At 41.8% G+C, this 72,089-nt stretch overlaps 1 protein-coding gene and 2 long non-coding RNA genes across 5 annotated transcripts; 2 read left to right on the forward strand and 1 right to left on the reverse strand.

Annotated features, from left to right (window-relative positions):
• The first annotated feature begins 1,369 nt into the window (after positions 1–1,369).
• LOC125379114 lies at positions 1,370–6,190 on the forward strand. Its single transcript, XR_007220580.1, has 3 exons — positions 1,370–1,478; positions 3,127–3,520; positions 6,106–6,190. It is a non-coding gene; the product is annotated as an uncharacterized LOC125379114 (long non-coding RNA).
• Positions 6,191–19,096: 12,906 nt separating this feature from the next.
• LOC124149578 lies at positions 19,097–19,423 on the forward strand. Its single transcript, XR_007220581.1, has 3 exons — positions 19,097–19,218; positions 19,261–19,267; positions 19,395–19,423. It is a non-coding gene; the product is annotated as an uncharacterized LOC124149578 (long non-coding RNA).
• Positions 19,424–27,146: 7,723 nt separating this feature from the next.
• Positions 27,147–49,157, reverse strand: LOC125379113. 3 transcript variants are annotated; one of them, XM_048395048.1, is made up of 9 exons: positions 49,025–49,157; positions 48,075–48,170; positions 44,295–44,411; positions 39,080–40,086; positions 36,763–36,812; positions 34,968–35,045; positions 30,838–30,900; positions 29,638–29,780; positions 27,147–27,306 (listed from the first exon to the last, which is right to left on the reverse strand). In XM_048395048.1, the coding sequence occupies exons 3-9, from the start codon at positions 44,295–44,297 to the stop codon at positions 27,202–27,204; spliced, it is 1,449 nt and encodes a 482-aa protein (XP_048251005.1). In that variant the 5' UTR covers positions 44,298–44,411; positions 48,075–48,170; positions 49,025–49,157; the 3' UTR covers positions 27,147–27,201. The 3 variants fall into 3 exon arrangements, with proteins under 3 accessions (XP_048251005.1, XP_048251003.1, XP_048251004.1); XM_048395046.1 differs by lacking the exons at positions 48,075–48,170; positions 49,025–49,157 and adding an exon at positions 47,127–47,248; XM_048395047.1 differs by lacking the exons at positions 34,968–35,045; positions 48,075–48,170; positions 49,025–49,157 and adding an exon at positions 47,127–47,248.
• Positions 49,158–72,089: the final 22,932 nt, after the last annotated feature.

Genomic DNA, 72,089 nt, shown 5'->3' on the forward strand with positions numbered 1-72,089 from the left:
TGGACTAATGTATGAACACACATACAATGCCATTTAAAGAGTGGTCAAATGTAACATGTTATGTTTGGGGTTAACACTTTCTCAGTAAAGTACATATTCTAGTACTTTTGGGGGCTAAGTTCCATCGGATCATTTGTTACATACTGTAATGTAGCTCTGATGGTTATCTTGCATTAAAAATCACTAACAAGCTTTTACTTTTGTTATGTAGTTATTTCCAAAAGAAACGCAAGATCAATGAATAATTAACAAATCTCATTGGAACACTAGGAAGCTCGCATCACAACAGCAGCCAAGGGCCGCTACCTTCAGGTCTTCAACACAGAACACTAACTGCAACGTCCACTGCAACACCAATTCTTGGTCTACGTCCCATACGTCCACGGCCATAACCATTAACGAGCAATATCCGAGCCGGAAGGCCCTACCACTGCAAACGCAAAGACGTCGGGGTTGTCTTTCCCTATGTGGTCCTTGGAGGGAGAAGCAAAGAAACATTCATTACAACTGATTAATTGGTGAACATCCAGAAAGTGTCCGGCTTTGGTGTTTTTAAGCGTAAGATAGACGAAATAACCCCATGCCTTTTGCAAACAAAAATCACCTGGGAAGTGTAATTTACGGAAGCCTTTTAGGGCCATTTGTTTTTTATATTTTTTTCGATACTATCTTGAAATATCAAGATAAAGAAGTTGAAATTTCAAGATATAGAAGTTAAAATTTCAAGATATAAGTTGAAATTTCAAGATAGTAGTAATTTATATCAGGATCCCAGTGAGTATTTTAAACAGCTGTGAAAAACTACATTTTTCTTTTTCTGTTTAGCGTCAATACGTTTTAGTACACATTCTGTTGCCTGTTGAATGTCTGACCACGCCTGCATTCACGTCACGTGACGTTGTATATAATTTCTCTACATTATGAAGAACACTTTTCCATAAAAGTAAAGGTTTTGGTAACACAAATCCATTATTCCTTTAAAAGAAAATTATGGTATTAGTCACAGTCCGGCAAAACGAGTCTGTGAAACATTGGTCTTTTGATTGTAAACATTTCTCAAAACTTACTGGTTTTTATGCCAAGCTGAAATTTGACTTGATACTACTGACAGCTGAGTCACTGCCAAGTTTATAACATGCAAGCTAGATGGGAGATTTCAACCAGTCAGTCCCTGAACCATATTTTATTCCCTTCCGCCCGGCCCTTTCTGCAATGCAACAGCCCGAAATAGAGCAAATTTGGATTTTCCTCACATTCTCAATGAGGCTCCTTTTAAATTTAAATGGAGTTGTTTCTTTTAAAATTATTTATTCTCACAGACGAAGCGTAAGTCTAGCACCATGCAACACGACCTTGAACTTTCTTGAACAAAATGGCGGCCAGGAAGCGTTTTTATGAATGATAACCACAATGTTTGCTGTTTTATAAGCAAAATATGATATGTCAAGGGATGCCTTATCAGCCCGTGGATACATAAGGTAGTATCTTTCCTTATTAATACTTTTTAAAAATATTTTGCATATATAGATAAAGTTGTAGCCACGGATATAGCAAGACTTGCATTCGGCTGCACCACCAGGCACTGCTGGGTGCGGCCGAGGCAAGACATGCTCCTTGGTGTCAATTCTCGCTCCTCCCAGGAAATAATGGAGCAATGTTCATTAATATTATGACCGCTAATTGTAAATGAACTGCATTCTTGTATACACAGATGCGCCGTAAGTGTGTCCAGTGTTAATTTGGGTTGTTTTACCTTTTCTCGCATGATATCTCTCTAGTATTGTCAGCCTAAAGTTTGTTAAAAAGCTCTCTTTCGAAAGTATCGTTTTGTTTAAATGGCAAGCACGCAATCGTTAGCCATTACCTGTGTGTTTTTTGTTCAGATAATTTAATATATTTGAAGTGGCCACTGACTATGGTATTTAAATTGAATCTAGCATGTTTTGACCGTTAATTACTTTGCCTCAGTTGCGTGGATCAATGTTCATGATATCAATCACTGGATTGTCTGGTCCAGACTCGATTAGCTGGAATGTTGCTGAGTGCGGCGTAAACAACAAACCAACCAACCAACCAGGACAATTATGTGTAATCTACAGGCCACAGCAAGCAGTAATCTTGATTTTCTGTTTAGAAACACATTTTGACATTTTGAAGAATGAAAAATATAGTCTAGTAACTTGATAAAAAAAATGGTAAAATATCTTTAAAAAACTTTCAGACTTAATTCCTCAGAGACCACTGGCTGAAATACTTTGCTATGATGTGTAATAAACAATGTGGATAATAACATCATTTTTATTTATTAAACTTTTTTTATGAATTGATTTTTACCTTAATTAAGTTAACTTTTCCAAACCTTGCTACAGGGCTGAGGAAGCTGCAGTGGTATGGTGCTCAAAGCTGTTGTTGTTGTGTAACGCCACATTCAGCAGTATTCCAGCTATATGACAGCATATATGAAAATAATCAGGCTGGACCAGACAATCCGGTGATTGAAATCATGACAATCAATTGGTCTATGCAAGTAGGATGCAACAACATGCATCAACCAAGTCAGCGAGCCTGACCACCCAATCCGATTAGTCTACGACAAGCATGGACTGCTGGAGATCAATTGTAACCCAGATCTTCACTGATTGTTCATGCCAGTCAAATGTCTTTTTGAAAATTATAAACAACAACACTTTTTCTGAGATTGGGCCTGGCATGGGAAGATGATACCTTAAATCATACAAAGTTTTTCATGCCAGTCAAATATAGGAAGTACCTTTCTCATAAGAAATGGCAAAAATCTTTTGCAGGGTTTGAAATTAACAGAAATCCTTGATATTATGAATTGTTCTTTTATATGTTTGAAAATAAGGGGGTCCCGGGGTCCTTCAGGTTTGTTGTTATAGCATTCAATTAAAGGAAGCCACTTAAATTTTGAACTTTTCACATTAGGGCTATGACAAGTACTCTTTGAGTCTCATGCTTAATTTCGAACCCTGTTTTAGGTCTCAGAAGATGTAGTTTCATTTGTTTGACATCTTCCACACAGCATGCTCAGCTTCATCCGGAGAATTTCATTCAGGATCATGTTTATCATTGTTATCCAATTTGAATTGAGTAATTTTGTTGCAGCTGAGGACCACTGCCACCAGCTGTTGGTCACACCATCACCACCACCCACAACAGAGAACTGGGCACAGAGTACACAGTCACAAATGTAGTGTCTTTAGGCTAAGCCAGGAGAGACACCATCACCACCACCCACAACAGAGAACTGGGCACAGAGTACACAGTCGCTAATGTAGTGTCTGGAGGCTAAGCCAGGAGAGACACCATCACCACCACCCACAACAGAGAACTGGGCACAGAGTACACAGTCACTAATGTAGTGTCTGGAGGCTAAGCCAGGAGAGACACCATCACCACCACCCACAACAGAGAACTGGGCACAGAGTACACAGTCACTAATGTAGTGTCTGGAGGCTAAGCCAGGAGAGACACACAAACACACCCAGACACATCGATGGTAGGGACAAGACAAAGTCTTATTATTATGTAGAGTAGAGACAAGCACCTGACAGCCCCTGTTGAGTACAGACAAGCACCTGACAGCCCCTGTTGAGTAGAGACAAGCACCTGACAGCCTCTGTTGAGTAGAGACTTGCACCTGACAGCCTCTGTTGAGTAGAGACAAGCACCTGACAGCCCCTGTTGAGTAGAGACAAGCACCTGACAGCCTCTGTTGAGTAGAGACAAGCACCTGACAGCCCCTGTAGAGTAGAGGAGTGCACCTGACAGCCCCTGTTGAGTAGAAGAGTGCACCTGACAGCCCCTGTTGAATAGAGACAAGCACCAGGCAACCCCTGTTGAGTAGAGGAGTGCACCTGACAGCCCCTGTTGAGTAGAGACAAGCATCTGACAGCCCCTGTTGAGTAGAGACTTGCACCTGACAGCCCCTGTTGAGTAGAGACATGCATCTGACAGCCCCTGTTGAGTACAGACAAGCACCTGACAGCCCCTGTTGAGTAGAGACAAGCACCTGACAGCCGCTGTAGAGTAGAGGAGTGCACCTGACAACCCCTGTTGAGTAGAAGAGTGCACCTGACAGCCCCTGTTGAATAGAGACAAGCACCAGGCAACCCCTGTTGAGTAGAGGAGTGCACCTGACAGCCCCTGTTGAGTAGGGACAAGCATCTGACAGCCTCTGTTGACTAGAGACATGCATCTGACAGCCCCTGTTGAGTAGAGACATGCACCTGATAGCCCCTGTTGAGTAGAGACATGCATCTGACAGCCTCTGTTGAGTAGAGACACGCACCTGACAGCCCCTGTTGAGTAGAGACAAGCACCTGACAGCCTCTGTTGAGTAGAGACATGTACCTGACAGCCCCTGTTGAGTAGAGACGAGCACCCGACAGCCCCTGTTGAGTAGAGACATGCACCTGACAGCCTCTGTTGAGTAGAGACATGCACCTGACAGCCTCTGTTGAGTAGAGACATGCACCTGACAGCCCCTATTGAGTAGAGACATGCACCTGACAGCCTCTGTTGAGTACAGACAAGCACCTGACAGCCCCTGTTGAGTAGAGACTTGCACCTGACAGCCCCTGTTGAGTAGAGACGAGCACCCGACAGCCCCTGTTGAGTAGAGACGAGCACCCGACAGCCCCTGTTGAGTAGAGACATGCACCTGACAGCCTCTGTTGAGTAGAGACGAGCACCCGGCAGCCTCTGTTGAGTAGAGACATGCACCTGACAGCCTCTGTTGAGTAGAGACAAGCACCTGACAGCCCCTATTGAGTAGAGGAGTGCACCTGACAGCCCCTGTTGAGTAGAGACGAGCACCCAACAGCCCCTGTTGAGTAGAGACATGCACCTGACAGCCTCTGTTGAGTAGAGGAGTGCACCTGACAGCCCCTGTTGAATAGAGACATGCACCTGACAGCCCCTGTTGAGTAGAGACAAGCACCTGACAGCCCCTATTGAGTAGAGGAGTGCACCTGACAGCCCCTGTTGAGTAGAGACATGCACCTGACAGCCTCTGTTGAGTAGAGACAAGCACCTGACAGCCTCTGTTGAGTAGAGACAAGCACCTGACAGCCCCTATTGAGTAGAGGAGTGCACCTGACAGCCCCTGTTGAGTAGAGACGAGCACCCGACAGCCCCTGTTGAGTAGAGACATGCATCTGACAGCCCCTGTTGAGTAGAGACAAGCACCTGACAGCCCCTATTGAGTAGAGGAGTGCACCTGACAGCCCCTGTTGAGTAGAGACGAGCACCCGGCAGCCTCTGTTGAGTAGAGACATGCACCTGACAGCCTCTGTTGAGTAGAGACAAGCACCTGACAGCCCCTATTGAGTAGAGGAGTGCACCTGACAGCCCCTGTTGAGTAGAGACGAGCACCCGACAGCCCCTGTTGAGTAGAGACATGCATCTGACAGCCCCTGTTGAGTAGAGACAAGCACCTGACAGCCCCTGTTGAGTGGAGACAAGCACCTGACAGCCTCTGTTCAGTACAGACATGCACCTGACAGCCCCTATTAAGTAGAGGAGTGCACCTGACAGCCTCTGTTGAGTAGAGGAGTGACAGCAACCATGTCTTGGCAATTAGAACCTACACATGGTCTTTCCTTAACATGAAATACTCCATCACATTTGTCTTGTTCACCTGTTCACTGATCTCACATGCCTTCACCTGTTCACTGATCTCACTTGCCTTCACTTGTTCACTGATCTCACATGCCTTCACCTGTTCACTGATCTCACTTGCCTTCACTTGTTCACCTGTTCACTGATCTCACATGCCTTCACCTGTTCACTGATCTCACATGCCTTCACTTGTTCACTGATCTCACATGCCTTCACCTGTTCACTGATCTCACTTGCCTTCACTTGTTCACCTGTTCACTGATCTCACTTGCCTTCACCTGTTCACTGATCTCACATGCCTTCTCTTGTTCACCTGTTCACTGATCTCACATGCCTTCTCTTGCAAATATTTTTTTCAGTACTGATAATTTTGTGTATCATGAGGATGTCTTGATTATGCACAGTAAGTGTTGCAGAAAAGTCACAAGTTGTCCAGGTCTAAACTTCAAATTCTTGTTTCAGTTCCGGTCTGCCTGGTGTCCACGGCCACGCCAAGCCAGGGCAATGGTTGGGTTCGTCTGTTAGAGTCTTAGGGTCAGGGAACCAGGGCAAGGGTGGGGCTCCCCTGTTAGGGTCTTAGGGTTAGGGAGCCAGGGCAAGGGTTGGGCTCCCCTGTTATTGTCTTTGGGTTCGGGAGCAAGGGCAAGGATGGGACTCCCCTATTAGAGTCTTAGAGTTAGGGAACCAGGGCAAGGGTGGGGCTAGGTTGGGGCTCCCCTATTAGGGTCTTAGGGTTAGGGGATCAGGGCAATGGTTGGGCTCCCCTGTTAGGGTCTTAGGGTTAGGGAGCCAGGGCAAGGCTGGGGCTCCCCTATTAGGGTCTTAAGGTTAGGGGACCAGGGCAAGGCTGGGGCTCCCCTATTAGGGTCTTAGGGTTAGGGGACCAGGGCAAGGCTGGGGCTCCCCTATTAGGGTCTTAAGGTTAGGGCACCAGGGCAAGGGTGGTGCTCCCCTGTTAGGGTCTTAGGGTTAGGGCACCAGGGCAAGGGTGGTGCTCCCCTGTTAGGGTCTTAGGGTTAGGGGACCAGGGCAAGGGTGGGGCTCCCCTATTAGGGTCTTAAGGTTAGGGGACCAGGGCAAGGGTGGTGCTCCCCTGTTAGGGTTTTAGGGTTAGGGAGCCAGGGCAAGGCTTGGGCTCCCCTATTAGGGTCTTAAGGTTAGGGGACCAGGGCAAGGGTGGTGCTCCCCTGTTAGGGTCTTAGGGTCAGGGGACCAGGGCAAGGCTGGGGCTCCATGTTTGGGTCTTAGGGTCATGGGGCAAGTATGGGGCTCACTTGTTAGGGTCTTAGGGTCAGGGGACCAGGGCAAGGGTGGGGCTCCCATGTTTGGGTCTTAGGGTCAGGGGGCAAGGGTGGGGCTCGCCTGTTAGGGTCTTAGGGTTAGGGGATCAGGGCAAGGGTTGGGCTCCCATGTTTGGGTCTTAGGCTGAGGGGGGAAGGGTGGGGCTCGCCTGTTAGGGTCTTTGGGTTAGGGAACCAGGGCAAGGTTGGGGCTCCCCTGTTAGAGTCTTAGGGTTAGGGAACCAGGGCAAGGGTGGGGCTCCCATGTTTGGGTCTTAGGCTCAGGGGGGAAGGGTGGGGCTCGCCTGTTAGGGTCTTAGGCTCAGGGGGGAAGGGTGGGGCTCGCCTGTTAGAGTCTTAGGGTTAGGGAACCAGGGCAAGGGTGGTGCTCTCATGTTTGGGTGTTAGGCTCAGGGGGGAAGGGTGGGGCTCGCCTGTTAGGGTCTTAGGCTCAGGGGGGAAGTGTGGGGCTCGCCTGTTAGAGTCTTAGGGTTAGGGAACCAGGGCAAGGGTGGGGCTCCCATGTTTGGGTCTTAGGCTCAGGGGGGAAGGGTTGGGCTCGCCTATTAGGGTCTTAGGCTCAGGGGGGAAGGGTGGGGCTCGCCTGTTAGAGTCTTAGGGTTAGGGGACCAGGGCAAGGGTTGGGATCCCCTGTTAGAGTCTTAGGGTTAGGGAGCCAGGGTAAGGGTGGGGCTTCCCTGTTAGGGTCTTAGGGTTAGGGGACCAGGGCAATGGTTGGGATCCCCTGTTAAGAGTCTTAGGGTTAGGGAGCCAGGGCAAGGGTGGGGCTCCCCTGTTAGGGTCTTAGGGTTAGGGGACCAGGGCAATGGTTGGGATCCCCTGTTAAGAGTCTTAGGGTAAGGGGACCAGGGCAAGGTTTGGGCAAGCCTTTATATATAACATAGTGAGGTGTGGTTGGTAGGGGATATAACATGGTGAGTGGATGTTAGTGATGGATATAACCTGGGAGGTGTGGTTAGTGGAGGATATAACATGGAGAGTAGAGGATATAACATAGGGAATGGGGAATGTAACATGGTGAGTGGGGGATATAACATGGGAGTAGAGGATATAACATGGTGAGTGGGGGACATAACATGGTGAGTGGGGGACATAACATGGGAGTAGGGGGTATAACATGGGAGTAGGGGGTATAACATGGGGAGGTGTGGTTGGTGGGGATATAACATGGTGAGTGGATGTTAGTGATGGATATAACCTGGGAGGTGTGGTTAGTGGAGGATATAACATAGGGAATGGGGAATATAACATGGTGAGTGGGGGACATAACATGGTGAGTGGGGGATATAACATGGGAGTAGGGGGTATAACATGGGAGTGGGGGATATAACATGGGGAGATGTGGTTGGTGGGGATATAACATAGGTAGGGGAGGATATAACATGGGGAATGAAGGATATAACATGGGGAGATGTGGTTGGTTGGGATATAACATAGGTAGTGGAGAATATAACATGGGGAATGTAGGATATAACATGGGGAGATGTGGTTGGTGGGGATATAACATAGGCAGAGGAGGGTATAACATGGAGAATGGAGGATATAACATGGGAGTGGGGGGTGGTTGTTGGGATATACCATGGGGAGTGGGGGATATAACATAGGTAGTGGAGGATATAACATGGGGAATGGAGAATATAACATGGGGAATGTAGGATATAACATGGGGAGGTGTGGTTGTGGGGATATAACATAGGCAGAGGAGGATATAACATGGAGAATGGAGGATATAACATGGGAGTGGGGGGGGGGGGGGGGTTGTTGGGATATATCATGGGGAGTGGGGGATATAACATAGGCAGAGGAGGATATAACATGGAGAATGGAGGATATAACATGGGAGTGGGGGGGGGGGGGTTGTTGGGATATAACATAGGTAGTGGAGGATATAACATGGAGGATATAACATGGGAGTGTGTGTGTGGGGGGGGGGGGGGTTGGGGATATGCAATGGGGAGTGGGGGATATAACATAGGTAGCGGAGGATATAACATGGAGGATATAACATGGAAGTGGGGTATAACATGGGGAGGTGTGGTTGTGGGGATATAACATAGGTAGTGGAGGATATAACATGGAGGATATAACATGGGAGTGGGGGTATAACATGGGGAGTGGAGGATATAACATGGGAGTGGAGGATATAACATGGAGAATGGAGGATATAACATGGGAGTGGGGGTATAACATGGGGAGTGGAGTATATAACATGGGGGAATGGAGGATATATCATGGTGAGTGGGGGGTATAACATGGGGAGGTGTGGTTAGATGGGGATTGAACATGGGGAGTGAGAAAGTGAATCAATGCATGTATAGATGTGAATCTCTGTTCACAAGGAGGATCGATTGAGTCACCAGAGTGTTTGACTGAATGAATCATTGAGTGAGAGTAAGTGAGTGTTTGTTCCTTCGTTAGTTCTTTCTTTTCATGGTCGCTATCTGCCTGAAATAATGCCGATGCAACATTAATTTTTAACTCACTCACTCTTTCTTTTCATGGGTCTATTCACACTAAGGTAGTATTCACTGAATATTTCTGCCAATGAATAAAACAGACCTAAGCATATGGCAGTGCACCATTTTGGAATCTGAACCGATTGTTTACCTGAGTTACAAAAGTCGGATCAAACCAATTTAGTTTTCCTATTTTCTTCTGAATCAATGTACAAATGGCCAGGAGGCCACAGTAAAATGCTGTGGACGTTCATTTGAGTTTCATTCCTTGACAATAAAAGCTTTTAATAAAGAAAGCGAAACAATATGTTTGTTTGTTTGTTTGTTTTAATGCCAAACTTAGCAATATTCCAGCTATATGTCGGCGGTCCGTAAATAATCGCGTCTGGACCAGACAATGTTGTGATTGACATCATGAATATCGATCCACGCTCTGTGATGACATGCATCAACCAAGTCTGAGAGTCTGACTACCGGACCCCATTAATCACCTCTTACGACACCCTTAGTCGCCTTTTACGGCAAGCATGGGTTTCTGAATCTTAACGAAAACATGCACTCACTCACTCACTCAACGAACATGGTGTGTCAGCAATTTTTCACAAGATCGGTGATTACAAAACGACATGTTTTCTGTCGGCCTTCCGTATGTTGTATTGTGTACGGGTCGTCTAGTGTCATTACGTGCACCCCAAGAGAGACTAATCTCACACAAAGAGAGGGGAGGGAATGCTTTTGTCTAATAGCTGTGTACAGGTAATTGACACCATCTTTTCACAGATCACAGATACTCTTTCCATCAATCACGGATCATGTAAATTAGTTCATTATTTCATAGATATCAGAAACCATCCATTCTTCCTTATTAATCTGATAGTGACTCAAACCTTGTCATCGTCAGGTTTATGTGTTTGCATGTATAAACTAGGACTGCACATCATATTGTGACATGTAAACTTGGTAGCAACTTGTCAGACTATCTCAGGCGTTTCTTGATAGTTTTTGGCTGCTCCAAATTTAATACATCGTTTTCCCATTTTCGATATGAAAATAATTATTCACGTAAAAAGGCTCTTCAAAGACATCATTTTATAATTGGAAAATTCAGAAAAAGGAACTGTGGAGAATAACATCGCAGCTCATTCCTAACGTGAAATATCGATTCACGACAAATGAAAACAGCCAATAATAGGTATTCCCTACCCACATAAATGTGCGTGCGTGCGTGCGTGCAAGCTACTAAACAGACGACCAAGAGAATCCCCACTTCGTTTCCTCCTTCAGGCTACAACAAATAGATCTATGTTTTTGGCTTTAATAATTCTTTATCAATGTTATTTCCAATGGCCATCTTTTCAGATCTTACAAATGTCGCCTTATTTACCAGTGGGTGCATTGATGTGTGAAAACGACTCAACCTAACAATAAATCAACAAAGTGAATTATTTGTTAATATTTGGGATAAATAGACTGTGGAAGAATTAATTGCCCTTCACTGAAATTACTCGGAACTGGCAGATCAGTACGTGTAGTGTTTTTGAATTTCTTTTCACACACTGTTCATTGATTGCTCTTGAAATAAAAGAACAATTTAAAGCAAACGACAATGTACGTTGTAGCCCATATCAATATAAAATAGGAGAGCGAATTGAAAAAAGAATTTCCCACGTCATGTTGTATCGCAGCCTATATCGGCGCGGCTGTAAATAATTGTTTTATATTTACCTGGTCTATATATTAAATATCTTCCCTTTTCACACAGTCCCATTTGAACATACAAAAATATACTTGTAGCTCAGCTTTCACACCCAACATTTGATTAATTTTAGTGATGTAATTAATCCTCAGTATCAGTTTACCAACTCCAGATCTTTCAGAGAGGAAGCTTCATTTTTCTCTTTCACAAATATGCATCCTTCATACTTCTTATCCTTAAAAAATTACAGTTTTTTTTATGAAAAATGCCATACTCCTTTAGTTTTGGTATTACTTTTTAGTTTGAGGGTTTGTTTAATTACCTTCATATTTTTGGGTTAGATTATATAAATACATTTTCACATATTAGGGCTACGAGTTTTATAACTTTCCTATATTAGGGCTAGTTTTATCCTATGTAGGCCTGTACCAACACACATATTACCACACAAGTTGCACGCCGGCTAGCAACATGTAGAGCAAGCACTTGTCGGACTCCCTCTTGTCCAATATCCCGCAGTGAGATGTTTTCAAAACATCCGCAGCACACTGTAATGCGCGGACCATTTGATTTCTATTTTGTGGAAAAAAACAAAACAGCCACCATCTGCTTGAAAAAAATATAACTCAGCATCCATACAAAGTCTCATCAATACCGAGTATTTAGTGAGCAAAGCCATAATCTTTCATAGAGAGAGTGAGTGAGTGAGTTGGGTTTAACGCCCCTTTTAACATTATTCCAGTTATATCGCCTCCTCTCTCCTCTCTCCCATCACCCCATATCCTGGTGTTGTCCATGTCATATTCCACTGGTGTACATATGTCGCACTTCACTCAGAGAGTGAGTGAGTGAGTGAGTTGGGTTTAACGCCGCTTTTAACATTATTCCAGTTATATCGCGGCGTGTGAGTTTAATGTGGGAGGAAAGCCCGAAGTGACGCAGGTCTCAGACGTTTACCACTTCGGTGAAAACCACGAGCACGCGTATGGTGCTGACAAACCTAGAAACATAATCGGGGCGAACCGGGATTCGAACCCACAATCATAGGTTTCTGGCGTGCCCAAGGGACGCAACTCTGCACAGCGAATCGCGGCGCCTTAGACGTCTGGGCCACCCGTGCCCCCAGTAAATGTGATAATGTAGCTTTGTTGTAGACCATCTGTTGTTGCCAGGGAAGTGACTGCTCATGTGTTAGAAGATGTGGTACGTTTACTTCTCTTCCACTGTGGGTGGCACTCGCCCCTTTCCGTAACTTGCAAGAAGACTCGTACAACTATAGATGAATGTTACGTGCGAAAATATGAAAGCAGCGTAAAACCATACTCACTCACTGAGATACCCGTGAAGATCCGTGGTAGAATAGGTTTTCAGCAACCCATGCTTGCCATAAAAGATGACTGTGCTTGTCGTAAGAGGTGACTAACGGGATCGGGGAGTCAGGCTCGCTGACCTGGTTGATGCATGTCATCGATCCCAATTGCGTGGTCATCATATCAATCACTGGATTGTCTGGTCCAGAGCGCAGCATTAAACAACAAACAAACTTAGATGAAAGCCAGTTGCAATATAGCCACAAGAGGGGGCACGAGTTGCTATTCGGCTTGTCCTGGAATAACCCAGTTGTTGCAGTGCCTAAGACTGGGCCACCTGTGTCCCCTCAGTTATATCAACTGTGTCGATAAAGTATCATCTTCCCGATGCAAGTGAGTTAACTGACTGTAAAAGTCCAGTTTCCTGGACTTTTAAAGTCAGTTAACTCTCTTGCCTCGGGAAGATGATAAAGTATAGGACAGAAGCTGGAATTGATGAATGTTGGAAACAATTACCATTGTCCCTAGAGTTGACAGGTATCTCAGCTGATTATCCTTGGTTGCTTATGTTCAAGGTTCCATGACTCAAACTCTAGCCCTAATTCATTATCAGGTAGTATGAGATGGTAATGTGACATTTCGGCATATGCATGAAGAACTTATTTATTACAATTAGGAGCCACACTTCGGTGAAGGTTCTAACACCGTTATCAAGCAAGGAAATTAACCGTCTGGCGCCACACAAGCAGCTTGGGTAGTATACTCCCCAGGGAGCTGAGAAAGAAGAACATATGAGTGCACACATATCAAATGAGGGGTGTAATGAGCATGTCTTAACGGACTATACCCAATACAAATATCCCTTTATTATTATGCATAAATAATTTCAATAAGAGGTGAGGTGAAATTGGGTTTAACGTCACGTCCAAGTCCAAGATTATTGCACTTATATAGCAATGTGCATGCACGTGTGTGTGTGTGTGTGTGTGTGTGTGTGTGTGTGTGTGTGTGTGTGTGTGTGTTTGTACTAGTCCGGACTGATGCCGATTTATAGTGCTAGCCCACTGAGATACCATGCCGCAGTTTAACATTAATACCCCTCTCAGACACAGTATACTGACTCCGAGCCGACCAGTCCTTGTTTAAGCCCCTTAATGCCGCGCGCCAGACAGGGTAACAACAAGTACCATCTTTTAACGTCTTTTGGTATGACGTGGCCGGGGATCGAACCCCGGACCTTCCGCTCTCCGGGCCGACGCTCTACCACTAGACCACGGAGGCGGTCTTCAATAAAAGAAACAAACACAGAATTACTCAACATATTTATTAATAACACTGACAAAATACAAGCATATTTAACATCAAAATATCAGTATGAAATGTAAGCACAACAACAGATTCAATAATTCTCCTGCTTGAAAACAATTAAGTAGATCATGTCATGAAGAGGTCAAATGGATTTTCATGAGTCAATGATCATGTTAGCTAGCACTGGATTACACTTGCATCTTTAAAAAACAATGCTCAACTAAGATGGACACATAATACTGTAAACTAAACAATACTCCTGAAACCCAGGAGTTGCTAATACCATGAACACATCACTACACAAGGATAAAGCTCTGGATGTCTCGTTGTTCATAGGTAAGGCAACCTACTGCGTCTCCTGTACAGGGCTATGTTGTGACATTGTTGTTTGAGTGAGTGAGTGAGTTGGGTTTAACGCAGCTTTTAACAGTATTCCAGTTATATCACGGCGTGTCAGCTTAATGTAGGAGGAAAGCCTGAAGTGATGCAGGTCTCCGACGTTTACCACTTCGGTGAAACCAATGGGTATGGTGCTGACAAACCTAGAAACATAATCGTGGCGAACCAGGATTCGAACCCACAATCATAGGTTTGTGGCGTGCCAAAGGGATGCAACGCTTAGACCACTGGGCCACCAGTGCCCCCTTGTTGTTTGAGTGAGTGAGTATGGTTTTACACCGCTTTTAGCAATATTCAAGCAATATTACGGCAGGGGACACCATAAATGGGCTTCACACATTGTACCCAGGTCTTTGGCAAGACAAGTAAATGCTTTAACCACTGGGTCACCCACCTTTGTTGTTTGAGGCTGCACACTGTAATATTCCACTACAGCAGCATGTATACTCAAAGACAAAAGTTAATGCAACATGCAGTACACAAAGAGGATCGGTCAAACAAATGTACTGCTTTGTATGGAACTATACAACAGACAGTTCAATGTCTAAGGCGATGGTAACGAAACAACAGTCCACATACGGAGCGCTTGTACCATAAACCAAATGAGTCATGTCGGAGGGTTCAGAGGCTAGTTCATATAAAAATCCACGTCACAATAACTTTAGCCTTTGAGTATAAATAATGAAATAGGACCAGACAAACCAGTGATCGATAGCATGAACAACACTATGTTGTCGGGGTATGCTGAGATACAATCAACCAAGCCTGCCCGCCCCGATCAAGTTTCCTTGTGGGGTAAGTATAGGTTGCTGGACACTAAGTGTGACCTGTATTTCCAAGATATGGTCTAATCTTTTTCGGTTTCTGGATTGGATACAGGTTGGGTAAACAAATTAAGCAACAAAAATATTTATTGATCACTTCAAGCTATTTGGGAAATGACATTTCTTTTGTATGCTCAAAATGAGAGGATAGAAGAAGTGATGCAATAATATAAATCACATGAGAGAGAGAGAGAGAGAGAGAGAGGGGGGGGGGGGGCAGGGAGAGAGAGAGCGGGGGCAGGGAGAGAGAGAGAGGGTCAAGAGAGAGAGAGAGGGTCAAGAGAGAGAGGGAGGGAGGGAGGGAGAGAGAGAGGGTCAAGAGAGAGAGGGAGGGAGGGAGAGAGAGAGGGAGGGAGGGAGAGAGAGAGAGAGGGTCAAGAGAGAGAGGGAGGGAGGGTGAGAGAGAGGAGGGGGAAGAGAGAGAGAGGGAGGGAGGATGCTGCGAAGAATGATCTTCACACTGTGTTCTCTTACCAGGGACTAAATGCATGGCAATCAATCCCTTTGCCCTTTTCTGAGGTTGTAAACAAAACTCTCAGAGTGTTCATTGAAACTTGTCAAGAGTGAGTATTACACGATAGGTCACGTTGGTATCATATTGTATTCTATGCAGGAAGTTACAATCCTAAATGAAAAATGTATAAAGGAACCTAAGGATTGAAACAGTATTCATGATAAGGGCAGCTATAGCCAGCATAGTGTCCCCGAATAGGTATTCTTAAATCATTATATAAAATGAGGCAACTACAATACATGAAGTGCCAAGTCCATAGATATAAATATTGAAGAAAGTAAAGCATGGGTTCACTGCTAAAATTCTGAATATCCATGCTGAGGTAACTACAGCCAGCATAGTGTCCCTGAATAGGTATTCTTAAGCATTATTCAAAATGAGGCAACCACATAGTACAATACATTGAGTAAGTCCAGAGTCATAAGTACTGAAGAAATTAAGGCATGGATTCAATTACAATATTCTAAAAATATCCATGATGAGGGCAACTACAGCCAGCATAGTGTCCCTGAACAGGTATTCTAAAATACCTAAAATGTCGGCACTACAGGCTCTGACCTGCCCCCAGAAGAAAGCATGAAAATGGAAAACATTCTTCACAAATCTCAATACCAAGTACAGAATTAAGGCACAAAATAAGCAAGGCTGGTGGTCTACTGGCAATGTACCAACAAAATACAACCAACCATTGCTTCCGTAAACAAACGTAGTTAGGAGTGAGAGTGGCCCCATCTGTCAACTTCACCGAAGGGAGCTTGGTTTTGTTCTGTCTTGAAATTTTAGAACATCTCGCCATGGCGAGACCAACAATAGGCTTTACACACTGTTACCATTTGGGAATCAAACCCCAGTCATGATAGGCTAATGCATTAACCACTAGGCCACCAACATTGGAATCAACAATCATGACATAATTCAACTAGACACGTATACACATTGAAAAGTGAACAAGATCTCTAAAAACATTAATACTGTACATCAAGGCAACTATGTTTCTCGTAAGACGCGACTAACAGGATCAGGTGGTCTGGCTGACTTAGTTGATCCCAATTGCATGGATTGATGCTCATGATGTCAATCACTGGATTGTCTGATCCAGACTCGATAATTTACAGCCCGCCATCATATAGCTGGAATATTGCTGAGTGCGGCGTTAAAGAACAAATAAACAAACAATATTTCTGTGGATTGGTGCAGCCCTATTCTCAAGAAGAATGTCAGTTATTTCAATAACTCACAAATACTGATAGAAATACAAGATCAGTGAATATTGGGTAAAGCCAATACTTAAAGCAACATAAATATTTAAAGAGAAAATGGAATTCACTGGAAATGACACTCAGATGGATGAGCCAAACAAATATATGGAGCTGTAGTTTGACAGGTGTCATTGCATCCTGACACAAGCTTATTCCACCGTGTACACACAAAACATAACAGTAAAGTTTAATACATACCGTATTCGACGTAATAAGCGCCCACGGCAACATTTGCTAATATATTGGCTAGTGAACAATCCAAATTAGCACCCTTCCAATTGATCAATGTACGCAAGACTTATTTATTTGCGTATAATACGCACTCATGTGTTATATGCACCCTTAATAATGGGCAATTAAATTCTGGAAAAATATATCTGTCGTATATAAACATTTCAGGCTGTCAGCATAAACCACAAAATTTATCTTTTAACTCTTTTTTTCTCACCAAAATAATATTCTAATAAGAGCCCCCTATTTCTACTTTTGAGAGCTCCCTGGGCACTTATTACGTCGAACACGGTACCAGTAAATATAAATGGTGCAACTTAACACTTAAGTACAGGTCTCCAAGACAAACAAAATTTATAAAATGGTATAAAAATAGATTTCTGACTATCAAAGGAGCCATGTCAAAAGATCATTTCAGAAAATATACCAGAGTACAATTGTATTACATACTGAACTAAAAATAAGTTAGGCATCATGATTATTTTGGGATATTTTTTGTAGTGAAGACTGAGTTTCTCAAAATGTGTATGGCATATTTGAACTTTTTTGTTCAGAATATTTTGTACCTGAAGAAAAAAAAGAAAGACAGATAAAATGGCTACAAGACTTTGCTTTTTCAACACAGGAGGAATTTGTTTCGACATGGTCCAGTGTTACTGGTAGGATAGCTACATTGTTGTGACCTTTAGCAGTAAAATTAGAAAACAGGTTTCATACATCGAGACATCGGTAGTTAATCGGTAGTAAATACTGTGTATTTGGGAAAAAACTGACACACAAACAGTTAACAATGAATTGAGGTGGGCGTGTCCAGTACATACACAGGTCCCTGGGGTACCGAGGTGGGCATGGCAAGTACATACACTGGTCCCTGGGGTACCGAGGTGGGCGTGTCCAGTACATACATGGGTCGCTGGGGTACCGAGGTGGGAGTGTCGGGTACATACACAGGTCCCTGGGGTACCGAGGTGGGAGTGTCGGGTACATACACTGGTCCCTGGGGTACCGAGGTGGGCGTGTCCAGTACATACATGGGTCGCTGGGGTACCGAGGTGGGAGTGTCGGGTACATACACTGGTCTCTGGGGTACCGAGGTGGGAGTGTCGGGTACATACACTGGTCCCTGGGGTACCGAGGTGGGAGTGTCGGGTACATACATTGGTCCCTGGGGTACCGAGGTGGGAGTGTCGGGTACATACATTGGTCCCTGGGGTACCGAGGTGGGAGTGTCGGGTACATACACTGGTCCCTGGGGTACCGAGGTGGGAGTGTCGGGTACATACATTGGTCCCTGGGGTACCGAGGTGGGAGCGTTGGGTACATACACTGGTCCCTGGGGTACCGAGGTGGGAGTGTCGGGTACATACACTGGTCCCTGGGGTACCGAGGTGGGAGTGTCGGGTACATACACTAGTCTCTGGGGTACCGAGGTGGGTGTGTCCAGTACATACACAGGTCCCTGGGGTACCGAGGTGGGCGTGTCCAGTACATACACTGGTCCCTGGGGTACCGAGGTGGGCGTGTCGGGTACATACATGGGTCCCTGGGGTACCGAGGTGGGAGTGTCCAGTACATACACTAGTCTCTGGGGTACCGAGGTGGGCGTGTCCAGTACATACACAGGTCACTGGGGTACCGAGGTGGGCGTGTCCAGTACATACACTGGTCCCTGGGGTACCGAGGTGGGCGTGTCGGGTACATACATGGGTCCCTGGGGTACCGAGGTGGGAGTGTCGGGTACATACACTAGTCCCTGGGGTACCGAGGTGGGCGTGTCGGGTACATACATGGGTCCCTGGGGTACCGAGGTGGGAGTGTCGGGTACATACATGGGTCCCTGGGGTACGGAGGTGGGCATGTCCAGTTCATACACTGTATCCCTGGGGTACCGAGGTGGGAGTGTCGGGTACATACATGGGTCCCTGGGGTACCGAGGTGGGCATGTCCAGTACATACATGGGTCCCTGGGGTACTGAGGTGGGAGCGTCGGGTACATACATGGGTCTCTGGGGTAACGAGGTGGGAGTGTCGGGTACATACACTGTATCCCTGGGGTCAATGGTGGGAGTGTCGGGTACATACATGGGTCCCTGGGGTCAATGGTGGGAGTGTCGGGTACATACATGGGTCCCTGGGGTACGGAGGTGGGAGCGTCGGGTACATACATGGGTCCCTGGGGTACGGAGGTCACTGGTGGGAGTGTCGGGTACATACATGGGTCCCTGGGGTACAGAGGTGGGCGTGTCGGGTACATACATGGGTCCCTGGGGTACGGAGGTGGGAGTGTGGGGTACATACATGGGTCCCTGGGGTACGGAGGTCACTGGTGGGAGTGTCGGGTACATACATGGGTCCCTGGGGTACAGAGGTGGGCGTGTCCAGTACATACACTGGTCCCTGGGGTACCGAGGTGGGCATGTCCAGTACATACACTGTATCCATGGGGTACCGAGGTGGGAGTGTCGGGTACATACATGGGTCCCTGGGGTACCGAGGTGGGAGTGTCAGGTACATACATGGGTCCCTGGGGTACGGAGGTCACTGGTGGGAGTGTCGGGTACATACATGGGTCCCTGGGGTACAGAGGTTGGCGTGTCGGGTACATACATGGGTCCCTGGGGTACAGAGATGGGCGTGTATGTACTGGACACACCCACCTCGGTACCCTGTGGGTGTGTGAGGTACATACACTGGTGGGTTCAATCTGATACCATACTGTCTCAGTTCTACATATTATGTCCCCGGGGGGTACCGAGGTCGGTGTGTCCAACAAATGGTCAAATCTTTACAGACAGGCCTATTTCGCACCATCAGCAGTTCAAAGTCAAATAATTGAAGCAATACAAGTCAATACTGAAGTGGAGGTAAAGTAAAATACCAAAATAAAATCTATCGAAAAAAACATCAAAATCGGGGCACATCTTTGGTGAGCAGCAGCATGACCCCATGATGAACACTTCAAAAAGTAAGGCCTCGTATTATGGAAGGGTGATAAGACCGTGAAAGGCTAAACATCATTATCTGAATGGGATTAATATACAGTAAACTATGTTCAAAACGAACACGCTTATAACAAACTTATTCTTAAGTCCCCGCCATTTGTTGTACATATGCTGTATATATGCTCATAACGTTATCATGAACTAAAATTAGTGGTCCATTTGAGTTTGTTATAACCATAGTTTACTGTACTACTCAAAAGAAGTTAAAGGACACCCGATTTTTTCCACGACAGATAAACTTTCCCTTTACAATCCAAACAGAGAGCCATGGGGTGTAGGGGGCACTTGCTGGAGCAGAGTGAGGGAGTGAGTATAGTTTAACGCCACTTTTAGCAATATTCTAGCAATATCACGGCAGGGGACACCAGAAATGGGCTTCACACATTGTACCCATGTCGGGAATCGAACCCGGGTCTTCGGCGTGACGAGCGAACGCTTTAACCACCCAACCGCCCCTGCTGGAACAGAGAGCTTATTACCGTACAGTACATTAAATATGGCACTTAACCATTAATAACCATTGTTCAGAATCCATTCAAGATAAGAATACTTCGATACACACGTGCAATGATTTGTCATGGAAAATGTTGCCCTTTGAAATGAAAATGAATTTTTGAATGAAATTTTCAAATATTGCAAATGATGAAATTCTGGGTTATAATTGTGATGTGTGAAAAAAACAAAACAGAAATATATCCACAAATAAATGTTCAGAATGAAGCTAGACACACTCTGCATGAGCAGGCGACTTTTCAACAATACACTTACAATATTCGACGTAATAAGCGCCCCGCTCTAATAAGCGCCCACGGCGACATTAGCTAATATATTGGCCGGTGAACAATCCCTATTAGCACCCCTTCCGATTGATCAATGTACACAAGACTTATTTATTCGCGTATAATACGCACTCGTGTGATTATATGCACCCTTAATTATGGGCAATTAAATTCTGGAAAAATATATCTGTCGTACATAAACACTTCAGACTGTCGGCATAAACCACGAAATTTATCTTTCAACTGTTTTTTTCCACCAAAATAATATTCTACTAAGAGCCCCCTCTAATTTTAAGAGCGCCCTGGGCGCTTATTACGTCGAATACAGTAGTCCACTTTCAGATGCAAATGACATTCTGGGTGACTCTTTGAAGAAAAATACTAAAAGTTAGCTGACTGTAAAGGTCGCCTTTTACGGGAAGCATGGGTTGCTGAAGACCTATTCTACCCGGGATCTTCACGGGTCTCATATGTATTCACAGGTGATGGAGGAACATAGTGTACATGTGACTTCTTGACGATGATGGAAATGTCAGTATCATATACACCACACTACCAGGAGTGCTTAATTTCACAAAGGATCACTGCATCATGAAAGCATCCGTATCTACAGTAGGTTTACAAATTCGTCACTTAAAACACTGTATCAAGGGAAGTCTATTTTTAAAAACAATCACCTATCCTGGTGTTCTAAAATAAAATAAATATTTGACATTAAAGGTTTGGGTATTTTTTAGAAAAAAATGTTTTGGTTTTCCTTTATTTATTGAAATTAGAATGCCTTACAGTTGCATTTATCCAGGGAATTATATTTGGGCTGGGACAGGTATCTCAGATACTCGGGTAGGGTGGGTACGGAGAAGGACCTAGAAACCATGGTTAGTCACGTGATATATTATTTAATGACAAAAATTCCCTTATTTCAGGGTTACACAACAAATCACAAATATTTGCGTTTCTTTCTGACTATGCACATATTCCTTGCACATGTTTGAATAAAGATACAACTTCCATCACCTTCAGTCAGTTACTTGACTCTTCTTTCAATTATGATGATGCGGGCGGTGCTTAAGAACCAAGACCATTTTCTTTAGCCTTACAGATCAAAATAACCTCTGTACTTTGAGGGCTCAGACCGGTACACGAGATCTCGACCATGGGGCAGGTGTCAATGGACTCAAGCCCTACATCATGGACTGCACAAGGGAGATAACTCACATCTTCACTTCTCCACATCATGTGCAGTCATGGAAAAGAATTGGAAAATCATTTCAACAGAGATGATGCTTATGAAACAGAAAAAATGTTGACTGTGTGCGTTATTCTTTTGAAATCGGGAACTCCAGTCAGGGTTGAGTTTTGAGATGCAGCTACCCGGTACCCGTCACACCACAATTACTTCATGCAACTGGATCTGTCCGGTACAACACTGACACTGCAAATATTGACTGACCAACACAAACATATCAAGGCAGTCAGTATAAACCACATAAATGACAATGAAATTATGACAAAATATGAAAACAATATGCTTCAACTATGATAACAATAAATCAATGACACGTCAATCTGAGACTTACCGATGTCAAGCTAAGACACGATGGCATCAATCTCAGACACAATGATATCAATCAAAGACACAATGATATCAATCAAAGACACAATGATATCAATCTCAGACACAATGATATCAATCAAAGACACAATGATATCAATCAAAAACACAATGATATCAAATTAAGACACAATGAAATCGATCTAAGACACAATGAAATCGATCTAAGACAATGATATCGATCAAAGACACAATGATATCAAATTAAGACACAATGAAATCGATCTAAGACACAATGATATCCTTCTAAGACACAATGAAGTTGATCTAAGACACAATGAAATTGATCTAAGACACAACGATATCCATCTAAGACACAATGGTATTCAGTCTGAATGATGTAGCAGTATTATGCGACAAATAAGCACCTTTACGCACACATTAATCATTTCTTCACAGTGAAACTTCTAACCAACATTTTTCAAGTAGGTTAACAAAATATTTGGATTTCACAAAACAAGACATCTACTAAAATATTTACCAAATAACTAACAATAAAAAGACTTTCATTCTAATTAATGCTGTTATTCCTCTATTCCTTAGTTCAATAACATTCAGTAGTATCTTCCACAGAACTGGTTTGGAAATGTATCCTCTAATGACAGCTTTCCTGTAACCATTGTAACGCACGGGCAAATATACACACATCTAAATAATAAAAAAAAGTTGGAAAATTCACATCATCACATTCAACAATAGACCTCCACAAAAAATATCTCTCAGTTACCTCCCCTTTAGCTCTGGAGGTTCTACTCTGAGCATATTTGACTGTGGTTGTGCAGAAAACAGTCTCAGTAGCAGGTATCTAAGAGAAGATAACTCCAGTCTCCTCTTCTCACTGGCCAATAGAGTACTGTTATCATAACTCAGGCATTCTGCCCAAAGTTCCAAAGGGGAGTCACTCAAGAAATACAACAGCACACCAAATCAAATCGTTGGGAACACTTCACCTGAATCAAATTATCACAATCTAAGCACAATGAATTTTAATGATATATAACAAACAATGCACTTGAGTACATCATGTGCACATTAGATCACCCTCAAACTTAGGTCATCAAACTTTTGATACTCAATATCAATGTGATTACAGTGTTCGAAATCAAGTCCAGGGAGCCTTGTCATACAAAACACTAACATTCAAACGTAAAAGATTTTGGGGGTGCCCTGCATTCAAATAAATCAGGGATGGAAATTAACAAAGAACATCTCCTATCCCGAAGTGATCACATTCAGCAATTGCCCCCAAAATGTCTGAAATTCTTAGGATTCGTAGTCCTGATAATGGCTTCGACATTTACCATGCCTCCAACACGGGTACCGCTAACTTCCATCTCCGCAACACACATGTACCAAGGAAGAAGAGCTCCAACACGGGTACCGCTAACTTCCATCTCCGCAACACACATGTACCAAGGAAGAAGACCTCCAACACGGGTACCGCTAACTTCCATCTCCGCAAGACACATGTACCAAGGAAGAAGAGCTCCAACACGGGTACCGCTAACTTCCATCTCCACAACACACATGTACCAAGGAAGAAGACCTCCAACACGGGTACCGCTAACTTCCATCTCCGCAACACACATGTACCAAGGAAGAAGACCTCAAGGGCCGACGGTTCCCTTAATTCCCAACACTGAATAATGATGTGAGTTGTATCTACCTTAAGACCAATGATTGCTATACCTTGAAAGTCTATTGCACGATTAAGTACATGTAAAAACAGTACAAATAAAGCACTTTCTGTTACCACTGGTTACCACATTCTATTGTGACTCATACATGACAATAAAGAGTAAAGTGTTCCAGTGTATCCAAGCACCATTGACCATTTCTCGGGCTACATCTCGTTAAAAGTCACAGATTTTCAACACGCTGGAGTATTGGAGTATTTAGCATCAACTGGTCCAGTTCGTCTGAATGTACGCTCATATGACAATAGTCATGAGACATTCCTGTGACGTCTGGTATTATGTGATCAGCCACTGAGAAATAGACTCCAGAGTAGTGCACTAGGCATCATATCCAAACTAAGGCATCACAGTTAAAGAACGGATACAGATGCTTAAAGAGCATCTTGTGCAGACCCAGTAAGTTGGACTAAGTCTTTAAGGCCATGTGTAAGTCTAAACTGCTGGGTAAAAGAAAGTACCAGTATACAGCCATGTTTGATAGTGGCTAAATATGAGTGAGCGAGTGAGTGAGTGAGTGAGAAAGTGAGTGAGTGAGTGAGTGAGTGAGTGAGTGAGTGAGTGAGTGAGTTGGGTTTAACGCCGCTTTTAACAGTATTCCAGTTATATCATGACGTGTCAGCTTAATGTGGGAGGAAAGCCCAAAGTGATGCAGGTCTCAGACGTTTACCACTTCAGTGAAACCCACGAGCACGGGTATGGTCCTGACAAACCTAGACACATAATCAGGGCGAACCGGGATTCGAACCCACAATCATAGGTTTCTGGCGTGCCCACGGAACACAGTTCTGCACAGCGAATCGCGGCGCCTTAGACGACTGGGCCCCCCTGCTAAATATGAAACAAACAAGATGGTTATTCGATGATGATGCATTTGATGCAGATATCATAGTTGTGTCCTGGACCTCAGTTTGCAGTGTTTCGGTGACTGTTTCAGCCTAGTGAGGTTTTGATGTCTCTAAATTGTAGGTCAAATCCCATTTTCATGTGTACACTTTCTTTTGCCCAGCAGTTTATTAACTCAAACTTTATAATGAAGATGAATCTGGCAGTTTAGGATGACTGAGTTACAAAGAAATACTGTTTCAAAACTGACACTGACTACATCCAGACTGGAAATGTTTATAAGACCACGATGGAAACTCCCCTTTAAGTAACAGACACTTAAGGAATAACTAGCTATCAGAGGTACGAAGTACTTTCAGAATTAGTTATGGAATGACAGGTAACCAGACATTCTGGAGGAACTACCTTGAGGCTTCAGTCAACATCACAATAATGATGGCAGTGTTCAAAATTAAGAATGAAAGTCAAAAGGTCCTCGTCATAACCCTAATGTTAACAGTTAGATATCTAGGGGTAGGAGTGGAACGATATATCAAACTATCGATATATAGCAATACAATCACAAGATTGAAACATAATCAGGGCTAAACGGGATTCAAACCCACAATCATAGGTTTCCGGCGTGCCCAAGGGACGCAACTCTGCACAGCGAATCGCGGCGCCTTAGACGACTGGGCCACCCGTGCCCCCGTATTGTAATGAAGGCCTGAGAGAAGTGATCTGTCAAAACTTACAGCTGTTGCCAATTGTTTCTCTGATGTTCACACAAGCGGGGTAAAGGGATTGTATATATTCTTTTAGAAGTGATTTTCTGACACATTGCTCAAACATCCTAAGATTTTTTTTTAACTTTACTGGTGTTAAACTAAGAGTGTTTATAAGATTTCTATTTTTTCAAATACAAAGTTATCAAAAACTAAACTATTTTTTCAATTCAAACATATCAATATTGCCAACTTTAAATTCATGTGCAGCCACTTTTTTTCATGTTCCCGTGATTTAGCTCGAAACAAAAACCTTTGAGAGAACAATTCTATATCATTATCAAATTTAAAAAAAAGTTCTTTAGAACATTTTGGATGACAATCAGTCAATGTTCTGTAAAATAAACCAATCTTATAAACTCTATTCAAAACAACAGTAAAATTTCCAGACAGCCGGCATTGCCAACGGACACCATCTTGAGAGGGCAGAATGCCTATTACGTACAACCTAGGTCTGTCTTAAAGCTCCTTGTTGAGAACCCAGTTGGCAAAACAGCAATCTTTAAAACCAAATAAGTTACATTTGTCTTCTAGCAAGGGTGCGGTATTATCGGTAAATTGAGGTTTATTCTTTCCACGATACGTATCACAATATCATTTTATTATGTTTGATATATAGGGTGTTTGTCATGTATTTTTTACTAAATACCTTCGCTGTCCTGCAGCATGCATCAGGTGCCCCAAGATGTCTGTGTATTTATTGACTGAGTAAACATCATGTTGTACCAGCACCTGTTCCATTTATGAACTTTAATTTACACCTTAATGTATTAGAATGCTTCTGAATTCAAAATTTAGAGTTAAACAATATATTGTGAAACGTATCGCAATACGGCCTTGTGCATAGGAAAATATTGTGATACACTTTTAAACTTCCCATCCCTATCCTATCCCATCCCATCCCATCCCTATCTTCCAGCATATTTCAAAACTGAACCGCTGAGATCTCCTGATGCACCAGCTATCAGGATGTTACCCTAGATCCCGGTTGCCACTTTCCCTGGAAAAATTACAACACACAAATCTCTGTTAAAAAATTCGACCCTTACTATCCAATGACATTATAAGGCAGTGCTTTCAATGCAGAACGGTAAAGGGAAAAGAGGGTATTCCTCATCTTCGAAGCGCAATCATAAGAAACTTAGAGTCCAGTCAATTTCTGTTTTCAAATGGTTGCTGATGTGTTATATGGACAGTGGCCCGCCCATCTAACCTATCAAAGGCCAGATCTAGAATCATCCCTGCCCTTGCAATATTAAAATCAGATATTGAAAAAAAAAAGCCACACCACAATTCGTATCTACGGTGAAAATACAAATTCAGCAACATTCATAATTAGCCTATTGTGACAGTAACCATGGTAACAAGCAGCAAAACAATTTCAATAATCGATGAGTATTTATCGAGCCTGCTTTCTGCATTAGCAAGAAGCATCAATGACTGAGCTTTGATTGAAGATTATCTGTGATGTATTTTTGTATCTGTGACCTTTTGCTCTCTGACCCCTGTGACCTTTTGCTCTCTGACCCCTGTGACCTTTGGTCTCCTGACCTCTGCGACCTAACCACAACCACAGTGAAACTGCTTTGTTGAGTCTTTGACGTCGTCATAGCGACAACCAGCACACACAGTATGGAACCATTTGTCACAGTCATCACACTGGACCTGAAATGTAAAACATGAACAATAAAAACAGTGAGCTGAAATAATGATATTTTATGCTACTTCAAACAGTATTGAAATTATGTCACAGTGAGTCAGCTTCGTGCAGGAGGAAAGCCTTCAAAGTGTTGTTTGTTTGTTGATTAACGCTTGATTCAGCAATATTCCAGCTAGATGGCGTCAGTCCGTAAATAATCGAGTCAGGAACAGACAATCTAGTGATTGACATCATGAGCATCGATCCACTCAATTGGGACACAATGACATGTATCAACCAAGTCAGCATGCCTGATCACCTGATCCCGTTAGTCGCCTCTTACGAGAAGCATTGTCGCCTTTAATGGCAAGCATGGGTTGCTGAAGACCTTCCCTACCCCGGATCTTCGCGGGCAGCAAAAGTTTAGCAACTCATAGGTGTTTGCTTGAGGTCACGAGTGAGTGAGTGAGTGAGTGAGTGAGTGAGTGAGTGAGTGAGTGAGTGAGAGTGAATATGGTTTTACGCCGCTTTAAAGGGCAAGTTCACACGGAAATGAACCTATTTTTCTTGTACTTTTTCCACATTCAAAGTGTTAACATAGAAGTGTCATAGACAAAAATATAAAAATATCACAATTAATTAACATATTTTTCGCATTAAAACGATTTATATTTTTCACATTTACCAAGTGTTCTATTTCCACAACAAAAACACCATGGCTTATGCCCCTTGCAATATGACGTCATTGGTGCCAATTGATAAACATTATGACATCATCATGCTTTGTTAGAGCCGCTTCACGTGGTGTAGGTCCAGGTGTGTGATTCTAGCGTCTCAGTTGCCAGCCAGCATAGTGTTATGCTGAGTCACCACTGCGCCGGAGTGTGTCGTAGGCCATGTTGTTTTACCGCAAACTGGTACCGTATATCGCTGTGTATAAGGCGAGTTTTTCGTACCTAAAATGAGGGGGCTAAGAAGGGGGGTCGTCTTATACACGGGGTCGAAGATCTCACATTTTTTTCCACTGGCGATGTCAACCGGCGTCCGATAGCCAGCCCAGCATTTGACAATAAAACTTCGCAATCGCATTTCGTCCTAAATAACTGTTCCAATAACTATTTCCATACATAAACATGATTTGTATCTCTTTTCCTTGCATAAAGTTTAATAATTTCTGCAAATAAAGTTGAAATGACCCTCTCCTCGATGCAGATTGTCAAACCAGCTGACACGGTAAAACAATCAACATCCGTGATTAGAGAGCCGGAAGTACCGGTAATCATTTGCATATTGCACATGTGACCTAACATGTGATAACCGGTGAAGCTGAAATCAATTCCCGCTGTTTTTACAGTTGTATGAACAAGTGTTGGAGACGGTGTGTACAAGTGATTGTGGAATAAACACGCTGAATGTGAAGCAAACATAAGCCTAGTTAGTTACAACATAGTTAATTGGCGATTAAATTACTCACCATTGTCTCTTATATGTTATTACTTCATAAATGAATTTTATTTTACGGGCACCAATTTGGTGTCGTCCCGTGTAAACACAAAATGGCGACGTGTGCCGGAGTTACACATGCGACCTATCATTGTAGAAAAAAAACAAAGCAAGATAAACATATTTTTATTGCATATATAAGGTTTGTGTGCGCACTTGTGATGTCCGTGTGCGAAATACGCATCAGTCGGAAAGCGCACATTAAATCTCCAAAGTAACTAACTTACTAATTTGTGATGTCCGTGTGCGAAATACGCTACAGTCGGCAAGAGCACGTTAAATTTTCTATATCAGTCAGACTTTTGATGTGCTTCATTCCAGGTCGCCTTATACACGGAGTATAGGATTTTGGGTTGATTTTTAAGGCGTGTACAGGGGGGTCGTCTTATACGTGGGGTCGCCTTATACACAGCGATATACGGTACTTGATATCTTTTGCGTTGAGAATAGACAGGGACCCAGTTGAATTGGCACCAATTACGTCATAATCTAAGGGGGATAACTCAGGCCTGTTTAGCTCGAAAAACGAAGGCCTCATAACGGCATATCATTTTCACACTATTGTGAGCTTCCTACGTTCACTGTGAAAAAAATGAGTGTATATTTTCAAACACAGATACTAATTAATTCTAAAATTGCGTTTTGTTTAGAAAAAGAAAGAAAGTGATTTTTGCGTGTACACTTCCCCTTTAAGCAATAATCCAGCAATATCACGGCGGGGGACATCAGAAATGGGCTTCACACATTGTACCCAAGGGACCCCCCACCCTTTTGTAAGTGAAAGTATAACCCTGTACTCCCTGTTTTGACAGCCCACCTGGTCCTGAGATGCCAAGGAGTGACGGACCACCTACCCATTGCACCCTGCGGTCTCTGGGCTTGCTGCAGTCAGGGGCTGCACAGGTCTCTTCCTCATACCACTCCACGCCATCCTCCAGTTTCTCGTCATCTGTCAGTCTCACCCGCGTCCTCTTGGTGCGTGGCGCGAAACGCCTTGCTGGAAAGACAAGGCCGATTAATCTGTAAGCACTGTCAGATCTACATCAAACTGAATGCTGTGGGAATAGAGATAGGAATAACAGTATCAAACCAATGACACATAAAGATGGTTACGGGGATTTTTACTATGATGTACAGGTAAGTGGGGAATAAAGCACTTTATCATCAAAAACTGGCTCCCAAAGGAGATATCCCTTGGGTGAGATCAAGCGATATCTACATTGAATCAGACAATCCAGTGATTGACATCACGAGCCTCGATCCACACAATTGGGATACGATGACATGCATCAACCAAGACAGCGAGCCTGACCACCCGATCCTGTTAGCCGCCTCTTACGACAAGCATAGTTGCCTTTATGACAAGCATGGATTGCTGAAGATATGTTCTGCCCCGAATCTACCCGGGTTTAGGGAACACGACAAAATCAGTAAAACAAGAAAATAGACTGGTCTGGTTTATAATCTTTTTGTGATAATCATTCATCAACACTTTCACCATCGTTCACAGGTCATCCATCTCCAGAGAACACATACGGGAAGTAGCCGCTGGTCTCGACCAACAAACCAAGCCATGGCCTGGTTCCTCCTGGAGGGAAACCCTGTCACACCAATCGGCACTCAGATTACATCGCACAAACGGCAATATTTCTAACGCAACATGTGATACAGTGTGGCATCCATCTACTCCCCATGTTGCTTCAAGCAATGGTTGGGTTCGCCCAAAAGTCATGCACGTTCATTGAGCACAATCGACTTGCACTAGTTACCACACAGCAAAGCTGCCGTATGTATTCACGGTGTATGAAGTGAGTGAGTGAGTTTGGTTTTACACCGCTTTTAGCAATATTCCAGCAATATCACGGCGGGGGACACCAGAAATGGGCTTCACACATTGTACCCATGTCAGGAATTGAACCCGGGTCTTCGGCATGACGAGGGAACGCTTAAACCACTAGGCTACCCGACAGCCCCCGGTGTATGAAGGAACATACAGCATACACAAACTAGTGAAGTATTGACGATGATCAAGTTTGTGCCCGATGCATCCATACCTTTCCTCCTCTTGTTGGGGTTGGAGCCTGGCTGACCACTGGTCCTGGTGTCTGATGATTTGCCTGAAACAGGAGAACACATTACACCACAGGAACATCACAGGAATATCACAGGAACATCACAGGAATATCACAGGAATATCAGTCAGTGAGGCAGACATGTCCCTGATCAAACTGTCCACTCTCCTACAAGAGTTCCATGCGGCCAGCGACATGAGACAATGTCACATCTTACACACTCCATTCAAAATATTGCATATGTTTTCTGTTTACACATATAGATAAAGATGTCATCGAATATTGAATTTTCATTGAGACAATATCCCAAAGCGTGAAAAACAATTTCCATTTGCATATTTATCCTTTCTATCAATTGGATGTACGGCTCCATGCACTGGTATCGAAGCCCCACGGAGAGCTAGCGATACGGCCAATTTGATGATTAAAGATATCTTGTTATGCACCTCGGTGTTGCAGTTGCAGTTGCAGTAGCACATCTTTAAAATTGTGAAGCGCACCAAAATGCTTTTTTATTTTTTTAAATTTCAGGATAAGTTTGTGTGTTTACAAATCAAGAGATGTCTGGTCACATGATATGCAAATTAGCCTGTGGCAGTGGTGTGATGCTACAGACTGTTATCAATGTTCTACATGTATTTTGTGAATATGGCAACGTGAGCTGTATCAGGCCAGACATTGAAAGCTTGATAAATAGTCAACAAACATGAAAATATGAATGTTCTTCTATTCTTTTTATCAAAACATAATGATCCTATCAACATCACTAGTATTGTAACAAAAACAATTATCTTCCACTTTAAAGTTTACAAACATCAGTCCAGTTTATAGTGAGTGAGTATGGTTTAACGCCGCTTTTAGCAATATTCCAGCAATATCACGACAGGGGACACCAGAATGGGCTTCACACATTGTACCCATGTCGGGAATCAAACCCGGGTCTTCGGTGTGACGAGCGAACGCTTTAACCACTGGGCTACCCGACCGCCCCTGTCCAGCTTATAAAGGAGTTTACTCAATTCTATAATTTAATAAAGTACACTGTCAATATAATAAAGTACACTGTCAACGTCACCTGTAAAAGAGATAACTTTTAAACTAAGCAGACCTTTCGCCAATTCTAAATATAAAATATTCATAACAGGTACTAAATATCATGAATATAGCCTTGGAAAGTGTAGCCTTGCTGGTATGACCAACTCAAATGACGGCAGTATTTTGTTCCGATTATGAACATGCTTTAGGACAAGCTCTCTGATTGGTTGTTCAGAGGATCACATAGCCAATTGCACAACATATTGTAAAAAGTCATGGCAGACTCTCTATCCACTGGACCATGAGACGGTCACAAGCACATTTACAAGTCTCTCTTAATATAAGAATTTTTGTTTTGTAAAAACATCTTAATCTCTATACAGTATGTCATAAAATGATACATCATGTTATTTTAGGGAGGCACAGACATAACGGAGGATAATATTTGGTTTTACAATATTTGATGTGTTTTTTTATACGAACTATAAATGGAAATTGTAAAACAAATAATAAATAAATACAAAAACACACAAAAAAATCCCTATCTATCGTACCTACATACCCTAATTTTAAAACTGCTATTATCAGAACAACAAAATTTCTTCCGTGTGGCCTAAATAGCAAAAGACACGAGTTGACAACCTGGTCTTTGTGCGTACAAAGTTTCATGAAAGAAACAGATGGATGGACAGACAGACAGGCTACTTACTATATCCCCCCCATATTACATACTAGGGATATAATACACATATATCATGTATATATCACTAACCCTACTCCTGTCAAGTTCCCAGCAATTTTCATTCTCTTTCTGGAGTGTAAATAATAAATGGTAACGACATTGCATTGCAAAGTCTCTGAATTCCCCAAAACACTAAAATATTTTTTGCATGCATAAAACAGTCAACGGAAACATCATATCAGAATAATCAATAATGGAAATGAGGACATGAAATCCTTTGACATTTTACAACAGAGACAGGACTGAACAGAAAGCTTCACAAATGCATATTTTCGCTCACTTCAATAATCTCAAATATCTGTTTTAAATACAATAACCTCACATTGTGATGATATAAATCCTTGCATTCAACTTTGATCTTTGAAATAAGCAGTGCAAAACTGGATTTGAACACACAATTATGGTGAGGTGAGGTGAAATTGGGTTTAACGTCGCGTCCAAGATTATTGCACTTACATAGCGATGTGCATGTACGTGTGTGTGTTTGTGTGGCTGCTTGTACTAGTCTGGACTGATGCTGATTTATAGTGCTAGCTCACTGAGATACCATGCCGCAGTTTAACATGAATACCCCACTCAGACACAGTATACTGACTCCGAGCCGACCAGTCCTTGTTTTAGCCCCTTAATGCCGAGCACCAGACAGGGTAACAACAAGTATCATCTTTTAATGTCTTTTGGTATGATGCGGTCGGGGATCGAACCCTGGACCTTCCGCTCTCCAGGCAGATGCTCTACCATTAGACCCAATTATGCCTGAGGGACATGGCCTAAGATGACTTGCCCCCACTCACACGTACTTTTGTAAGGGCATACCACGACAGACCTCAGAAACCTATATTCAGCCCTAAATCTGTGTGTACTATGTGGATTAACACAGCACTCTGCAATAAAACAGATCGGATGAGAGACATTGTTTGTTTTTTGTTTAACGCCACATTCAGGTGGAGTCAGCAATATTCCAGCTATGTGACGGCAGTCTGCAAATAGTCGAGTCTGGAACAGACAATCCAGTGATTGACATCATGAGCATCGATCTACACAATTGGGATACGATAACATGCCTCATCCGTCCAATCCCATAAGTCGCCTCTTATGACAAGAATAGTTGCCTGTTACGGTAAGCATGGGTTGCTGAAGACCTATTCTACCCCGGATCTTCATGGGTCTGTAAATAATCGACTCAGGACCAGGCAATCAATGATTGATGTGAGCGATGATCCACAATGCCCGTGGATGATGACATGTTTTTATTGTTTGTTTGTTTGTTGTTTAACAAGGCACTCAGCAATATTCCAGCTATATGACGGCAGTCTGTAAATAATCAAGTCTGGACCAGACAATCCAGTAAGTAATATCATAAGCATCGATCCACGCCATTGGGATACGATGACATGCATCAACCAAGTCACTGAGCCCGATCACTGCCTCTTGCAGACAGCATATATCATTATTCCAGCTACCCGGTATATGACAGTGGCCTGTAAATAATAGAGTCTGGACCAGACAATCCTGTGATTGTGATATTGTGACCAACAAGCCATGCCATGAGTCAATCCATTTGGTTGCCTCTTATATTCTGGAAGGTAATTTAAGGTACAGATGTTTACTACAATATCTGGCCCTGTGACGCAGGGGTAGCATTATGCAGATGGCTGTTACAATGAATGCTGGTTCCACCCGTGACGAACAAGTCTGGTTGTTGATGAAATATAGTGATAGCTAAATAGACAGATTTTTTATTCATGCACCGATTATCTTTAAATGTAATATCCAGTTATGGATGACTGTTTAATAATCTCATACCAACTTTGACTGAAATAGGTCCATTAGTTTTTCAGATATTGTAGTAAACATCGGTACCTTAAATTACCTTCCAGACTTATACAATCAGCATAAGTTGCTGGGGACCTGTTCAAGCCTATATGACATGGCCAATATTAAGGAAGTGGATTTCTTCTTCAGTTTTATTTGATTGCATTGAGTGTGATCCTAAAATAACTCTGACAGTAATTAAGCAAATCTGAACTCTTTAATAAAATTATTCTGTGTGTTAAATGAAACATTGCATGCAAAACAGTTAACAAGGGTAAGGTCAACACAGTTAACAAGAGTAAGGTCAACAAAGTTACCAGGGTCAAGGTCAACAAAGACAACATGGTCAAGGTCATCAAAGTTAACATGGTCAAGGTCAACAAAGTTACCAGGGTCAAGGTCAACAAAGTTAACATGCTAAGGTCAACAAAGTTAACATGCTAAGGTCAACAAAATTACCAGGGTCAAGGTCAACAAAGTTAACAGGGTCAAGGTCAACAAAGTTACCAAGGTCAAGTACCGGTCTTATTATCGTCTGCACTGAGTGACCCCAACAAACTGGACACTTGCACATGGAGAAACTGGAGACATCGCTCTCCTTCAAGGAACAGAAATGTTATGACAAACAGCAAGGGAGAAAATTATGGATGCTTTCAGCAACACCATGACAGGGAATTATTTCCTTATAACTATGTGGGAATCAAACCCTGATCTTCCATGATGTCAAGCAAACACCTCACCATAATGAGTCCTGTTTTAATTAATCGATTAAGTTGCTAAGCTTACATTTCAAGCAAACATGAAGCAGGGAGTTGACATTTTTAAATCAAAATAAACATGTGATGGTGTTTTCATGCGTACATGTACACAGATATGCAGGTTATCATGCTTAAGTGGAGTTCTGCACCTGGCAAAATCTAATCTCGCTACTTGACAATACACTTCGTCAGATCCAAAGATGAGATTAACATTTGATGAGAAAGACAAATATCCTACATACCGTATTCGACGTAATAAGCGCCCAGGGTGCTCTCAAAATTAGAAATAGTGGGCTCTTATTGGAATATCATTCTGGTAAAAAAAACACAGTTTATGCTGACAGCCTGAAATATTTATATACGACAGATATATTTTTCCAGAATTTATTGCCCATAATTAGGGGTGCATATAACACACAAGTGCGTATAATAATAATAAATAAGTCTTGTGTACATTGATCAATCGGAAAGGGGTGCTATTTATAGGATTGTTCACTGGCCAATATATTAGCAAATATCGCCGTGGGCGCTTATTTGAACGGGACGCTTATTACGTCTAATACGTATCTTCAGGGGTCTTAAAGATTTCAGGGTAACAAGGCTTCCCTGTATTAAGTATGTTGGTGTGTTCCTAGGCCAAAAGAAAATATGTTTCCCTCCTCCTCTCTCCTCCCCACCCCCACCCCCTATATCCTGGTGTTGTCCATGTCACATTCCACTGGTGTACATATGTCGCACTTCATATGAGTGAGTGAGTGAGTGAGTTGGGTTTTACGCCGCTTTTAACAGTATTCCAGTTATATCACGGCGTGTCAGCTTAATGTGGGAGGAAAGCCCAAAGTGATGCAGGTCTCAGACGTTTACCACTTCGGTGAAACCCACGGGCACGGGTATGGTGCTGACAAACCTAGAAACATAATCGGGGCGAACCGGGATTCGAACCCACAATCATAGGTTTCTGGCGTCTGCACAGCGAATTGCGGCGCCTTAGACGACTGGGCCACCCGTGCCCCCCCTTCACTCAGAGATGTCAAGTGAGGTGAGGTGAGGTGAGGTGGGGTTTAATGTCGCATCCAAGATCATTGCACTTTTATAGCGACGTGCATGCACACGTATGTGCGTGGGTGTGTCTGCTTGTACTACCCTGGACTGATGCCGATTTATAGTGCTATCCAGCGGTAGAAACTAACATTTTTGGTCCACTTGTCCTTATAATGATAATATATAGCAAAACCCTTAAAAATGGCAAATTTCTACTTGTCCTTATGACACCTTAACTACTAGACAGTTTGACTAGTGCCAATTTCTAACTCTGCTATCTCACTGAGATACCATGCCACACCTTAACATGAATATCCCACTCAGACACAGCATACTGACTCCTAGCGGCCCTTTAATGCCGAACAGGTACCATCTTTTAACGTCTTTTGGTATGACACGGCCGGGGATTAAACCCTCATTGAACATGGGGGTTTATTACAGCAAATATGGTACCTGCATGACCTGGATGAGCTGAAATAGGAAGCACACACATATTGAGGGAGCTGTCATACTTACTATCACTGTCCTCACTGAACATAGAGTTGGTTTCACCGTCGTGGTCCTTCCTGCAATGGAAGAGAGGTACCTGGTCAAATTAATAATGGACAACCAAAATATCCCCTTACACTTGCCCTGGATTCCTAGAGACTGATCATATGGCTCCAGTGAGTACCATATACATGATATAACTTGTCAATTTTCTCGGTTAATTTTACGCCCTGAATAATCATTACATGCCCATGATATGGGTTTGAAATTGAGAGGGTCCATGGGTCCATGAGGAATGTTACAATAGTATTTGAATCAGGGAACCCCTAAATCTTCATCTTTTAGCAAGAGCGAGCGAGTTGGGTTTAATGTCACTTGGAACAATATTTCACTTATATCACAAGGTGTCAACTTGATGTGGGAGTAATGCCCAATGTGAGTGAGTAAGTGAGTTGGGTTTAATGTCACTTGGAACAATATTTCACTTATATCACAAGGTGTCAACTTGATGTGGGAGTAATGCCCAATGTGAGTGAGTAAGCGAGTTGGGTTTAATGTCACTTGGAACAATATTTCACTTATATCACAAGGTGTCAACTTGATGTGGGAGTAATGCCCAATGTGAGTGAGTAAGTGAGTTGGGTTTAATGTCACTTGGAACAATATTTCACTTATATCACAAGGTGTCAACTTGATGTGGGAGTAATGCCCAATGTGAGTGAGTAAGTGAGTTGGGTTTAATGTCACTTGGAACAATATTTCACTTATATCACAAGGTGTCAACTTGATGTGGGAGTAATGCCCAATGTGAGTGAGCGAGCGAGTTGGGTTTAATGTCCCTTGGAACAATATTTCACTTATATCACAAGGTGTCAACTTGATGTGGGAGTAATGCCCAATGTGAGTGAGTAAGCGAGTTGGGTTTAATGTCACTTGGAACAATATTTCACTTATATCACAAGGTGTCAACTTGATGTGGGAGTAATGCCCAATGTGAGTGAGCGAGCGAGTTGGGTTTAATGTCACTTGGAACAATATTTCACTTATATCACAAGGTGTCAACTTGATGTGGGAGTAATGCCCAATGTGAGTGAGTAAGTGAGTTGGGTTTAATGTCACTTGGAACAATATTTCACTTATATCACAAGGTGTCAACTTGATGTGGGAGTAATGCCCAATGTGAGTGAGTAAGCGAGTTGGGTTTAATGTCACTTGGAACAATATTTCACTTATATCACAAGGTGTCAACTTGATGTGGGAGTAATGCCCAATGTGAGTGAGTAAGTGAGTTGGGTTTAATGTCACTTGGAACAATATTTCACTTATATCACAAGGTGTCAACTTGATGTGGGAGTAATGCCCAATGTGAGTGAGTAAGTGAGTTGGGTTTAATGTCACTTGGAACAATATTTCACTTATATCACAAGGTGTCAACTTGATGTGGGAGTAATGCCCAATGTGAGTGAGTAAGTGAGTTGGGTTTAATGTCACTTGGAACAATATTTCACTTATATCACAAGGTGTCAACTTGATGTGGGAGTAATGCCCAATGTGAGCGAGCGAGCGAGTTGGGTTTAATGTCACTTGGATCAATATTTCACTTATATCACAAGGTGTCAACTTGATGTGGGAGTAATGCCCAATGTGAGTGAGTAAGTGAGTTGGGTTTAATGTCACTTGGAACAATATTTCACTTATATCACAAGGTGTCAACTTGATGTGGGAGTAATGCCCAATGTGAGTGAGTAAGTGAGTTGGGTTTAATGTCACTTGGAACAATATTTCACTTATATCACAAGGTGTCAGCTTGATGTGGGAGTAATGCCCAATGTGAGCGAGTAAGTGAGTTGGGTTTAATGTCACTTGGAACAATATTTCACTTATATCACAAGGTGTCAACTTGATGTGGGAGTAATGCCCAATGTGAGCGAGTAAGTGAGTTGGGTTTAATGTCACTTGGAACAATATTTCACTTATATCACAAGGTGTCAACTTGATGTGGGAGTAATGCCCAATGTGAGTGAGTAAGTGAGTTGGGTTTAATGTCACTTGGAACAATATTTCACTTATATCACAAGGTGTCAGCTTGATGTGGGAGTAATGCCCAATGTGAGTGAGTAAGTGAGTTTTGGGCAATATTCCAGCAATATCACGGCGGGGGACACCAGAAATGGGCTTGTACCCATATCAGGAATCAAACTCGGGTCTTCGGCGAGACCTGTATACATGGTATACAGATACCTGTATTACAATATATTGCAAAACGAGTATGTTGCCAATGCACAATGGTGACATAACACCCTGGACTAGAGAGGATGATTCGTTGGGTGTCATAGCTACTTACCTGAAGTTAGAGTTCTGTACAGCATCAGTGAAAAACGATTGTCCAAAGGCAAGAGTCTCATTGTTTGTGAGGGTGTCACACGACCCATCTTGTTGGTGAATGACTGGATTATGAGATTGGTCGTAGGACTCGCCCATGGGACTAGGTGCGGAGCTATCTTTCATGGCGTCATCGTTACTGTCGGACATAATACTCCAGATATTCCGACCCCCCTTGCCATCCCCATCACACTCATCGTAACTACTGGAACTCTTAGCACTGTTCGGTCGGGAATTGCACTTCCGTTTTGTATTCGCTGGCCCTTTCATTTCACTCATTTCCAAACTTGCATCAACCTGTTTACAAGGCGACACATCCTCAGTTCTTGCGACAGGCACGTCTGAGCCATTTTCATCTTCACTTTTGTTAAAGTCACAGTGGTCACTTAAATTTGATTTGGTTTGGAATGTCTCGCGTTCCCCTTGAACGTCTTTGACAAAAGCCTTAGGACTGTCCACCTCTTCATCTTGACTAGATGCTTCTCCTGAATTCCCATTGGTTAACACAGGACTTTTGCATTGATTTGATTGGTCGACTTCACTTACGTTACCACAGTTACCCTCAGAACATTCAGTGTGACTTTCGGCTGAATCTGCTGCTCCAAGAATCTCCACTTCTTCCATGAAATCTGGCACTTCGGGTGTTGACGCACTTTTCTGCACATGACACACTTTGGGGGTTGGACAATCAGTACTTACATTTTTCAATCTACCACTTTCTAAATCGTTTTCTTCCCCTCTTGTGACAGGTATGGTTGGGCTGGCTGGCAGTGTGTGTTCCTGAATGGTGGGAGATCTACACGTTCGTAAAGCACCCTGTTTGTCCAACGTGTCACAACACTCGCTGCGGTCGTACTCCGGCGAGGAGGGCAGTTTGCGGGTGCCACAACACGTCCTGGTTTGGTGGTACTCCACACTGTCCAGGCCCTGGTGCTTGGGCAGCTCATGGCGCTTCTGGAACTTCTCAAACTACAAACAGGTCAAGATCGGGTGAGTGAGTGAGTGAGTTGGCTTTAACGCCGCTTTTAACATTATTCCAGTTATATCGTGGCGTGTTAGCTTAATGTGGGAGGAAAGCCCGAAGTGATGCAGGTCTCAGACGTTTACCACTTCGGTGAAACCCACGAGCACGGGTATGGTGCTGACAAACCTAGAAACATAATCGGGCGAACCGGGATTCGAACCCACAATCATAGGTTTCTGGCATGCCCAAGGGACGCAACTCTGCACAGCAAATCGCGGCGCCTTAGACGACTGGGCAACCCGTGCCCCCCAAGATCGGGTGAGAGTGTGTGAGTATGGTTTTACGCCGCTTTTAGCAATATTCCAGCAATATCACGGCAGGGGACACAAGAAATGGGCTTCACACATTGTACCCATGTTGGGATTTGATCCCGGGTCTTCGGCGTGACGATCGAACGCTCTAACCACTAGGCTACCCGACTGCCCCAGATCGGGTGTGAGACATTGTTTGAATGTTGTTTAACGCCACACTCAGACGAAGTTAGCAATATTCCAGCTAATATGGTGGTGGTCGGTAAATAATCAAATCTGGACCAGACAATCCGGTGATTGACATCATAAGCATTGCGATATGATGACATGCATCAACCAAGTCAGCGAGTCCTGTTAGTCGCCTCTTCCATCAAGCAAGGATGGATGAATGTAACATCTACAAATAGGTCAAGGTTGGATGAGAGACAAGGATGGATGAATGTAACATGTCTACAAATAGGTCACAGTTGGATGAGAGACAAGGATGAATGAATGTAACATCTACAAATAGGTCAAGGTTGGATGAGAGACAAGGATGGATGAATGTAACATGTCTACAAATAGGTCACAGTTGGATGAGAGACAAGGATGGATGAATGTCACATCTACAAATAGGTCAAGGTTGGATGAGAGACAAGGATGGATGAATGTAACATCTACAAATAGGTCAAGGTTGGATGAGAGACAAGGATGGATGAATGTAACATATCTACAAATAGGTCAAGGTTGGATGAGAAACAAGGAAGAATGAATGATGACATGGACCCCGTAACTTTCAGGATTAATTATAACACTACAATGATGACATATTACAAGTTATAGCGTCAAAACCTATAAAATACTGGTCTCGTTCTCAGACAATTATAAGTAACCTTTAGGAAAGCTATGAATCAATCATAACATCATAAAACAGGAAATTTTAAAGATCTTAATCATGTGCTGTCAACCTTCAACTGAATACTGGTGTCAGATCTCTGATCGGCTGACATAAAATAAGCATTATTCTGTATCTATACTTCTGGTTTTAACTATCTGTACATTAGAGTGAGTGAGTCAGGTTTTACACCGCTTTTAGCAATATCCCAGCAATATCACGGCGAGGGACACCAGAAATGGGCTTCACACATTGTACCCATGTCAGGAATTGAACCCAGGCCCTTGGCATGATGAGTGAGTGAGTGAGTATTGTTTTACGCCGCTTTTAGCAATATTCCAGCAATATCACGGCAGGTGACACCAGAAATGGGCTTCACACATTGTACCTATGTCGGGAATTGAACCCAGGCCCTTGGCATGATGAGTGAGTGAGTGAGTATGGTTTTACGCCGCTTTTAGCAATATTCCATTAATATCACGGCGGGGGACACCAGAAATGGGCTTCACACATTATACCCATGTCGGGAATCGAACCCGGTCTTCGGCGTGACGAGCGAACGCTTTAACCACTAGGCTACCCGACCGCCCCCTTGGCATGATGAGCGAACGCTTTAACCACCAGGCTACCCCACCGCCCCCTTGGCATGACAAGCGAACGCTTTAACCACTAGGCTACCCGACCGCCCCCTTGGCATGACAAGCGAACGCTTTAACCACCAGGCTACCCCACCGCCCCCCTCTTTATATCAGGAGATAGGTCGTGGTCAACATTTCAGTTTTACAGCAAGAAGTCCACTGTTCTCATGGTTAAGTTAACCATATTTTCTTGAGTATAGTGCGCAGCCAAGAATAATGCGCATCCCCCTCTAGCGGATTCAGTAGTTTGGAGAAAAAAAATTCAAATATTATGCGCAGAAAAAATTATACTGCACCCCTTCAGCGAATTCCGGTAAACGAACGGGTGATGAGAAACTTGGTAAGTACAAATTTGAAATTAGAGATAAACAAGTATTTGTCACAGAAGTGACGAAATATCCCCCGCCTGTATATACACCATAGTTCCAAATATTAAGACAATCCTGCGATTAGTTCTTGAGATATCGCGGCAACACCGTTTTCCAACTCCAAAAGCAGATTTACCTGCTGTGACCTTGAAAATGGGCTCAAGGTCACCAAAACCGACTGGTGTCTGCGGAGTCTGTATATACACCATAGTTCCAAATATGAAAACAATCCAGTGTTTAGTTCTTGAGATATCGCGGCAACAAACAGGTGGGACGTACGGACGGACGGACGTACGGACGGACGTACGGACGTACGGACGGTCGTGAATACTATATCCCCCACTTCGCGCTTTCGCGCGGCAGGGGATAAAAAATCACCAGACATGTTGATTTACCGTTTAAATTGTATTTTTTGTTCTGCTAGGCATTGTTTTACGTCAAGGGATTAAGATTACCTTGTGTATTTTCTCGTAAACTAAGCCGGAAACAACAATCAGCTGTACACACGGTTTCTTGGAATCTACCGGTGATCCGGTCAAGATACACCCAATGATATAACTTTACAGGATGCAGGTTTTTTTTAAAAAAGAGTGTGCACTATACTCAAGAAAATATGGTATATGTTGCTGTTGTCCGCAAAAATAACGTGAGGCGAGGTAAGGTGAGCCGAGGTGAGCCAAGGTGAGGTGAGGTGAGCCGAAGTGAGGTAAGGTGAGGTGAGCCAAGGTGAGCCGAAGTGAGGTAAGGTGAGGTGAGCCAAGGTGAGCCGAGGTGAGGTGGGCCAAGGTGAGCCAAGGTGAGGTGAACCAAAGTGAGGTAAAGTGAGGTGAGGTGAAAGGGGTCATGTTCAAGATAATGCACTCAGGACAGACACATTTAGTTTCATGTTTTGAACAGAGAGTGTGAGTATAGTTTTACGCCACTTTCAGCAATAATCCAGCAATATCACAACGAGGAACACAAGAAATGGGCTTCACACATTGTACCCATGTCAGGAACTGAACCCAGGTCTCTGGCGTGACGAGTGAACGCTTTAACCACTATGCCAGCCACCCTACTGACCTATTGACCTCCAGACAGGGCAAGCATACCCTAAACCAGGGCAATATTTTAGCATCTCCTTTTAAAATTTATAAAGTTTAATGTTTTCAGGTACCATCACCATTGCTGTAACTAAACTTTATATATGACCCGTGAAGATTCCGGGGTAGAATAGGTCTTCAGCAACCCATGCTTGCCATAAAAGGTGACTTTGCTTGTCGTAAAAGGCGACTAACGGGATCGGGTGGTCAGGCTCGCTGACTTGATTGATGCATGTCATCAATCCCAATGGCGTGGATCGATGCTCATGATGTCAATCACTGGATTGTCTGGTCCAGACTCGATTATATACAGACTGCCGTCATATAGCTGGAATATTGCTGAGTGTGGCGTTAAACAACAAACCAACCAACCAACTAAACTTTATGCACCCCTCATGGTATTACTGTACGATAAACAATGACCTCAAGTTGTTTTTTTATCGTATTTAACATATTAACATTATTTACAACCTCCCTAAGGGTGTTAATAAAATGGACAGGCTTTAAAAATATTAACCCCTATTGATATAATGATGACTCCCTGAATACAATCCCAAATCAGAAAGGTTGGACAAGTCCATTTTATGAAATGGGGGGTTGTGTCATTTCCTGAATATTCTAACAAATCACACATAAATTTTTCTCCTATTACATAGAGCTGTATCTCGTCCACTTGTGGATGCGATCGTTCGGCCATTGTGTTTTTCTGCATTGCACAGCCCAGCTATATCTAAGGGACCAATTACTACTCTCCAAAAAATAATGTCATCCAATTTATGACGTCCACAAGTCGCAGGTGTGTGCTCGAATCTCCATACATGATGTAATAAAAGAACAATGTTATTATCGTGAAACACACCAAGCCTCCTTCTTCATTGTTCTTTGCGATTTATCGCGTAGCTATTTTATATCTTCTGATACACTGGAATGTTCTACTCACCATAAACTGGAACTCGGAGTGAAGCTGGCGAGAGTACTGGCCCGGCTCGATCTTGTAACCATTTGTGTGTCCGAAAGTGATCTTGTCACCCTCGGTAAGAATACTTGATCCCTTGATCTGTGAAACAGAAACATGGAAAACCAACTGTTTTACGACTGATTGTACACCATCTGTTTCAGGTCCTGCCATTAATGGTTTGACATACCAGACATCCTGACGCCATTGTGTGAGTGTGAGTTGGGTTTAACGCCGCTTTTAACAGTATTCCGGTTACATCTCTGCGTATCAGCTTCATGTGGGAGGAAAGCCTGAAGTGATGCAGGTCTCAGACGTTTACAACTTCGGTGAAACCCACGAGCACGGGCATGGTGCTGACAAACCTAGAAACATAATCGGGGCGAACTGGGATTCGAACCCACAATCATAGGTTTCTGGCGTGCCCAAGGGACGCAACTCTCCACAGCGAATCGTGGTGCCTTAGACGACTGGGCCACCCATGCCCCCCTTGACATCATTGACGAGTGAGTACGGTTTTACGATGCCGTCACCCATATTGCTGGTAGAGAAAAGGTCATCATCAACCCTTGCTTGCCGTAAAAGGCGACTATGCTTGTCATAAGAGGCGACAAACGGGATTGGGTGGTCAGGCTCGCTGACTTGGTGGGCGCATGTCATCGTGTCCCAATTGCGTAGATCGATGCTCATGATGTCAATCACCGGATTGTCTGGTCTAGGCTTGATTATTTAGACAGCCGTCATATAGCTGGAATATTGGTGACTGCGGTGTAAACAACTACAGAGCTCCAGATAAGCTGCGATCTGCATAAAATATGCATCAGAAATGCAGAAATACGCAGTAAAATAAAATCCAAGCGTATCAAATAGGCAATGATCATTTCAGATATGCTACAAAAATAAAACTTGTGCGTATCATCAAAATATTGTGAAGTAACCCTGCATATTCGTTTAGCAAATCAGCAACTTATTTGGAAATTATAAACGGGCATTCCGTCAACCTTGCCAAACTCCATGATGACAGTTACATCATGATCATTTGCCATCACACTTTCTTGTGGAAGTATCATGGTATTTTTGAGTCCTATAAAGCTCTCGAACCAACACGACACCTGTTTGCAGGGACTAGATGAATAGTATTTTTAAATATTTAACTTAAATACCCACATGTGTAAAAACTACTGGGTAACAGAAATTTGAATACCCAGATATAATTACTGATACCCAATGATCTTAAAATGCATGGGTAAAATACCCACAACACCAAAAGCTTATCTGGAGCTCTGCAACTAACAAGCAAGCAAACACCGACAACATATAGCAGTACCACCCAAAATGTTAGAAATTCTACCATGTCTACAAGATTATGTAGATACCTTAAACATTAGCTAAACGGGAACGGGCTAGTGCTAATTTCCGTTAGGGCTGCAACGACACAGGAAGGTCATGATACGATACGCATCTCGATATTCTGATCACGATACGATACGTACCTCGATACGCAGTGATATAAAAACAAGACTTAAAGCATGTCAAGATTGAACCTTTCATGATTTTGGAACAGTCAGCATTATTTTATAATAACAAGACTACTGAAGATGTTAAGCTTCAAAGTGGAACTTTTTCTAACTTTCCTTCAAAACAATTCAAAGTTCAAACACCAGAAAATAATTATTGTATTTCACCAGTGATACAACTTTAAAGAATTTGTATGCAATGGTCCAAGAAATTGTAACTGAAATTATTGTTTTATCAGGAATAATATATTCCAATATCTTGTTATTTTAGTTGCAGCTTTTACAAAATATATTTAATATAATTATAACCCTAAGCTAGGCAGCTGATTGCTATTGCCAGTTATTATTTTTCACATGGAACCAGTTTGACAAGTCACCATCAAGGTTCCCGCGCACGTGATCGCGAGAACTACGTGTTGACATAGAATCGTCAAACTATAACAAATATGAATTTTAACGAGTCAAAGTATGGCATTTATGATATATGTATCCATTCTCTGTCAACTAAAGTTCGTTTCAAGGAGTCAATAGTGGTAATCCGACCATGGTTGCTGTTAATAACGGTGAGCAGTGCCATCTTCCTAATTGAAACAATATTAAAAGGTATTTTTTAATAAAATTAATGAAATAAGTTACAAACATAAGTCCAGATATACAAAGAACACTTTTTATAGCCAGACTGTGTAATTTCATGATTAATTTGCGTACTTCAGTATGGATTTGTTGACATGGTATACCCAACACAATGAGCACAACTTATTGACAGCCAAAGAAAGAAAAATAAACCATAATTACTATGCACATGTAAATGTTAATGCCCTGATATCATAGAAATAAAATACAAAATGAATTTCATGTAAATTTTTAAGTAAGGTAGATCTATGTGATTTTTCGTGGGAGGGAGACATGGTTATGTGACATTGGCAGGCCTTTACAGCAGCAATGGAATAAAGACAAAGAACTTGGTCAATGAGTGGATCATATTGAATAAACATAATAAAGACAGGTGTTTTTGTTGGAAATACTTCGGTTTGTTTACACTGTTCGGGCATGGTCAGTGTGTGAAGGTACGCACTTATAATACATACAAGAATACAGGAAGCGCGCTGCCTGCTTCCTCGCCACACAAACACTTGGCATGTGCAGCAGAGGGCAGCAAAGACAGGTGACAATGTCTTGGAAGGCTGTAAATGGCCAAGGCATGTGTGATAGTTTCAAGCGTGCCTCATCCCTATTTGACAGAATGGCAGCTCCATGCGAGACATATAAACTGTCAATTGAAATATATACATGAACTTACGACTGTCCCTGACCAGCAATGGAGATGCCACGAGACAGAATGTTGGAGTAGTGATGCCAGCCACAAGTAACATGCCACCATGGCCAGCTGATTGAGATAAACAAGGACCCTTGTGATCTTTCCTGTGATTGGTGCTTGCTGCTTCCGGTTAAGGAAAGGTGGGTGATTGGCTAGACTTGCTCCAAGTCTCTACTGAATGAGAAAGGCGGGGATTGACACCAAGCACAAGTTACATTTGTTGTTAGGGACATGGCGCGATTTTCCATAAATGACTTTAGATCAAGTAAAAGAGATAGCTAACCCATGCCCTTCTACATAACTAACCCTAATGATCGTAAAGGGGTGCTTGATCGTAAAGGGGTACCTAACCCTAATGATCGTAAAGGGGTACCTAACCCTAATGATCGTAATGGGGTGCTTGATCGTAAAGGGGTACCTAACCCTAATGATCGTAAAGGGGTGCTTGATCGGAAAGGGCTAAATAGAAAGTTGTGGTTAGCCTATGTTTGGATTGGAACACAGACCTGTGAAGTGAGAGCCACAATCGACAGCCTGAGTCAATTAGTGCCAAATCAGCTGGTCCCAGTAAAGTGCATCGACAGTTACTCCTTCACCATTGCTGTAATATACACAAAAAAGGAACTGTCGCGTAAATCTATTTTGGGATTATCTAGACTTGCTCGGAGGCCCATATTCTGCCTCAAGTCTGCGGCAAATAATTGTACAAATTCCCAATTTGAATGTAAAATTTCCCAATTCCTCAGAAAGTACGAAAATCTTACATTACAAAATTCAAATTTTGAACTATATCCCAATGTTTACCCAATTTGCCTGCCAATTCTAGATACATCCTTGCTATTATAGGAGCGGTGAGCTTGATACCACAAATACAGCACACCACATGACAAATATTATCGAGAACAATGAGACCAAGGTAAAATCACCTACCTTTCACAATCTTCCATTAAGCAGAAAATATCAGGGGCTGTGGTAAGTTGTGTCAGGAGATTATGTTGGTGGTCACGGAGGCATCTTGGAGAGGGTCTGCAACAATGTCCAACACAATGAGCACAAGTGATTCACAGACCACTCTCAATGCTCTGATACTTTGGAAACCAACAAAACCATGAATTTCTTTGAAATTTAGATATAAAGGTTTTAATAAAGATGTCACTTTGGTTCATGATACTGGGATAATTACAGAACTGTTACCATGGTTTCAATCAAGTGGTAACACAAGGAGACTAATGTCAACAATATTATTGACTTTTACCTTAGGTAATGTGCATATTGAAGAAAAGCAGATGTTAAAGGTAATAGTCAATGATACAATGAACTTGGCAGGATGGGGGGGGGGGGGGGGAGGGGGGAGGGGAGAGGGGGAGGGGGGAAGGAGAGAGGGAGGGAGGGAGCCAGGGAGCCAGGAGGGGGACATCAGTTCGGCAGGCCGGTACCACAGCAATGGAATAAAGACAAAGAACCTGATCAGTCAAAGGAGCATAATGAATGTATACTCATCATAAAGGGATGTGTGTTTTTTTAAGGAAATACGGTAGTTGAATACTTAGGTTTGTTTACATTGAGGGACGTGATGAAGTTGATTAATGATAATAAATTGCAGTTCTTCTGTCGGATGAAATACGGTAGCTGTATACTCTGTTATAGGGCTTGGTCAGTGTGTGAAGGTACGCATTTATCACCCATACACGAATACAGAAAGCCCCCTGCCTGCTTCTTTGCCACGAAAACACTTGCAATTTGCACCAGAGAGCGGCAAAAACAGGTGACATTTTCTGTGATGAAAGAAAAACTTGGAACATGCTTCGTCCCTGGTTGACAGAATGGCCGCTCTGTGCGGGAAATAAAAGATGTGGAGTGAAATATATGAATGAATTTACCTTCAGATGCATGTGCATAATCGTCCCCTCCCTCGATGGAGATGCGACGAGAGCGAGCGAGCGAGCACCTTGGGTGTGTTGATGCCAGCCTGCCACAATCAGATACGTGAGCCGCCATGGTCAGCGATTGCGGAAATGACGGCCTTGGCATTAGTGATCTCGCTTGTGATTGGTGCTTTGCCGCTTCCTTCCGGGTGTATAAACTGCGTTTTTTGGCGGTCGGTGCAGTGGCCAGATGCTCTCGGTGTAGCCGGTGGCCTTTGAGTGGCTTGGTACCGTCTGGCTAAACTGCGTTTCTTGGCGGTCGGTGCAGTGGCCAGATGCTCTCCGTGTAGCCGGTGTAGTCACGTGTTGGATTTGCATGAAAAGTGGAAAGAAGTAGAAAAAAGTGGAACTAGTGTACGATGAATAAAAACTATTCCCAATTTTAGAAAAAATAAGTATAACTATGCAATAATTTGTTTTAGAGACAACAGAAGATGTGAATGTGAAGGCAGCGTTAGAAATTAGCACTAGTCCTGTAGTCCTTGCCAAACTGCCCAATGGTAAAGGTATGCAAAGTACAAGTAGAAATTGGCCCATTTTAAGGGTTTTGCTATATGTTATCATTATAAGGACTAGTGGACTAAAACTGTTATTTTCTAACCCTGTGAAGGTAAAGTAATGAGGAGTATAAAAGGTGCAGACGAGGTGTAAGATGTATAAATGGTGACAATTGGAGAAGAGAGTTAAAACTGCATTGCAAGCAAGAAAGAAAGAAAGAAAGAAAGAAAGACAAGACACAATTTATGCCACATAGTGAAGGAAGTAAAATGAACACTTTGTAATTGTATTTTTTGCTTTGAATTTGTAGTGAACTTTTGTGTAAAAAATGTGATGAAATGAAAGACAAGAGAAGTTAATTTACAATATTGTGTTTGAAAGCGAAGCCGTGTGTAAAATGAACACTTTAAAATTCTATCTTATTTTTCTATTTTTTTTAAATTGTAGTGAAATTTTCTGAAAAATACATTGTGTTTGAAATCGAAGCCGTAAACATGGAAGAAAGCGGGGCAGAAGCGGGTTAAAAGCGGAGACTGGGTAATTGAGGCAAAAGAACGGAAAGGGAGAAAAGCGAAGAGGACGAAGCCGGAATTGTGGGTGAAAGCCGAGCAAAAGCGTGTTAAAAGCGAGGAAGAAGCGGAGTAAAAGCGGGGCGTGGATAATCGAGGCTAAAGAACGGAAAGGGAGAAAAGCGATTAGTCGGTCGATGAAAAGGAAGCGATCGGATTGGCTCGGGTCGAAGGGTGAGAGTTGAGCGTGGGGTTCATGTAGCTTGTAAGTAGTTCTTTTAAAAAAGAGTTCCTTCCAGAAAGGGCGTTTGCACCCACTCAGGGTGCCCCTGGGCCAAAGCGAACGGTGCCAAGAGACTGCCGACCAAACCTGGAGACACAAGCACTTTCGAAAGGACCCACAAGTACCACGAAGTGGATTTACAGACGGGTGTGAATTGTCTGGAAAACACCCTTTCTATTTATAAACGTTGGGATATAGCGCGAGATTAACAAGACGACTGGTGGCCCCATTAGCGCTGTGAAATAATACCTTCTGGCTTATGGGCGTACAGGATAGTTTTTCTGGCCCCTGGATGTTTTATTTGTAGGTTCTAAGCTCGCGGCATTCCCCGTTAACCACAAGTGCCGGTTTTCTTCCTGGGGCCCAAAATTGAATACCAAACGTGTGTTGCACGTTGAATGATAGTTCAAGTTTTGCAAATACGCCCAAAATGCTGAAGCCACAAAGACATATACTATTGGTAAATTCTGAAACAGAAAGATCAACACTATTCGTTGAAAAAGAATAATATTTGTGGACCATTATATGTTATATTTATATAGATCTTACTATTTCCCAGCGCACTTTTTGAAATATAAATCAATAATTGTTACTACAAATGGCCAAAATGACAAACGTTTTACTTGATATACTGCAAACCATGGGTAATCATATGGTTCCATGTGCTGGGCTTTAGTATAGTAAGAAGAAGCGATGGTTTGTTGAGTGTCAAAGCAGCACTCTGAATTGTATCAATGTTAAAGTGAAACGCATTGCTGTGTGGTCTTTCTTCGTGATTCACTTGTATTGATGGAAGAGAGGACTAAAACTCATTTAGTATGGGGGTGTGACACTGAATGGCCGATTTGTTCTGGATAATGTTGCACAATGTTGGACATTATATACATGGTATCATAGCCTCTCCAGTTTCATTCCTTTTCTGATCATTCAGCAGAATATGTATTAATATGCTTAAATGTATACATATCTTGTTCCAAAACTGGAAGGACATGTTGTTTCTGTTAAAGTACCTTGTGTTTCCATACAAACACAAATATCAATTATGATGTTATGATGAGCATATGACTTTAATGGTCACGACACAAGCATAATGTATGACACAAGCCTAACGATGCAGGTACTTTTCCTCCCCTTCCCCTCCCCTCCCCTCCCCTCAGACGCACCCCCCCCCCCCCCCCCCCCCCCCCGCTCAGACGCACCGGAAGTGAACATCAGGCAAACCGGAAGTGGATATCGGGCAAACTAGAAGCGGGCAGACCGGAAGTGGACATCAAGCAAACCGGAAATGTGCATCGGACAAACCGGAAGTGGACATCGGGAAAAACGGAAGCGGGAAAACCGGAAGTGGACAAAAGGCAAACCGGAAGCGGGCACACTGGAAGTGGACAAACCGGAAGTGAACATAAGGCAAACCGGAAGCGGGCATCGGGCAAACCGGAAGTGGACATCATAAAACCGGAATTGGACAATCGGGCAAACCGGAAATGTGCATCGAACAAACCGGAAGTGGACAAAAAAAACGGAAGTGGGCGATCGGGCAAACCGGAAGCGGGCACACCGGAAGTGGACAAACTGGAAGTGGACATAGGGTACACCGGAAGTGACATAGGGTACACCGGAAGTGGAAAGACGGGAAGTGGATATCGGACAAACCGGAAGCGGACAAACTGGAAGTGAACTTCGGGCAAACCGGCGGAAGTGGACAAACAGGAAATGGGCATCGGACAAACCGGAAGTGGACATCGGGGACACCGGAAGTGGACTTCGGGCACATCGGAAGCGTGCACTCCGGGTATGGACATCAGGTACACCGGAATTGGACAAACCGGAAGTGGACACCGGGTACACCGGAAGTGGACACGGACAAACTTGTTGCTTTTCTTGAACACCTACTGTGCAGAATCAACTCATTCTTATAAAATACAAAAGTATCAATATGGGAAAAACATATCTGTCAATTCTTTTTTGTCAATTGGTATTGACTTTAACATGTGTTTAACTGTGTTTACAGTGTCTTATGTATACGGGAACATCTAGAATGACCTCAGTATTTTTCTATTCTATAGCAATGATTTATGTCACCCAATTGTGATATGGCGAGGCTCTTAACCCTTTCTCTGTTCACCTCACACAGTGTATTGCCAAAAGTAGTGGCGAGGCTCTTAACCCTGAACCTGTTCACCTCACACAGTGTATTGCCTAAAGTAAGGCGAGGCTCTTAACCCTGAACCTGTTCACCTCACACAGTGTCATGCAAAAAATGGTGGTGAGGCTCTCAAGAGGTCCTGCTCCTGTAGTATTTCAAATGGGGGATTTGAATCTTATTCAACTTTCAGTATTGTGCTTATGACAAAGACAAACATTTCAGCAATGTTCCAACAATAGCAATATCCAGCAATATCCAGCAATGTCCCAGTAATAGTCCAGTAATAGTCCAGCAATATCCAGCAATGTCCAACCAAAGTTCCAGCATGGTCACAATATCCCAGTAAAGTTCCACCAATGTTTCAACTTGTTTTAGAAATTGGAGCACTGCGAGGAATCGACTTTGTTGTGACCAGTGCATACCATCTGGCCCTATTTCCAAGTTGTATAAGTTACATGACCCAAACATTTTACATGGGTACAATAAGGGCCCTGGAACTATTCGTTACAATGCAGATACATTCCCAGCTAAGGAAAATTTGCAGTGTGCAGATTTAGCCACTTGTCCAAAGCTAGTGTCTAGCAAGGTGCTGTTCGGCCTGGTAAGCTCAGCTAATAAAAGTCCAGATGATGACACTAAAATGTACACAACATGATACCAGAGTCAAGTTAGTGCTACTAGACTCAAAGTATTGGCACACACTGAATGCAGTAACATTTTTCAGCAAACAAGTAAAGTTCATGTGAGAGTACAGCATGACATCAATGGAATAGTCAAAGGAAATTTGTTATGACAAAATAAGACATGAAAACCGTCACCATATTTGATAAAAATTATTAACTTAGTGTTAGGCTCAGCCATATTCTAGCTATATGACGGCAGTCTGTCAATAATCGAGTCTGGACCACACAATCCAGTGATTGATATCATGAGCATCGATCTAGTCAATAAGGATACGATGACGTGCATCAACCAAGTCAGTGAGCCTGACCACCCTATCTCTCTTTATCTGCAATTTCCCACGATGTAGGAATAGAACGAAGGAAATAGTATTTGGTGATTTAAGTACAGAAAATGTCCTTGGACACCCCAGCTACTGTGGCACTTTATACAGCCCTCTAATCAAATTCGTATTTTGCTTGTCAAACTTTTCAATCGGCATCGGTATTATATCCATACAGGTTTATGCACCTGTCTACAGTCTGTCCAAGTGTTATAACCTGGCTAGGGCCGCTTCACCAAAGGCTTCTCGTCCGCCATTAGTTGGTGCGACTGTATTGCACGTGCATCGCATGGGGGGATACACTGGACAGCTGAAACTTTGCAATATACACTCATGTTGTCTATATAATAAAACAAGCCAGAGAAAATGGATAAAATACTCTTGCAAGTTTGTTTGTTTGTTTGTTGTCTATATAATAAAACAAGCCAGAGAAAATGGATAAAATACTCTTGCAAGTTTGTTTGTTTGTTTGTTTGTTTGTTTGTTTATTTATGTGTTGTTTAACGCCGCACTCCGCAATATTCAAGCTATATGACGGCAGCCTGAACCAGACAATCCAGTGATTGATGAGCACCAATCTACACAATTGGTATACGATGACATACATCAACCAAGTCAGCAAGTTTGACACCCGATCCTGTTCGTCGGGTACAGATACATGGTGGGTGGGTGGGTGGGTGGGTGGGTAGGTACAGATACATGGTGGTGAGGGGTGGGTAGGTACAGATACATGGTGGTGAGGGGTGGGAGGGTACATATGCATGGTGGTGAGAGGTGGGTACAGATGCATGGTGGGTGGGTGGGTGGGTGGGTGGGTGGGGGGGGGGGGGGGGGTAGGTAGGTAGGTAGGTAGGTAGGTAGGTAGGTAGGTAGGTAGGTAGGTAGGTACATATGCATGGTGGTGAGGGGTGGGTACAGATGCATGGTGGGTGGGTGGGTGGGTGGGTGGGTGGGTGGGGTGGGGGGGGTAGGTAGGTAGGTAGGTAGGTAGGTAGGTAGGTAGGTAGGTAGGTAGGTACATATGCATGGTGGTGAGGGGTGGGTACAGATGCATGGTGGTGGTGAGGGGTGGGCGGGTACAGACACATGGGGGTGAGGGTCGGGCGGGTACAGATACATGGCGGTTAGGGTTGGGCGGGTACAGATACATGGGGGTGAGGGTATGGCGGGTACAGATAGATGGTGGTGAGGGTTGGGCGGGTACAGACACATGGGGGTGAGGGTATGACGTATGTGCTTTTTAAGACTTGCCTTTAAAAAGCGTAAAATTTTCTCGTTGGGTGATTTACGAAGGACGCGTAATAATAGACACACAATATTCTTACTTGGAATATCTCCCAATAAGCCACGATACTATCATTGGGGTAAATATGTATTCGATATACTTATTCTCACGGGAGAAATAGCCTTTCGTGTTATAGTGCTGTTGCATATGCGCTGTGTACGACTTGCCTTGAAATGACGTAGAATTGTCTCGTTTGGTGATTTACGAAGGACGCGTAATAAAAGACACACAACATTCGTACTTGGAAATATGTCCCAATAAGCCATCATACTATCATTGGGGTAAGTATGTATACGATACACTTATCCTCACAGGAGAAATAGCACTTCGCGTTATAGTGCTGTTGTGTATGCGCTGTGTACGACTTGCCTTGAAATGACGTAGAATTGTCTCGTTTGGTGATTTACGAAGGACGCGTAATAATAGACACACAATATTCTTACTTGGAATATCTCCTAATAAGCCATGATACTATCATTGGGGTAAATATGTATTCGATATACTTATTCTCACGGGAGAAATAGCCTTTCGTGTTATAGTGCTGTTGCATATGCGCTGTGTACGACTTGCCTTGAAATGACGTAGAATTGTCTCGTTTGGTGATTTACGAAGGACGCGTAATAATAGACACACAATATTCTTACTTGGAATATCTCCTAATAAGCCATGATACTATCATTGGGGTAAATATGTATTCGATATACTTATTCTCACGGGAGAAATAGCCTTTCGTGTTATAGTGCTGTGGCATATGCGCTGTGTACGACTTGCCTTGAAATGACGTAGAATTGTCTCGTTTGACGTTTACAAAGGACACGTAATAATAGACACACAACATGCTTACTTGGAATATATCCTTATAAGCAATCATACTATCATTTGGGTATATCTGGAATGCGATACACTTATTCTCACGGGAGAAATAGCCTTTCGCATATTCTGTGTGACAGGGAAATGGATGATTGTTTTACTCAATGCTGTTGGAAGTCACAACCAGTAGGATATCATTAGAAACTTCACACTATTTCTCAAAGAATAACGTACAAAAGTACATACGACTAGATAGGTTGTATTTTTACTTTCTGTATGACACAAGTTGCACCTTGTAGGGACTTTCCTCTTGTGAAACACAAAGTGCAGGAGCTGGTAGATAATATGACAAGTCTGCAGTTTACCGGGCACAGCATGTCAAACTCCCATACAGTAAAGATACTGAAGGAAGCGCCCCACAAATATACAAATAATCCCCATTCACTGGCTCAGCATTGACCCAAGAGCATTACACAGTCATCAGTCTTTCTAATGACATATTTACATTTGGGTTAACCACTTATGGATACGATGTGCTGTATAGTTCTATTTGGAATTGGTTTTCCTTTCATTGAAACTGTGATGATGGCGCTATGATTGGTTTGCTGAAATAGTATTTTACGTGAGTCTAATGTACATGGTACATACTGTGACTTTACAAAATAATAGATAACTAATTATGTATGTCTATATATTATCAAATACACATACTACATCTCCTCAGAAAATGGAAAGTATTATCATAACACGATAGGTATTGTATCTCCAACATTCTGCAATAGATATGAGATTTAATTAATTTTAGATTTTCAAATTATTGATGTCGAGTCTACTCTCGATTATAATAATCTATCACAAGTTTTGAACTTGTTATATGCAGTGTCAGCTATGAGTAAACGCTTTCATTTTTCGTTCAATGATGTTACAATGTGCAATTTTATTTGTGTTGGCAAACAGACGGTCGGTGATTTCCCACGGCTGTATCGTCTGGACAGGTGCGAGTGGTTTGACTTCACGTGTGTAGTGTTGTGGATGACGTCACGTCAAACAGCTGATCTAATGTCGTGGTCATATGATGGATGCACATGGTTTCAGTGTCTAGATACTAATATTCTCTTTGTCAGAATTGATCCGAACTAAAAGTAGATCTGGTACCACGTCATTGGGAAGATTTCCACAGCAACCATTGAGAAAATGAGATGTTTTTCACTTAACTAACCCGTCAAAATTTGGTGCAGTTTACTATTATTGGTATGTTGACATGTGCTTTTCACATCGAGGCCTGATATTCCAAAAAGAATAATGAGCATATAGCTGAGTAAGTGAAAAGTGCGTTTTACAGACAGAAAGCTGTCAAAATGGATCCAAGGTTAAACAGCCTTTTTAATATTTATTCATACACATTAGAATCTCCGATGGTTGAATTAATAACACAAATAACACAAAATTTATAGTAATCGATTTCTGACTTACAAAATGTTGTAAATTGAAAATGTGAGTTCGTTTTCAATGTTTGAAACAGTTTTCATTATATATATTTTTTATCCTGCATTATCTAAATTATCAGATACTTCGACCAATGCCATGTGATTTACATGTTTTCAGTGATATTTAATTATTCCACGCCACGAGTTGGGTGGGGTATATATGAACAGGGTTCGTTGTCCATTCCTTCTGGGGACAATTTTTTTCTTAAACTATTTGAGTTAGAGAAATGAAATTGTACACACTGATGTTACTGGTCACCTTCTCAAATGAGTTCGAAATATGGTGTCAACAAATAAACTTTCTACAGACTTACGGCCCTCGTATACAACTGAGTGCATACTATGTGAAATAGGGACAAGTCTTCTCATGTCCATGTAAGAGATACTTGTTAAGACTGAGCTTGCTCTCATGACATAAAGCGACTCTTAGCTGCCCCTCTCTCCTTAAGGATTTAAAGGACTGGGTTAACATTAGTTAACATTAATTTCCTTATTGGTCACTACTATACACAATTCTTAGGTGAGCCATTATGGGGATAGTTATAATGCTGTGTTCTTGTTTATTTTGTATCTTTAACAAAAAATGAATTTGTAAAAGAAACATCAAGGAGCAAGATGGAGCAAGTTCAATCCTACATGTTCCTTCCATGCTGTAGTAAGGCCAAACGAAAAAAGGAAAGATATAATTACTGAAACCAGCTATATTAACGATGTTTCTGGTTATATCAATGATGTTGCTGGTTATATTAACGATGTTGCTGGTTATATTTTCGGAATTCAATGTCATATTCTGTCATCTCTTTTATGACAAAAAAACATCCATTAGTTTCATTGATCTACGATCACTATATATTTCAAACTTTTCCTTCTGTAGAATTGGATGAAATATCTGTAAATGTACATGCATATCAAGGTGTAAATAAATCCTAAAGTCGCGTTTAAAAAACAAACAAAAATATTAATTAAAGAAAATAATTAACAATAATTTAATCCAAGTAATTAATATTTTCGTAATGTTCTCTTTCACTTAATCTAGATATTACCTTTCACTTGCGAAGGTTATTAACCTATGGTTTCCTTGTATTAACTATAGCCTATTCCACACTTCTTGAGCTTTCAAATTCAAGTATTAAAACTGTCCAATTATATCACGTTTAAAGCTCTTTATAAAGTAGATTTAAAACATTAACTACACATCATAACACCCGATGTATAAATAAGGGTCTGCGTGATTGCACAAGGAATTGATGCTTGTATGACACAGCGCCTGAGCGATCAAAAATAGATTTGTTGAATAGATTTGCTGACAATGAAAATTTTTCAACGGTTTTGATTAAACCCACAAAAACTTAATCTTGGGTGATATAGTACTTAGTATATTCTTGTAAATTATTAGGAAATTATAATGTTGTCCGATATTGAGAAATGTCAATTTGAGCATTGTTTTAGCTGTTTTTATAGCCAGCCATCTTTTATATTTTGTCCTTTGAAAATGTCCGATGTCAGTCACCCCGAGGTTGTGTTTTCCACTAATGAGAGAGCACTGACACTGAAACAAATACCAAGGATTTTGTCAAGATATATAATCGAAACTGTCGTTCATATTGTAACATAATCTTTGAAACAGTCTGCGCATGAGCCAATCACGATCCTTTTGGTCACATTTGTTTTGACATAAAAAACACAGACAATTTCAACGGGATTGTTGATCCGTAAATTAAACTCAAGACAATTCTCAATGAATGTATACTTTGACACAAATGTCATATGTCTTTCATCGTTAGAATGTGTATTTTACAATGAATTGAATTATTGGAGATCTAGATTTCAAAAAAGGGAGCTCGCTAGGCTTTACTCGGTTAGAATACCGGCACTTTCATCTTGGCTAGGCCACGCATATATACTAGTATATGCCTTTCGGATTTGTTGAGTTTAGATACTGTTGGAGAGACCTACAACTCCAGTTGAATGTTATACAATTTGGTTATACTGTGAACCTTGTAAGACTTGTATACAATGTATACGTTTTTGAAACCGCGACGTCATCACAGTGCGGCACTGAGCCGTGTACAAAGCAAGCTGACGGCCAGGCACCATGTGGGTTAACTCGAATGGTTATCTCAAAGTAAGGAGTAACTTCGTTTCTGGGGACAGGGATTGCGAACGCTTGGCTGCTGGTGTAATAGAGAGAGAGACTGTTTCTAGCAGTTTCAATAGGGCGTGGCGTGACATACGACATCTCGCAGTTCATGGTCAAATAACGTATCCAGCTGCCGGGTGCGGTCTCTAAACACCCTTTCCTTGTGTAAGACACGATCCATTTCCTTGCACATCATAATAGAAATCGCCATGTTTGTTGCTATACAATTTAACATCGATTTTAGCGATCCTAAGTTGGCCTGGAGCAACTTAGCATTTTGATCTTAACTTACAACTCTCTAAGTGAAGATTGCTTTGTGGAACGGGCGGCCAATCATAACAAAATTTAGATAGTGTACTTATAGTGAGTTACAATCAACTTTGCCCTACGATGGCTTTGTAGAACGGGTGGCCAATCATAACAAAATTTAGATAGTGTACTTATAGTCAGTTACAATCAACTTTGCCCTACGATGGCTTTGTGGAACGGGACCCTGGCTAAGAGCATCGAGAGTCACACATCAGGACGTGCGGCACCATCCTGTTTTTGGTAAGTTGAATTGAGCCAAGCCAAGCATAATTCACGCGCTCGTGTTGAGGCAGACGTGCAAAATATGGCCGTGCAACGCCCTCCATGGCACAGCTTTTGGAGCTAATTGGTAATCATCCAAGTTTGACTGAGAAGCCATTATCTTAAACTGTGCTTCAAAAGCAGCAGAATCTCACTTGTCATTAAAATAAGGCAACTGCACGGAAATACGCGCTGCAGAGGTTTGACTGTCTGAACAAATAATATATAAATATTATAAATGTAATATTTCAAAGGGCAAATGGGCAAATATGTGTACAAGTATCACTTGTCCCCAACTTGATTCAAATGAAACTGTTTTCTGTAAAAGAATTCTAGGGTGGCAACTGCACAACCACCCACCCACCCCCAGTATTTTCGCTTCCGATTTCCTTGTACTACTTTACCTGAATACACATTTCTGTATATCATTAGAAAGCCCTTGTGAAAGCCGTTACGGAAGTATTAACATATTTAACTTATCTCTTTAATCAGAGTATGTATTTCCAAACTAGTTTTAGAAATTCCGACAATTTTGTTGATACTGCTTCAGGAAGCCATAAATAACGTCCTTATCTTTCTGAATTCATATTTGCTGACATCCCAAGAACGCCCTTTAAGATTTGACAATTGTGGTGTAAACGGCGTTTCTATTCACATTTGAATCGGCATGGTTATTTCAAGATAGCTAATATTCCAGCGTATTGGTAGTTGTTCCTATTATGTTGCACCTGTGAAGATGCGTGTTAGAATAGGTCTTCAATAACTCATGCAACTAACGGGATCGGCTGGTCAGGCTGCTGACTTGGTTTATGCATGTCATCATATCTCAATTGCGTGGATTGATGCTCATGTTGTCAATCACTGGATTGTCTGGTCCAGACTCGCAATAGAGATGGAATATTGCTGAGTGCAGCTTTAAACAACAAAGGAAGAAACAAACATCACATGACACTCACAGTACATGCCATGATACTCGCATCACACCATACCACACCACACCACACCACATGCCATCACTTAAATTCAGATTACATCACATCTGAACAGGCTCGCTGACTTGCATGGTTGATACATGTCATCGTATCCCAATCGATGCTCAGGATATCTGTCACGGGTTGTCTGGTCCAGACTAGATTATTACAGACCGCCGTCATATAGATGGAATATTGCTGAGTGCAGCGTTAAACAAACAAACAGACAAGCAAACATGGTTCATTGACTGACTGAAGGGGCTGACAAACTCCTGAAAAAGACCCGTTTACAGCTTGCCAAGTCAATATTATGATTGAACTGATTGAAGCGGCAGAGAAATATTTGAAAACGGACGTTCACAGAAACCAAGTTGGCTTCAGTGGCTGCAAGCCTGATCCTCAGTATGGATTCCACGTGCTGGAATAATGTCGCTAAAAACATTAAAGCCACGGTAAAAGATTAATTGATCTATGCATGTATAATATATACAAGAGATAATTAAAAAGATAAATCAATGTCTCTGATTTCAAAACAGTGGGTTGCTGCCGACTGCTACAAAGACACATGCAAGTAAGGAAGTAATTTTCCTAGTCATACCTAAACGTTCTTAGAGGTTCTCGCAAGGAATAGAACATGACATATTTAATATGAATATATACAGGATATACAAATTATGGCTCGATCGCTCATTCATGACCACTGGTGTTGGGGAAAATGCAGATCATCTAAAGATGCAAAATTCAGACTATGAAACAGCAGAATGCTGGGTGGGTGTTTTTAACCATGGGTGATTTTGTGATGGAACACAGCCCGAAGGAACGTTTCTCAGAGTGGGCGTGGCCGAAACATACATGGGAGGGGATGGGTGATTTTATGATGGAACACAGCCCCGTAGGAGCGTTTCTCAGAGTGGGCGTGGCCGAAACAAACATGGGAGGGGACTAAGAGGCCCAGGCACCGGTACAAAATATTCAGGCTAGATATAGCAAAAGACAGCACTGAATATAAACCTATGTAGTTCCAGTATATACATTTACACTGGTTCTAAATTCGGTTCTGTAATTTAACCCCCTGGATGCCAGAGGGACATATATGTCCCTCCTCTACAACCCCCGCTTTGAAGTCGAATAAAATTAAAAATACATCAGCCACTAAAAATACACTTCACAGTTTTGAATAAGGTGGGAAATTTCCTGTTCTGTGATATCATCCACTGGAATTTTAGGCCAAGCAAAAGTACTGAAAATGACCTCTGAAAATTAGGTACATCGTAAAAATCGCCATTTTTTACACATTGCTAATTCACCCCTCACGGCGTTGTTAACAGCATGTTTTGAAATCTAAATTTCGGATATTTACTCGGAGAAATGAATTTCAAAAATAGAATATAAGTAATCACGGGTATCTGTCTTTTATGAAATCACCAATGATCATTCCAAAACGTCTCCGATAACCCTACAATCGTTTCGAATGTTTTAGAAAATGCGCAAACACGAACGCCGATGTGAACTTTCCGCCATATTGGATAGTGTTTACAAAATCACGTTTCAGGTACACCGGTTTTGAGACGCCTGTAACATCACGTATATTTCAAACGTAGCTGCGATACACACATCCTTGAATTGCTCATACATTTTAGAATCAAATAACCAATGGTCTTTGTCACCAATACAAAGTGCCTAGATGAAATCAAGCAAAACAAATTAGGTGTGAAAACGAACGCTGTGCTCGAAAAACTGTACTTGTTTGAAATGTAAACAAAGCAAAATTCAGATTTTACACAGTGTAGCATTTTCTCCTATTTTGGGCTATCCATTCGTCTATTTGTTCAAGATATTGGCTCAACATTTTCAGAATATGCATGGAAAGAGAATCGTAGGAAGAATTAGGGAATTTAAAATAGATACATTGCAATGATTTGATATTTTCTACAGAAATTGTCAAAGTTTATCGTTCAGGTGACGCCATAACTGACGCAAAATCACGCACAACGACAACGGTATTTGTCGGAATTTCTGACTATTTCCGTTGGTTTCAATGAAAAATATAACAACAAATAACAGTACATAGATTGTCAGAATGTTTCTGATTACTTACATGTCACATTTATGTATATACGATCCCTGAATCAACGAAAGCCCCCTCGCAAAATCCCGCCTATTGATGACAGTGGACACGCCATTTTGTAAGAGTCGGTCACCGGTAGTGATGTCATACGTCAACATTGTTGTACATATTTGGTAATTTCTTTGAGGTGAAGGTCCTTGAATGAGAGTGCACACGATCATTGTATCACGCTGTTTACAGTTTCAGTTATGATGTAGATTTTGCATTTTTTCACACAATTAATTTCACTTTGGATATTTGTCAATGTTCAAAATGATATCATACGTACATATAGGCCACACCATGTATGAACGAACCTTTGATAATCTGTTTGTTTGAACATTGTTTACATAAGAATGTATAGGTTTATAGTGTCAAATACGATATTTCTTTTCTTTTGTTTGTTTTGTTGTTTCCTTTGGACAAGTGTTACAAGATGAAGTGTAAATGTAACTGCAGCATGTACGTATTTCTTGGGATGTGTAATAGTCAATATTATAAGTTCATATAACCAATGTCCATGAATAGCCGTTTCATTTTATTTTATAACTAAAACTGAATATATTACTTTCACAAAATGGATAATATGTTTCGTTAAAATATATGCACACATTTCTCAATTGAATCGTTTTTTTTTATGTCGTTTGATATACAGAACAGTGATATCTAATGATTCGCCAGGTGCGCGTTTGTCACAAACAATTTACGAATTATTCTTCTCGTTTTGCATAATATAATCCATGGTTTCATTCTTTTTTTTCAATATTGTGAACACAGGATATTAAACTGTTTACTTTATTTCTCCAGGAATTGTAAAAACTAGAAAAAATAAAACCCATGCCAGGTACCCCGTTTGTTCAACCTTATACGATTATCCTGATAATTCTATACCAATAGAGCTTTCTTCGCATCTTGTATTGTGTAATTCTGAGACAAGATGAAGAGAAATAATAACAAAATAATGAACAAATATATGTCCAATATTGAATATAATTTTGGTTGTTTTGAAATATTCTTTTGGATATTTCATTACGTAAATTGATGCCAAACAGGTGCGTGTCTTGTCCAATTAAGATACACAATAAACTATCTAATTGTTAACATATTCAAGACATTATTTACTTGGTGAAAGCAGTCATTTTATGTTGTGTCGAAAAGCGTCAAATTCCGTTTTACACATCGAGATTTTCCATACCATGAACGAAAATAAGGGCAGTTATGTATTAATCAAAATACCAGTGTCGTCTTTCTCCGACGTTATCAAAGACATAACACCAGCCATGACGTCAAAAGGAATGGTGTTATTTTTGGGGTATTTCATTACATTTGATGATAAGGCTAGTGCTCCATTAATAATGGTCCAACATTCGTCAAAATACACTTACACAATCAGGAGAATGTTGGAATCTAAGGACTAAGTTATAGGTTAGATAGGGCCATCCACTTCTCTATTACCTCTTTTTTCATGAAGTACGATTTCATCATTTCTTATGGGTTTTTTTAATAACTAAACAGTATACAGTTTCAATATGGATATTTGTGTTGGAATAGTTTAGTTCCTCGTGAACAAAACACCACGAAAATAAATTGTCCTTACCCACAGCTAATTCTCACCAATTGACCTGAGTTACAATAAACTAGTGCTAAGCATAGCGGAGTTATGCCCCCTTTTCTTTGTACGCGTGTAACCTCTCTGTCGCCTTTTGACGTCATAGAGAAAAATCAGTTTTCGTCATTTACGGCATGCTATTTTTGGCATTGAATGTATGTCGTTATACATACGCATATAACTCCATTCGATATATAGTTATGTCGTTCAGATATTAGGCAGTATTTTGTTCGCTCACAGTTTCCGTAAAGATTCTAAATAAATAAATTTGCCGCACAGTACTTTTATCGGTGTACGATAAAAAGCGGAGAAATTTACTGTTTTTCACCGCAGAATAAATTCTCGGACAACACTTAGAAGTGTATTTTTTTAAAACCGGTTTAATATTTGCAGTTAAATTTACACCATCAAATAGGAAATTTAATATTCTCCACCTCTGCGTAATGTTATAGCCAGAGGTAGATCCAGTGCCGTGTGAGCGCAATTCTCGCACAACCTTCACTTTTCCAATCTTAGGAAAATGTGCGTCAGAAAAAAAACTCGGCATCCAGAGGGTTAAAACAGTCGCTAATTGATCAGGGTTTTAAGGATGCACTTCTTTACAGAGCAAAAAAGGAAACTTTTGGAAAGGTTTACTGATGGAATTATACCTATCATATTATATCAAAGCTAGGCACAGGAGCTGCAGGTATTGCATTCTTTTTGATAATAGGGACGTGTGTGTGAAAAAACAGATTCAATAGAGTGAGTAAAAATAAAAATAATATGTAGATGTTTGTGTATCTGTATGCATTAATTTTATAAAAAAAGAATGAACAACGCACAAAGCTTTCTATATATGGTACATATCATTCCAAATGTAGCTGGTCTATAATGCGAACCAAAATTATATAACGATTTCGTCTTTCTGCCCCAAGGCACTGAACTTGGATACGTCTATAGAAGAGCGCACAGCATAGTTTAATCAAAACCAGTCTGCTTGAACTTGTTTTCCTCTCTCCCAGCACAATATTTGAGACGTTTAAGAGACGGTACCAAGCTTACACGAAAGTCTTCTCGACTGTTGGACAACCTAAAGCCGACTTGAAACCTGTGACGTCAGAACTGGCGATGCTGACGTCACAATCAATGTACTCGAACTCTGTGACCTTGGTCCTGAGGCAGCTGAATGACGCTTTGTGTGGTCAAATTTCTGTTGCATTCGGCCAAAATCTGGGTCAACTTCAAGATGACGTTTGCTGCCCAATGCGCCAGTGTATGAGGCCATATTTTGAATTGAAGAAATATCATAATTTCACCCCTAATTGATATGTATTAATAAGGCGACGGATTGCTTTTTTAAAGGAGCTACAGAAAGAAATTGACCTATATTACGTTGATAAATTATCTATAACGTCACGTGACCACCGCCATACTGGTCTGAAGCTGGACCCAGCAGCGAGACGACATTGACGAAGTACAAACATAGGATGAGGGTAGTCGGCACCGTTTTCAGTTCTCCCTTCCAATTTAGAAGATAGACATGGAGTACAAATTAAGTACATTGTTATTGCCTTGTCTTTTATCACAAGCACAAGGAATGAGCGGTGTGTGAATAGAACTTCAGATGCACCTACACTAATCTGCCAGTTCTAAGGATTTTCCCTGAGTATTTGTTCACAAAATTTAACTAATAATTGAAAATAAGTGGAATGAATATGTGTAATTTTCATCACCTCAGCACTAAAATGTACAGGAAAATTCGTAACCCTATTCACCACCATTCAATGAAATGCCGGGGCGGACTCTGTGTGTTCACTGCTCGAAATTTGTAGTCTACATTCACGGCCTAGATTATCTGTTATCTTTATTACAAAGGTGTGAATGTAAGGAGAAATTGTTAAGTTTTACTAGCTAATTTGCAACTGCTGGGGAACGAATGTTTACACACGTGTTCGCGGTGGCCATGCAGACAAGTCAACAACAAATAATCCTAATGCTTTTATTTCTAAACATATATGATAAACAAATAAACAAAGTCGCAAAAAAACTCGTAGACGAGGGCCTCCCGCGAGTTTGTTATTATTATTATTAGTTACATGGTCCTGTGGTCAGACAGGCAGTCAGTAAGGCAGTCAGACAGGCAGTCAGTAAGGCAGTCAGACGCGCACAGGCAGGTGTTTGGTTGAGGTTCTCATGACGAAGCTTAGAGACGATAAAACTTAAGAATATCGCCTCATATAATTATGTTAATGATGCCATATGCAAACACAGAGTGCACTCTTTGGAGACATATTTGAATGAAAGGCCAACAGACAATGTAATCTGAAGTAATGAACATTATTTTTATTACCCAGCTGTTATCATATTAGGTGAGACATCTCCCAATACTTCCTGATTCACCAGGGTCAACATTACCGTACACATACGAAAAACAACACTAGTGTGGATATATAAATCACTCTGTGTTACTTCAATACAAACATAACTTTACTTTTATGGTGAGTAGGTTCATGGTTTGTTTGTGTTGTCTCAAAATGCACTCAGCAATATTCAACTATATGAGGGCGGTCTGTAAATACTCGATTCTGGACCAGACAATCCAGTGATTGATATGGTGAGCATCGATCCACGCAATATTGAGGTACAATGACATGCATCAAGCAGGTCAGCGAGCCTTACCACTGATAGGCGCCTCTGTGACAATTATAAGCCGGTGTGGTGTGGTGTGTGTGTGTGTGTGTGTGTGTGTGTGTGTGTGTGTGTTGGTTCAGGAGTGGCCATACCCCTCCCTTTTTTTTAAATAAATGACTCTCCCCTACCAGAAACTAAGTAAATATATAACATGATGGTCGTTAAATGGTGTATATTGCGTTTGTGATACTTTCGGTGGAGTCAACTTTGACAACTAGGCTATTCCACCATCCTGCTCTAAAAGGAAGACTGTTCCATTATTTTCTGGGCAACTTGTGTCACACATAACAGATCCAGTGTGGTTGACTGTATGCTTGCCACTACTGATTTATGCCAAAATTTTGTGATTTTTAAATTCTTGAAAGGGCTGACTATAACCATTATTTCAGTTGTTTGTGCATCAAATTGGAAACTCAATAAAAACAGATGAGTGGCTAGAGGATGGATGGTCTTGCCTCGGGAAGATCGGTGGGACTGTGTCTAAAACAGAAGAAATCTGCAGCCCTGAGGGCTCATAGAGCTACCGGTACTAGCTTTGATACTTACGGGAGGCTACACAATGTTTTCAAGAAGCTGTTTAGGGGGGCAACAAAGAACTGTGTTAATAAATTCAAGAAAGGATCCCAGGGGTTTTCGGAAAATCCTTAAAGAGGGAGAAGCAGTCGTACAATCACCATGACTATATCAGTTGAACAGTGGTGTAACGATGTTAGACATCTGTATGTCAGTGACACTATGGATTTGGTGTGGGGTGGTTGGATCAGGATATTGGTGATGTACAAGTGTTTATCTACCTATTGTAACAGAGATTCTATAACTGTCTTCGCCAAGACTTGCATAATGCTACTGACGTATCCTCAGAATGTAAATCATATGGACAATTCAAATCAATGCTTGTTTGTTGTTTAACGCCGCACTCAGCAATATTCCAGCTATATGACGGCGGTCTGTAAATAATCGAGTCTGGACCAGACAATCCACTGATTGACATCATGAGCATCGATCCACGCAATTGGGATTTGATGACAAGCATCAACCAAGTCACTGAGCCTGACCACCCAATCCCGTTAGTCGCCTTTTAGGGCAAGCATGGGTTGCTGAAGATCCATTCTATCCCGGATCTTCACGGGTCCAAATCAGTGCTTAATGTTTAATGTGGAAATGTACCTTCTGAAATTCCAGTATTTAGTAAACATGTTATATGTAGGTTTAGATATAATAATTTTAGATTGGCTGTGGAGGCAAGAAATACATTGTAACACTCCCTTTGTGAACAATATTGATGAACTTCTGAAACATACTGTTCCACAGCTAGTATACAGTAGTATACAGAATGGTCTGTAAATCTTATAAATCTGTACTGCTATTTGGGGATTTTTTAAATTTGTATTTACGCCTGTTTCAATGGAAATAATTTAGACTTAGCTGAAACGGAGGAAGGTATCGTTTCCCGGGAAGAACTAAAAAAAACATTTTTATGTATTGACCAATGACTGAAATGATGCCTTTTGCTATTTAGGAATGTCAAAACGTTTCTATGGCAGCAAGTTTGAATTTGACTCGGTTCATGGTCGTGTGCGTAGGTAATCTTTCATGACACTTTGCACACACAGGTTGTCAAATGGTGCATTTTGCTACTTTGGCGTGTTTACAATTAATATTTTTTGTGTTTCCATGGCAACAAGTTTGATTTTGACTCTGTTCATATTGGTGTGTACCTGGCATAGAAATACAATTCCCAATCCATTGTATTGTTTTAATAGTTTAATAGCTCAATACCTACTCTTGTATAAGGACAGACAGATTACATAGAAATTCTCTCATCAAGTTGGGTGGCGGTCGGATAGCCTAATGCTTAAAGCTTTCGCTCGTCACGCGGAAGACCCGGGTTCGATTCCCGACATGGGTATAATGTGTGAAGCCCATTTCTGGAGTCCCCCGCCGTGATATTGCTGGAATAGTGCTAAAAGCGGCTTAAAACTACACTCACTCACTCATCAAGTTGGACTTAAAATAACAGTCACATGATTTGTTCTTTCGAATTTGTGGGGGCCGGGGAGATTTGTCATCTTCTGATGACTCTTGTTGTAACAGCTTTCATGAACATGATTACACATAACATTCCAAGACTGTTTACAGTTTGAGCTAAATTATGTGTTATGATTTTTACACATTCATTAACCAGGGTATTATTAAAGAACATGCTTGTACAAAGTTGTTATATTCTTAAGCTGTCATTCCCCATGATGTAGGTTTAGAGTGAAGGAAATAGCATCTCGGTACATTCAAATTCTGAAATTTCACAGGACACCCTAGGGTAGCTTCTGTGGCACTTCTACAGCCCCTGGCAATCAAATTCGTGTATTGCTTGTCAAACTTTCCAATCTGTCTGGCACAGTCTCCCGCACCTGTCTACAGTCTGTCCAAGTTTTATAACCTGGTCAAGGCGGCTTTACCATTGACTTCTCGTCCGCTGTGAGTCGGAGCGACTGTAGTGCACGTGCTGCGCGAATCTCACGTTGTTGAAACTGACACAATTGCAATATATACACACAAGTCGTCTGAAGATATTACAGCCAGCCAGAGAAATGGACAAGAATACTCTTGCCTGTCCCCATACTCGCCATATATACAATAGTCTGGCATTCACATTTGTGAAGGCTTTCAAACTTTCTAATCCACCTCTTCCACACCCCAGCAACGCGCTTGTACATTCAGTTCGACCATACTTTAAAATGACAAATTCTTGTTTAGTTTAAAAAAAAATTCTATTGAACTTTCAGTAAGGCTAAATGAAATATTTAAAATATGGTCGAACCTACAAATTACAGGATCAGTAGATTTTATTGAATTAGGTCCAACACACCTCAGATAGTTTAACAAAATCTGCAAACTTACAGCCAAAACGTATCATCTGCAAATAATCGCATCTGTACCAGGCGATCCAGTGATTGATATTACTAGTTTTACGACCCACGCCGCTGACTTGGTTGATGCATGTCATCGTTCCCCTAATTGCGTGGATCGAGGCTCATCAATCACTGGATTGTGTGGTCCAGACTCGATTATTTACAGACCGCCGTCATACAGCTGGCATATTAGTGAGGTGAGGTGAAATGTCCTGAACACACGACTTTTAACCTGCATGATAACTTGATTAAGACACAAGGACAGCACAATCTATTTTAGAATAGGTCTTCAGCAACCCATGCTTGCCATAAAAGGCGACTTTGCTTGTCATAAGAGGCGACTAACGGGATCGGGTGGTCAGGCTCGCAGACTTAGTTGATGCATGTCATCGATCCCAATTGCATGGATGGATGCTCATGATATCAATCACTGGATTATTTACAGACGGCCTTGATATAGCTTGAATATTGCTGAATGCGGCGTTAGAGAACAAATAAACAAAGGCATTAGACAACAAATAAATAAACTCTGATCTCCATATTGTATTTTCATTTGGAGACTGTACGCTATAACATTGTTGTACATGGGAAAGTGAAAATTCTGTTGGCAAACCATAAACGCTGTCGCCCAAATACGCCTATCGCTTTGGACGGACAGTTTTGGCCCACAGCCAATTCCTGATCATGTGAAAAATGTAAATATTGTCAGTAACTTGATTAGGCCTCAAGCAAAGCATGTCTTGTTTCCTTATTTTTATTTCGGGTATTTTAATAAGAATTATAAAAGACTGAGTCACTGGGTTATTGATTTATATGACAAAACTCCTGCATTGCAATAAATAGTAATATCTAACTGGTACACCTAGTGACCCACTATGTAATATTTAGTATGGGGTGAATTCAGTATTCAAATATATATAAATATGAGAGACCAGCCTGGGAAAATACTCACAGAGTATATCACTAAGTTTGGACCAAGTGTAGAGGGATAGGGGAGAAGGGGTTAAGAATTGTGTTTGATCAGAACTAGGGCTTCAACGAGTACTCGGGGCCGGGTCGGTTTTACTCGGACTCGAGTCCGTTATCAAGGACTCGAGTACTCGTAAGGGGAGATTACTCTGTTTCAATGTTCAATTGTTCATCAATATATTGATTAAAGCTTCAAAAAATATTGTTTGAATTATGTATTCTTTGTAGAATGTAGATGTACATGAGAACAATTGAGAATGTCACATAAAATAGATGTAATTATTGTTTTTCCTTCCCGACTTTAAGAAATTGAATGTATCATGGCGATTATTGCTTCTTTGCTCCGACATCAAATGCCAAGTGTATTCCCTTACACAGATTAACAACTGATTAGCTGATATATATGTGTTATGTCAGTGCTTACAAATCAAGCGACAGGTCGACAGTTTGGTACAGTTTGAAAACGAGACCAGCTCATGAATGAATAAACTTATAGTACTACATTTCCATATTAAGCGGCCTTAGTCTTGAAGGCCAGCAGCTGTGTATACGTGTATATCGTGATGCACATTATCGATTTTCTTCCTGCAAATTATTGTTCGTGCTTGTTGGCAGGTGTCGAAAGGAACGCTGATCGTCAGAAAAAAACATAACTTGGTTTGTGTTCAGTATGTACTGTAGTATTTGTAGACGTGGCGTAATGTTTTTGAAGGTTGTGATTAAAATTAGTGCAGTTCCAAGCAAACATTAACACTGAACACTTCCATACACTTTGACAGATAAACAAGTTCCGTGGACGCTCTCTATTTACATTTCAGTGCAGTTCAATTATACTTATAACATGTATTAATATTTTTAGATGGCAATTTTGATCTAATGAACCAATATTCTTAAAGGACCTTCTATTTTCGGGTACTCGAGTACGAGTCGAGTTTCACCCCTCGGGTACTCGAGTCCAAAAACTTGGACTCGTGGAAGCCCTAATCAGAACAGAACAGAACAGATATTTATTCATGAAAAAGACTTGGACTTCTGCCCCTCGTCTAGCAGT

Source organism: Haliotis rufescens, unplaced genomic scaffold (assembly GCF_023055435.1).
Source record: "Haliotis rufescens isolate VD_foot unplaced genomic scaffold, xgHalRufe1.0.p SCAF_139, whole genome shotgun sequence".
NCBI lineage: Eukaryota > Metazoa > Mollusca > Gastropoda > Lepetellida > Haliotidae > Haliotis > Haliotis rufescens.

Coding starts and splice junctions, on each gene's coding strand:
- LOC125379113 (XM_048395046.1), bottom strand. CDS start 47,207: ATGGTGGCATGTTACTTGTGGCTGGCATCACTACTCCAACATTCTGTC. Junction 40,087..44,294: donor ACTCCGAGTTCCAGTTTATG/GTGAGTAGAACA, acceptor ACCTGTTTGTAG/TTTGAGAAGTTCCAGAAGCG. Junction 29,781..30,837: donor CCCCAACAAGAGGAGGAAAG/GTATGGATGCAT, acceptor TTGTCTTTCCAG/CAAGGCGTTTCGCGCCACGC.